Consider the following 72089-nt stretch of genomic DNA (forward strand, 5'->3'; position numbering starts at 1 on the left):
TTACAACTACCAACACTGGTAGTGGTACCCAAACGCTTCCTGGCGGCGACAGCGTTACCATCAGCAGCGGCCAAGACAATATCCAACTCGCAACTCTGAACGTCTCCCCTGCCTGATGAGCACTGCAATATACTATATTGCCATGTAGGCTTCATCGTTACAGCTTGTTTTGAAGAAAATCACCTTCATGCGTTAAGTTGGTTAGTTAATTAGTTTGAATTACGTGAAATAAACTCTGTACGAGGTTTGCAGTTTGCTGCTTGTTCTGTATTATTTTCATGTTTTGTTCATTTCCTTTTCTTTCTTTTCCTTTTTTGGGATTACTTCTGCTATGCTTTGTAATATGCTCCGTTTGATTGAGTAATGAAAAGGTGATTTTACTCCAAAGCTTCCTGGTTGTGTATATTTCTCATTGTTTTTGTACAAGTCATGCACTGGGTTTACTCCAAAACTTGCTTCTTTTGGTTTTTTGGTGCAGAGAAACGTGCTGCCTTTATGATACTGAATTCCTTCTTAATTCATTTTTTATTAATTAGATTTTTTTTTTCTTTAAAAAAGAGTGTGGATTTGGGCCTTTTCTTTCTGTTGACCGTTTGGGAAGTTTTTATGCCGGAAAACAAAATGAATCACATAAGCTCATGAAGAGACACATATGGATAAAAACTATGGTGGAGCCAGGAATTTATATTTGGGAGGCCATATATAAATTTTTTTATGTGTATGAAATGTAAAATAGTAATGTACAATACTTCATAATTGAATATGTGTAAACAAAATTATATTTAATTAAAATTAAACAATCATTTAAATGTCAATACATAAAAAAATATAATAAACAACAACTAAATACATGTGTATATATTGTTTATAATATATTGATTATTATAATAATAAATAATATATTATAAAGAATTTAAAAAAGAAAGCAATGAAAAGAAAGAAAAAAAAAGGGTAAATTACATATTTGGTCCCTATCCTATACATCATATTTCAATTTGATCCTTAACATTTCAATTGTGTCAATTTGGTCCCTAACTTTTCAGTATCATGTTAATTTAGTCTCTATCGTTATATCTTAAATGAAAATTGATGACATAACAAATGGCTAATGATGAGTGTAAGCTCGTCAGTAATGTTCGTCGGATGGAGGTGATCCTTCAACTTTCACCGATAGTCACCAGTGTGGTGCCTGCCACAATGTCTCCGATGCCAAAGTCAGTATATGAAACTCTCTTCAAAGTAAAACAATATAAGATGAACAGAAATCAAAGAAAAAATCTCCCTTCTTACTTGTATATCTCTCTCCCTTCTTCGTGGGAGTGTGTGGGCTTTATATATGCTCTCATAGTCTCTAGTTGTTGGAGCAGTTATGGAGGTCTTAATGCTCTTTTTAGTAACGTTTTGGGGCTGTGTAATGAGGCATCAATGTCTTCAAACGGTTCATACAGTTCGAGGTATAACCGTTTAGTTGATTGTATTAAATGGCCTGGATACCCTCGTCAGTAGTGTTGTCTTCCACGTCGTCTGTCCTGATGGTATACTCGTCCATATTGAAGGACTCGTCCACATAGGATACACTTGCCAGTTTCGTCAGTACTTATCAGTCTCGTCAGCTAAAATAAATTTTTTGTGTATTGTTACATCAACGAAGTCTAATTTTTTTTATTTTGGCCATTAGACAAGTCATTAATTTTCATCCTAAAAATAATGGTAAGGACTAAATTGACACAACATTGAAAAGATATAGACCAAATTGACACAATTAAAAAGTTAGGGACCAAATTAAAATATGGTGTATAGAAAATAGACCAAATACGTAATTTACCTTAAAAAAATTAAAACAAGGAAAATACAAATACTTGGAAAGTGTTAAAAACTTACGAGTCAACTGGTCTTAGGGGCATAGATAGAGCACTGCGCACTGCATTATCACGGAAACTTCACAATTTTTTTTTTTTTGGCTGAATTGAAACTTCACAAATTATTTTTTTTTTTTTTTTTTGCTGAATTGAAACTTCACAAATTAAATAGAGATGGAATAGAATAGAGTAGAGTAGAATTGACACAAAATTAGCCTCTTTTCAACCAACTCTATTCTACTTTCCTCTACTCCCCCCTCCCCCCTCCCTTTAATCCAAACTAGCATTGCATCGATTCGACTATACTTTCCCTCCTCCCACAATTTTTTTTCCTTTTATGCGGCCCCACCTGCTCGCTTCTTCACCCACAATCAAGCATAACCGCATAAGAGCAAGAAATATTTTCTTTACCAAGGGACAACTTGGATATAATAATAATAACAAAGGGACAACTTGGATCACTGACAAGTCACCCACATGGAAAAAGAAAGAGAGATTTTGACAAAGTCTCTTCTTTTTTTTTTTTTTTGAGAAGAAAATAACCTTATTACTGATATTATTTCAAAACATTAATATCTTTTACAAAGCAATAAAAAATGTCAAAAAGAACAGACTCCATTTAAACCAATAAAGAAAAAGAAATTCTCACTCTTTGTACTAAAACATGAGCTAGAGTATTACCTTGACGAAGAGTATGGGAAAAAGAAAAGTTAGGTAAAGAGATAGCATAAGACAATGTGTCTTTGATAATATACACAAAGGATGAGTGCAACATCTTATTACTCTTGTACAAATGGAGTCATTTCAAAATGCTAGATTTTGGAATTCATGGAGTTGTGGACATAAAATACAATAAAATACAAACTCATAAAAGTTGGGAGTGATGGATTTAGTGTGCGTTTGGATATCGCTTATTTTGTTGAAAACTGAAAATAATAAAAAATCATTTTCCGATTACTGTTCACTTTTAAAAATATTGTTCATATACCTGATTGCACCGTTCATGGGGAAAAAAAAAAAAAAACTAAAATTGAAACACGTAAAACATGGATGTGAGACGCGCAAAACAAACGGACCTTTAATGCATGGCCTAAAAACATAGCATCCAGTTCCAAAAATTTTGGGCTGAACCGAACAAAAGCAAATTAGTAAGCTCAAAAGATTATCATCTCTTATAAATGTTTTTTTTAACCCAACTAGTATCTACTCAAAAAAAAAAAAAAAAAAATCCAACTAGGATATTTGTTTTTGGTTGGGTTTAGAGGTTACAGAGAGTAGGATTTGGGTTGAGAGTTTTGTGCCCATTATTGTTGAGCCTAACATAAGTTTAGGTTGCATTGGGTCTTAGAGCAACCACATCAGTAGTTGCAAAATCTTGCAAACCACAAAAAGTAGTCAATTTTACACATTTTAACTAAAAAAACACCCACATCAGCGGGGGTAAAATTGTGCATAAATGCAAAAGTGCTATAATAAATGTTTGCATACTAATATTTTAATAATTTATAATTTCACTCCTTTTTTTTCTCTCTCTTCTCCATTTGCAAAACCAATGTATGTTCTCTCCCTTATCATCTTCTTCTTCCTCTGATACACACACTCCCAAAGACACAATATCAAAAATCATCTACAAAATCAACCACAGATGTTACAAAATCAAACACACCCACACACAGACACACCAACAGAGACAGAGAGAGTGGCTCGGCGCTTGTAGATCGGTGCTTGTAAATCAGCGCTTGTGGTGGATCTATGCTTGTGGATTGGCATTTGTGGCGAATCGGTGCTTGTAGATTGGCGAGTATCGGTGCTTGGATAGGCGAGTGACCGTGATGGAGAGAAGAGTTTCAAATGAGAATGGAGGGAGTCTCGTGAGTGGAGAGAGAGAGAGAGAGAGAGTTTGAGATAAAATAATTAAAAAAATGAGAAAAATGATTATTTAAATAAAATAGATGGTAGAATAGACAAACTAATGTGGGTGTTTTGTAAAATAAAAAAAGTAAGTTTTTTTTTTTACAAAATAGATAAAAATTTTACACTAACTGATACGGTTGCTCTTAATTAAAGATGGTACAAATTGGCCTTGGGCTGCATTTTTTAACATTGTTTCGATTTTCAAATGAGGTGAAATTATGAAAGACAACTTGAACTAGTTGAAGGCCTATGCATTGCACAATTTTGACCGTGAAATGATAAATTATAAAATTTTATTGAGAAATAATGAATATAAATTGAATAGAAGCCATACACGTGGTAATAATACAAGTAATGTAGAAGCATGACTCTCTTTGCACAGTTTGTGGGGCCTACCAATGATGGAAGAGGTATTTTCCTTCGAGGAATCATCCTCCAAGGCCTCTTGCACCTTTGGTTAAGGGTCCGTTTGGATAGCACTTATTGTTGCTGAAAGTTGCTAAAAACTGATTGTTGCTGAAAACACTGTAGCAAAATAATTTTTAAATGTGTAAATAGTGTTGTGGGACCCACTTTTAATATTAAATATTGCGTAAACAGTACATGAACAGTGCGTGAACAGTGCAGAACAGTACATAAACAGTAAACTTTGTCTCCAAAGTCAGCATGTGCGGCCAAAAAAAAAAAAAAAAAAAAAACAGAAAACGCAAAACTGGAAACGCGCCGCGCGACTTTGTCTCCAAAGTCAGCATGTGCGGCCAAAAAAAAAAAAAAAAAAAAAACAGAAAACGCAAAACTGGAAACGCGCCGCGCGGAAACGCGCTATCCAAACTGGGTCTAAATAAATTTATTTGGAGTAGAAGGGTTTGTTCACATGGCCAAGGATATTTGACCAAGCGTACTTGTTAGCTCTTTTTACTGTGCCATCAAATCCTGTTTACAGGAATTTATGCAACCCAGATGGCATAAATTCTTTGCTTCCCAAATTGAGAACTAATGGTATTTTATACTCCCACGGTTGACAGTTCCAATTAGAGATGGAGTTAGAACTTAAAGTGAAGCAGTGGCGGAGCCACACACAAGAGTAGAGGCTAAGGCCCCCAAAATCTTAAAAAATTAATTTATAGTATGTATATTATTTACATTTTAAAAAATGTAGCATGTAAAAATTGAAGTTGACACCTTAAAATTTTGAGTCATTTTAATGGTGCTCTTAAAAGAAAGAGAAATTATATTAAAATCATATAATTTAAGAGGTTTAACAAATTAAACTATATAGAAAATGATACATTTTTGTACATGTCTAATAGAAGAAATACATGACTTTTATATACTCATTAAAATTTAGAAGATGATAAATTCTTTTAGTAAATTAATTTATATATATATATATATATGTGTGTGTGTGTGTGTGTAAAGGTTTGTTTTAACTAATATATTAGCATTACAATTTGGCCCCTCCAAACCAAAATTTCTGGCTCCACCCCTGGAGTGAAGGGGATGACTTTGCTTACTGCTTTATTACTAATGAATTTTGTTTAAAATTTTTTAAATAGTCAAGTTGTTTGTTTTGGGTAAAATATATTGATTAGGCTTAATTTTTTTAGTTTTATTATTGGTATTTTTTGTTGTTGGGCTAATTTTTTTGGGTTTGTATATTTTGTTTTAGATTTAATATTAATTTTTTATGTCCTTTAAAAGGTGAAAAATGCTAAAACTACAAAATTTTTTACAAAGTGCTAATATGATGAGTGATTATTGATAAGTAAAGAGTGATGTAAGTGTACGAACCAATAAGAATTTACTACCTCAATAGTTTGTATAAATATTGTAAAAACGTTTGTGGTTATAAAATTACTCTCAAAAAAATTGATGACATTATTAAAGGGGCAAAGTGTAATCTTATTGAACAAAATTACTAAAATTAATACCTATTAATATAGTAATAATAAAAAAAAAAAAAAAAAATCATTGGAAGCCATTGCCCTCCTAGTCCAATAACAACTCTGTCCATGGGTCCTATAAAGTGTGGGAGAGGAAAATCATCCTCCTTTGAGGTGGGTCATTTTCCTTTTGAGGGTCACATCCGTAAGATAGAAAATCATCCACCTTGGGCCCATTGACCAAAGGAAAAGCAAATGGCGAAGTATAGACAAAAGCTAACATTTGTCATAATTATGGGTCAGCCGGTCTTAGGGGCATAGATAGACCACTGCACACTGCACAAGCACGGAAACTTCACAAATTGAGTCATAAATCGAGGGGCACGGCAATGAGTCACACAATGACAATGACAGCGGGAGAAAATCGCTCTCTTGTCTAAATTTAAACAAATAGTCCTGCAAAACTTTTACTTTTATACTGATAACAAAGCTTTGATTGAATGTCAATTTAAGAGTGTTCAACAATCTTAAGACACTTGAAATTTTTAATGACAAATCTGAAAAAAAATAAAAACATTAAACATCAGAAAAATATTACTGAGTTATAAGCTGAATAGATAATTATAGATTACAAAACTTTTTTGACTCATGATCCAAATAATATGAAATTGGTGTCATTGAAAATTAAATTTTAATAACTTCCTAACAGTATTAAGATCATCTACAATGGAGATTAAGAAAACCACCATTTGATAATAATAAGTGATTATACTAAGAGAAAAAAGATAACGTTTAGAATATGCGTCAACAAATGAAGAAAAATGTTGGAGCATTTTAATATTAAATGATTAAAATAAATAAATGTTATAACATAAATGTAAAGATGTGGGAGATGAGGAGTTAGTGAAAAATGTTTAATCCCACACTGAAAATGAGAGAGACTATTTTATTCTTTTTAATTGTAGTGATTAATGGGCTAAAATGTATTGACTCAGATATTGGGCTAGATACGTGCGCAAGGGGGAGCCCACTTCAAGAGGTGGAAAGGAAAGGTCCTCTTCTACTTGAGTTGTCTCAAAGTCTCCTACATCCTCACTGACAAGAATCCATCAAAAGTTCCTATCGATGAGATGAGTGATGAAGAATATATTCTCCACCAAGAAAAAATAGATAAGTATACAAACGATGAGTATAATTGTCGCTCTTATCTATTGAATTGTCTTGCCACTCTTATCTATTGAATTGTCTTGCCGATCATTTCTATGATTATTATGATACAACTTACAATTCTACTAAGAAAATTTGGAAAACTTTACAAAGCAAGTATGATACCGAGGAGTCAGGTGCAAAGAAGTATGCTGCTAGCAGATTTTTCCGTTACCAAATGGTGGATGGAAAATCGGTGGTGGATCAAGCACAAGACTTCCAAATGCCACAATCTTGGAGGGAGTTCCAAAAGACTTTGCAGCACAAACAAAAGGAAACATCTTTGGAGACTTTGATCACACGCATCCGTATGGAGGAGGAGGAGGCTAGAGGACAAGATGCACTCATGACACAAGAGAGCAATGGTAATTCCACCACAAAGGTAAACCTTATTTCAGCCAATAATAATATGCTCAAAATCATTTTCCTAGAAATAGTCAATTGAAGCCTAAAAAGAGAGCCTTTAAAAATAATAATATACCTTAAGGAAGGGGAAACCTGAATAAAAATTACAATAAGAACCAAGGACCCCCTTTACAAGATCAATTTAATAGATCCTGTTTTTTCTGTGGCAAGAGTGGGCATATTGCTCGATTTTACAAATTTCGGAAACGTGAATCTGTCCCGCAGGCTAACGTAACCGAAGAGCCTTTAGTGGCTATGATTACAAACATCAATATGGTGCAATATGTTGAAGGGTGGTGGGCAGATTCTGGTGCTAATAGGCACGTCTGCTACGACAAAAATTGGTTCAAGTTGTACACTCCTTTTGAAGAAGAAAAAACTGTTATGCTTGGTGACTCTAGCAAAACCAAGGTTCTTGGGAGTGGTGAGGTTGAATTGAAATTCACTTCTGGACGCATGCTAACATTGAAAGATGTTCTTTACACTCCATCCATGAGGAAGAATTTGATGTCAAGTTTTTTGCTTAACAGGGCTGGCTTCAAGCAAACTATGGAATCTGATAATTATGTAATCACTAAAAAAGGATTATTTGTGGGCAAGGGTTATGCTTGTGATGGAATGTTTAAATTGAATGTTGAGAATAATAAAGCATCTACCAGTTCAGTTTATATGCTTTCTTCTATTAATTTTTGGCATGCTCGTTTGTGTCATATAAATAGTAGAAATGTGGGAATCATGAGTAGTTTAGGATTAATTCCAAGACTGTCAAAAGATTTTGAAAAATGTGAAACTTGTAGTCAAGCTAAAATTACAAAAAGGCCTCATAAAAATATTGTAAGAAATACCGAATTGCTTGAGTTAATTCACTCCGATTTATGTGAATTTGAGAGAATTTTAACTCGTGGAAGAAATAGATGTATTATCACTTTTATTGATGATTTCTCAAAATATACAACTATTTATTTGTTGAAAAATAAAAGTGATGTTTTTGAAAAATTTCAAGATTTTTTAAAAGAAGTTGAAAATCAATTCAGTAGAAAAATAAAAAGAATAAGAAGTGATAGAGGCCGTGAGTATGAATCAAGTGCATTCAACTCATTTGTTTAGTCTTTGGGAATTATCCATGAAATTACTGCAACATATTCATCTGCTTCTAATAGTGTGGCTGAAAGAAAAAATAGAACTTTAATTGAGTTAACAAATGCTATGTTAATTGAATCTGGTGCACCTTTACATTTTTGGGGTGAAGCTATTTTAACTGCATGTCATGTTTTGAATAGGGTGCCACATAAAAAGTCACACACCACACCTTTTGAGTTGTGAAAAGGACATAAGCCAAATTTGGGATATTTGAGAGTATGGGATTGTCTTGCTTATATAAGGCTTACTGACCCTAAAATGCCTAAATTAGGTATAAAAGCTACTACATGTGTTTTTCTTGATTATGCGATTAATAGTACAGCCTATAAATTTTTTGATCTTGAAAATAAAATAATTTTTGAATCTGGTGATGCAATTTTTCATGAAGAAAAATTTCCTTTTAAATTGAAAAATAGTGGGGGTAAAGAAAATATTTTGTCAGAACCTAGTTCTTCTCCTTCACATTTACAAAATCAAGAAAATTTTGAAATGGAACCTAGAAGGAGTAAAAGAGCCAAAGTTGAAAAGGATTTTGATCCTGATTATTATGTTTTTAACATTGAGGAAAATCCCCAAAATTTAAAAGAGGCTTTAACGTCACCTGATGCTATATTTTGGAAAGAGGCTGTAAATGATGAGATGAAATCTCTAATTTCTAATAGAACTTGGAAATTAGTAGATCTTCCCCCGGGTTGTAAGACCATAGGTTGTAAATGGGTCCTTAGAAAAAAGTTGAAACTGGATGGATCAATAGATAAGCTTAAAGCTAGACTTGTTGCAAAAGGTTTTAAACAAAAAGCTGATCTTGATTTCTTTGATACTTTTTCTCCAGTAACGAGAATTACATCTATTAGATTGTTAATAGATATTGCTGCAATTTTTGATTTGAAAATTCATCAAATAAATGTAAAAATTGCTTTTCTAAATGGAGACTTAGAGGAAGAGATTTATATGGATCAACCTCAAGGCTTTGTAGAGCCTAGACAAGAAAGCAATGTATGTAAGCTAACTAAATCCCTATATGGTTTAAAACAAGCACCTAAACAGTGGCATGAAAAGTTTGATTCTTCCATGATTGAGAATGGTTATAAATCAAATGAATGTGATAAATGTATTTATTCTAAATCATGGAATAATTTACATGTTATTATTAGCCTCTATGTGGATGATATGTTGATTTTTGGCTCAAATATGCATATTATAAATGAAACAAAAAATATTCTTAAAAGCCATTTTGATATGAAAGATCTTGGTGAGGCTAATTTTATTTTGGGCATGAAAATTACAAAAGCATGTGATGGAATATATCTTGATCAATCACATTATGTTGAGAAAATATTGAGAAAATATAATTTTCATGATCACAAAAGTGTAGCTACTCCTTTTGATTCTAATGTTCATTTATTTCCTGTGAATAATGATGATGAGATTTTTAATCAAAAGGATTATGCTAATATCATTGGTAGTTTGCATTTTGCTATTGATTGTACTAAACCTGACATTGCATATGCAGTAGGAGTGCTTAGCAGATTTACTAGCAAGCCTAGTAAAGATCATTGGCTAGCTATTGAGCGAGTCATGAGATATTTAATTGGTACCAGAAACTATGGCTTATTTTATAAAAAGTACCCGTTGTGATTGAAGGTTTTAGTAATGCCGATTGGAATACTTTGTTAGGTGATTCTCTCTCTACCACTGGTTATATTTTTACTTTAAGTAGTGGTGCTATTTGTTGGAAATCCAAAAAGCAAACAATAATTGCTAATTCAACAATGGAAGCTGAATTAATAGCATTAGCTTCAGCTAGTGAAGAGGCAAATTGGCTTAGAGATTTGTTAGATGAAATTCCACTTTGGGAAAAGCCAATTCCACCTATATTAATTCATTGTGATAGCACTGCTGCAATCGGTAGAGTTAAAAACCGTTACTACAATGGTAAATCCAGACCTATAAGAAGAAAGCACAGTACCGTGCGATCTTATTTGAGTGATGGCATCATAACTGTGGATTATATTAAATCTAATGATAATCTTGCAGATCCATTTACCAAGGCCTTGGCAAAAGATAGAGTCTGGAATACATCAAGGGGGATGAGACTAAAGTCCATAGAATCATAAGCCATGTATGAGGATACCCAACCCGAGGACCAGAGATCTTGAGAATTGGGTTCAATGGGAAAAACGAATCATACGATGGTCGTAAGAAATGCACAATTTATTTTTCTTAATTATTTATTTTGTATATAATTTTTTAATTGTTCATCCCTATGATATAAGTGCATTTATCCAGTAATGTGGAGAGGATTTGTTAAAAACTCTTAATTAAATTTGTAGCTCGTATGAGTGAGGTGTCAGAATTACAGGAGCACCCTTGACAAAATTTCACCTATGTGAGTGTGGGGGTGGGACCGCTCCCTATGAGATTTGGACTTAGTCTCAAATACACTCATGAAACCAGGATCAGCACACGGCCGTAAAGTGCTAGCTATAAAAGCTCATGTCAACATCTGGGTTATTATGTGTAAGCAGTGACACTTAATTTCCCTAAAGCAGTCCTAGTTCAAGTCAAAGACCACTACAACTCTAGAGTTGAGATCGCTGTTTTACTAAGTGAAGGTTCAATACAGAACACACCTTCATGATGCATAGTGACCCGTCTTTGTTTGGTAATCTCTCTTTAACTAAAAAATTTAATATTAAAATGAGTGGAGGATTGTTGGAGCATTTTAATATTAAATGATTAAAATAAATAAATGTTATAATATAAATGTAAAGATGTGGGAGATGAGGAGTTAGTGAAAAATGTTTAATCCCACATTGAAAAGGAGAGAGACTATTTTATTCTTTTTAATTGTGGTGATTAATGGGCTAAAATGTATTGACTCAGATATTGGGCTAGATACGTGCGCAAGGGGGAGGTGAAGAGTGGAGGTATAAATAGACTCATTCAGATTCAATCCAAGTTACTGAAATTACAGTACACACAAAGAAAAAAATTAGAGAGATTCTTGGCAAGGAAGGGTGTTCTTTTTGGTGGAGCTTTGGGCTTGAACACTTTGTGCAGAGGTTGTTCTAGCCATACGACACTTCGGTTACAAAGTTTAGCCAACCAAGGGCTTGAATCTCCTTAAAGAAAGCGAGTGCCGCGTCTTAGTCTAAATAGTGTTGTGTAATTTCTCTTTACATTAATAATATTCAAAAGTATTTTCAGTTTCTCTTTGTGTTATTTCCATTACAATTGTATTTGCACCAACAAAAAATAAATCTTAATAATCATTAAAACATGCCAAATGTCATACTTAATTTAATTTTATTTATCAGTTAAGCTAAGTCGGGTGGGTCAAGTGAAATTTCATTAATCTGCCACCCACTCTAACCCATTTGATCAACCAACCCATGGCCTTTCCAGTCAGGTCAAACAAGTAGGCCATTTTTTAAAGTTACATTGAAGTTTTGAATTTAGTTGACGGTGACTCTTTAATAACCAAATCCAAATTAGTAAATCTAAAGTTACCGTAATTTTTACAAAATATTTCACAATAATTAAGACAAAAAATTGTGAATATTAAATAAAAAAGTGGTGTCAATAATAAGATCAAATAAAAATGAATAAAAATCTATCAATTCAAATAAGAACTATTATAACATTCTAGCATTATTTAATCAAAACAATTCATGTGATACAAAAAGGAGGCTCAAAATAACTAAATAATAATATGGGTAATATATGAGAAATTATTAGGTTCATTGAAGGACGGTTGAAGTGGTCATTTTTAGTCCTTCCAACTAATAATATAATATTATTTATGTAAATGTGACATCACCTAATAATTTTTTTTTTCTTGATTAAAAAACTGACTCACACATTTGTATGTATTATATTATTTCATTGGTTGAAAGAACCACTTTAGCTGTCCTCTCGATGGACTTAACAATTTTTATAAAATAATGTTAAAACTTCTAATTTGGAACAATAAGAACTAAGTTCAAGACATTTCAAAACTGACAAACTTAATCATAAAATATTACTCATAACAGTTACTCATTTTTCTCCGCTCGATAATTTAGGGGTAATTAGTTTTCTTGCGAAGGATAACAATATTTATCAAAAAAGGAAAAAAAAAAAAAGGAAAAAAAACAGATAAAATGAGGGATAAAATGACAGGTGGCTAACTATAGAAGCTCTATCCCCGCCTTATATACAACCTATTACCTCTCTAGTTTATGGCATATACTACAAGTACAAAACGATAAAGACACAGTTGAACCGAAATCAAAATGGATAACAACGAGAAGAAGGAAGAAGAAGAAGGAGAAGGATCAGGATGCACCGAACCCGGATCCGATTGGGCAGATTTGACCCGTGAGTGCCTCACAAACATACTCTCCCGGCTAACCCTGGAGCATCTATGGCTTGGACCCATGCTCGTCTGCAAGTCGTGGCTCCAAGCCTGTACGGACTCTTCTCTCCACTCCAGCTTCGACGTCGAGCCCCATTTCGGCACCAACACCGACTCGCCTCGATTTTGGACCCCAGATTTCGAGAGGAAGATCGATTCCATGCTTCGATCCGTCGTCGTTTGGAGCGATCACTCTCTCACTGCCATTCGCACCCGTCACTGCTCCGATCTCGCTCTCTCTTTTGCCGCTGAAAGGTCCCTTTTTTTAATAAAACTTTCAATATTAAGACTTTTTTTTTAATTGGGTTTTTTTTTTTAAAGTTTTAATTATAAAGTTTGGTTTTTTATTATTATTATTTTTTTCATGTTACACTTGCACCATATTTTTGTATGTATTGTTGGATCAGTTGTTTGAAGGATAGAACTCAGAGTAATCCTAATTTGTTCTTTTCCAAGTTCCAGTATTTTATCTTTAAAATTAAAAAAAAAAATTAAAAAAAACAAACAAACAAAGCTTTTCCATGAACAGTTTAATGATTGAATGATCAACATTTGTTTCAAAAACATCCTTACTTTTAAAAAATGCTTCAGAAAAGACCCTACCGTCATATGATGGATGGAAAATGTTGACGTAGAAAACGGAATTCAAGAAACTGAGGTTACTTTGATGATGTTGGAGCCTATGAGGTGGCATGAATTCCGTTTGTCACGTCAGTTTTTTCCATCAGATGATAAGGGGTTTTTTCATAAAATGTTGAGATTTATAGGGGACTGAAGCAGGACATTCTAAAGTATAAGGGTAATTTTGAAACAATGATTGAAGGTTGAGGACCAAATATCCAATTCAACTTATTTTTTGATTAGATCGTTTCTGGTTTAATACTGGGATTAGTCTGTTGATGATCCATAGCCAATCTCATTCTCTTGGGACTAAAGCTTTGTTGTTGTTCATTATGATCAAAGTAATTTGATGTTGCCATGTTGGTCATGTATTTGCATTTTCAGGTGCCCAAACCTTGAGGTCCTGTCAATCAAGAGCTGTCAGAATGTTACTGATGCATCTATGGTTAAGATAGCTTTTCGGTGCACCAAGCTTAGGGAAGTAGATATCAGCTACTGCTACGAGATATCTCATGAGTCGTTGGTGTTAATTGGAAGGAATTGCCCAAACCTTAAAGTTCTGAAGCGAAATCTAATGAATTGGTTGGATCCTTCCCAACATGTTGGAGTTGTCCCTAATGAGTATCTAAGTGCTTGTCCACAAGATGGGGACTCTGAAGCTGCTGCTATTGGAAAATATATGCCTTATTTGGAGCACCTTGAAATTCAGTTCTCCAAGTTGTCTGGTAAGGGCCTTACTTTGCTATGCGAAGGCTGTGTGAACCTCAAGTACTTGGATTTGTCTGGTTGTGCAAACTTGACTGGTCGGGATATTGCCAATGCATCATCGAATCTGAAGGTTCTGGAGATTAAGAAGCCAAATTTATATATTCCAAGGTCAGTCTATCACGCAGATAGGTATGGCCATTGGAGATTGTATGATGAGAGGTTTCAAACAGATGTTTTCCGGATTTGATCTGGCTAGCTGGATAATAAAATCGTTGGTATTTGATCATATTTGGGAAAACATCTTTTGTACTCTGGTCTAAGGAGCTCTTGACAAGGGTTCTATAGCTAAGTTGCCTTATATGTTTAATAAATCCATGTACGGTGCTGCATGTAGTTTGATTTCTATTATGTTTGTTTTCTTCTGTGTGATTAGTGATGCATTTTTAAAAAAAAAATCAAGAATCATCCTTTGATGTACAATTGTATGGTGATTTGGGTTTACCAAATGTATACCTATTAAATTTCAGTAGGCTATTTCTTCTACGTCTAATTTTTTTTTTTTTAGTAAATCAATCAAGAGACTAAGTCCAATTTATTCTGCCCGTTTTACTTTCGTTGCTGATCACCCCACAGTGTGGGGATGAATATTCCATATGTGTTAGCTTTTCACTGACATTGATGCAACGTCAAGGACTTTGATCTTTTGTCATCATTTATGGAGTTCTGATTTATCACACGCAATTAGGCATGGCAGAATCATATTGTGGAAGTTGTTTAGGTAGCTTGTGCTATGTCTGCAGCACACGTGGAAGCCAAGGAAACAAGTGGTGCAACTGAAGTTAACCTCTAGAAGCAGCCGAAGATAAGATCATCTACAGCAGTGGAGCTATTTTTTTAGCTATTTGGCACTACAAAAAGTTACCTTATTTATTTTATTTACTCAAAAACATTTAACAGTTGTGAATCTATTTCAGCTTTCAACACAATAAAATAATATAAACAGTATAATAAAATAATATATCTTATTACCAAAAAAAAATACCACAAACCGATCAATGCCACACTCCACAACCACTGCCAACCAAGAACAGATTTCACAAAAAGGTTACCCATTAATGTTTCAATCAATTGCTTCTTCTTGTGGTTGCCAATGGTTGCTGCATCTGCCAATCTTCTTTCTCCAAAAGGTGTTAACTATGAGGGTATGTACCAAGTGGGGTCTTCTTCAAAAGACACAAAACCCATGTCTTTTTGCTTTGTTGTGTTCTTCTATTTTTTCTTTTGACTGAATCTCTGTTTAATTATGTGTTTTTTTGGGTGAAGCAGCGACTGCTTTGATGGCGGTGATGATGAAGCTAAAGGACGAGTTGAATGTGATGAATGGGTGGGATATTAATTCCGTTGACCCTTGTACCTGGAACATGGTCGCTTGCTCTACTGAAGGTTTCGTTGTTTCCCTGTGAGATGGGCCGGCGGCGAGAGAGAAGAAGAAAGAAAAGATAAAATAGAGAGAGTTTAATTTGTTTACCAAAAAAAAAAAAAGAGAGAGTTTAATTAAAAAAAATTAGTTACTTGCTACAGTACACAGCCATTTTAAAAAAATTTATCTATAGCACCATTGCCATTGCATGTATTTTAAGTATTAATGGTACTAAAAATAACAATATAGCTATTTAACACTATTATTACTAGTGCTCTAAGACAGTAGAAGATATATGCTTCAAGTATTTTGTATTTGAATTAAGTGATAGTTTCGTATTTGAATTATTTGGATTAGGATGTTGTTAGGTGGTTGTTATCTTTAGAACTCCCTGGACATGGATTCATTCTATTATCTTGGGTAGGATTAGTGATAAGGTTATTTGTAATCTCTTTATTTGAATTAGTCCTGTTGATGTATTTAAACTATGAACCATGGAATAAGAGGCAAGAAAATATTATTTCCAAAATTCATTTCCTTTCTATTTGTTCTTGGAGGGTTGTCGCCTCGAATATAACTAGTTAAAACCTTATCAATTAACTGGATCATAGCAGCTTGTACAGTTGTACCTTTGGAGTTGAGTCTAAGATTGTTATTTAAAGTTCTTAATATTTGAGCACAACTTTTTGTTTTGAAAATTTCTTCAATATCTAAGAATTAATTTAGAAACAGGGAATTTCACGTTTAAGAGCCTTTTTTTTTTTTTTTTTTTTAATTTTAACTTTTGGATAGGCAAATGGTGGGGGGAAGAGGAAAAAAAAAAAAAAAAAAAAAAAAAAAAAAAAAAACACCACAAACCGATCAATGCCACACTCTACAACCACTGCCAACCAAGAACAGATTTCACAAAAAGGTTACCATTAATGTTTCAATCAATTGCTTCTTCTTGTGGTTGCCAATGGTTGCTGCATCTGAGTTCTGACAATCTTCTTTCTCCAAAAGGTGTTAGCTATGAGGGTATGTACCAGGTGGGGTCTTCTTCAAAAGACACAAAACCCAGGTCTTTTTGCTTTGTTGTGTTCTTCTATTTTTTCTTTTGACTGAATCTCTGTTTAATTATGTGTTTTTTTGGGTGAAGCAGTGACTGCTTTGATGGCGGTGAAGATTAAGCTAAAGGACGAGTTGAATGTGATGAATGGGTGGGATATCAATTCCGTTGACCCTTGTACCTGGAACATGGTCGCTTGCTCTACTGAAGGTTTCGTTGTTTCCCTGTGAGATGGGTCGGCGGCGAGAGAGAAGAAGGAAGAAAAGATAAAATAGAGAGAGTTTAATAAAAAAATTTAGTTACTTGCTACAGTACACAGCCATTTAAAAAAAATTTTGCTAGCACCATTGCCATAGCATATATTTTAAGTATTAGTGATGCTAAAAATAACAATATAGTTATTTAGCACAACTATTATTAGTGCTCTAAGACAGCAGAAGATATATGCCTCAAGTGTTTTGTATTTGAATTAAGTGATAGTTTCGTATTTGAATTATTTGGATTAGGATGTTGTTAGGTGGTTGTTATCTTTACTCTTTAGAACTCCCTGGACATGGATTCATTCTATTATCTTGGGTAGGATTAGTGATAAGGTTATTTGTAATCTCTTTATTTGAATTAGTCCTGTTGATGTATTTAAACTATGAACCATGGAATAAGAGGCAAGAAAATATTATTTCCAAAATTCATTTCCTTTCTATTTGTTCTTGGAGGGTTGTCGTCTCGAATATAACTAGTTAAAACCTTATCAATTAACAGAGTCATAGCAGCTTGTATAGTTGTACCTTCGGAGTTGAGTTTAAGATTGTTATTTAAAGTTCTTAATATTTAGCGAGCACAACTTTTTGTTTTGAAAATTTCTTCAATATCTAAGAATTAATTTAGAAACAGAGAATTTCATGTTTAAGAGCCTTTTTTTTTTTTACTTTTGGATTTGCAAATGGTGGGGGGAAGAGGAAGTTGGTTCGAACCACGAATCTTCGCACCACATTAATATTCCTGTGAGTTTAAACTCTTGAGTCTTGACTATTGAATTCTTGAGAAATTACATCTTAGTATACAGTAGGCCCTAAGAAATGAGTTTTAGAAATCTTGGGAGTTTGATGTAAGTTTAATGGGGAAAAAACAACACGTGACCATTTTGGTGAGTGTTACTGTGTTAGCCTTTTGAGATGCAATAGACATGGCTTTATGTGGTGGGCCTGGTGGCCTTGTACCAATGCCAACCACACAAAGAGAAAAAATATCAAGGGCTGGGCTGAGCAATGACTTTGAGATGTTGTGGGCAACAGCAGGTTATGCTTCCCCTTTGTGGGGCATTTCTATTCAGCTTGGCTGAATTTGTGGCTTGGCGGTGGTTTTGGGCTTGTGTTGTACACATGGTCATGACCGAACAGATTGCAGGCTAATGTGTGTGCTTTGGTAGCACGTGCAGCGATGTGCCATGGTAGCTCACATGGCCCTAGCTATGGGTAGGCTGACGTGTAGTGGGTGCCAAGAACTAGGAATTTTGGCTTGAGGGGCCAAATTATGGTATTTATGGTTTAGATAAATTCAAAACATATTCATAGGCAATTAGATTAGCAAGAACTTGTTATTTTCCTAGTTTTTTTTTTTTTTTTTTTTCTAATAAACATAATCTTTCTAAACTTTAATGAGTACATACAAATTGTCTATTTTACTCTAAACATTTATGGAAAATAATCCAAAGAGAAAATAATTAAATTTTTAAATATAATAGTGCCAGAAGCCTTGTAACTCAATTGATTGGATGTATAAATGAAAAGATAAAAAAAAATAAAAGGAAAAAATAATAATGGATGATCCTTGTGTAACTTTTTTTTTTTTTTTTTTAATTTGTTTTGGAAAGATTAAGCTTTCTTTTTTTTTTTTTTTGGGGTTAAAATGAAATGATGCTAGTTTGTTAATACGTTTTTAGGTTGTGGCTTGCTTTGAATGATAGTTTTTTAAGCATCGAAGCTATCTTATGAAGTAGCATAAGATGTAGAATTTTCCTTTTAGAATAGGGTGGGTTTTTTTTTTTTTTTTTTTTTTTTTGGACAAGAATAGGATGGGTTTAGAGATTATTGACAACAAGCTCTTCATCTCTCATCTACATGGGTGCAGATGTGTGATTAGGAGCCTGTAATAATTAAAGAGAAACAAGGATGAAAGAAATATCGTTTGTAACTGTTTGTTATTTTCTTGACTTGTAAGTTAAAGAGATAACAGAGAAGGGTTGGGGATCTAGCAAGATTCAAACACTCTAGTCCTTAAATTGATCTAAATATGCTTTCCCCAAGCTTAAACCTTAAATTGATGCCTTACATATTCACCAAGACAGTCAAAAGAAGAAAACAGAAATGACCAATCCCAACACAACATGCCTAAGTGCCACCGAAAACAGGGAAGAGGATTTTAGTAAAAGGGAGTTTGCCGCACTCCGGTTGTTACGTGAATTACGAGGGCGAAGGTTAGCGGTACCCCATAAACTGTTTTTGCCTTCTGTGAAATCCTTAAATGATGACCTCCACGCTTTGCCTCATATGTTCTTTGATCATCTTCTCTGCTTTGTATGTCGTATAAATCTGCATACAAATGAAATATAGTAAGACATGGATTGAGATCCTTTAAAACTCTTAGAATAACTCCGCCATGGATATTTTTTATAATCCTAACCATTCATGATTAAATGAATGATTTAGACATATAAAGACAACCGGAAATGCTAATTGCTTACGCTTAAGCTGTTTTTCGGGCTTGCAAGACGAGTTATCTGCAGTGCATGCTGAAGAAGAAGAAAGAACTTTGAGGGACACAATGAGGAGGAGCCATATTAGTAACTCTCTCTTCATGCTATTGAATTTTTTTTTTTTTTTCGCTCGAGCTACTCTTGGATGGTGAGGGAGTAGAGGGATGAGGAAAGGGATTTTATATTGGAGTTTTTTTTCAAGGTTTGTGTGGTGATTAAAGCTGGTAATAGTAAGATAAAATTGTGCCAAAACACATGGGAATCCATTTGCCAAATTAAAGCCTTTGTTCAGTGATCAACAAGTGGGATTCTTTTGATTCTATCTTTTCACCGTTGTTCTCCCTGTCGGCCGGTGAACGCCGCTTCTTTTTGAAAATGCTAGTAGGAAAAAATGGGGGAAAGAATAAAGAGGCTGGTATTCCACGAATTGTTATATGTGTTTTTTTTTCCTGAAAGAAGATCAAGTAGATGCTATGCCCATATCTTTCCTTTCCGCCTTGAGAGTGTGTAAGCCTTACGTATTATGACAAAATGATGCATTTATCAAATGTTAGAGGTAGGGTTTTTCTTTGAACTAAGATTGTTTGGTTGCTCTGATTTTTCTTTTTTTCTTTTTTTAATCAACTAAGGNGAAGCCAATTTTTTTTCTAAAATTATTTGAGAGCAACTCAAATTTAGGGGGCAAATATCATTTTTCTTTGGCCCACCTTAACCGATTTATAACATATTTATATAGGATATTAAAATATTTCTTTTTCTTTTTTTTTTGTGGGGAAGAGAGGGGGGCGCCAGTGCAAAGCAGGGTTGGGGTGTCGATGCAATTGGAATGTTTGGTTAATGTGAGAAAAACACGGTTAAGTTGTGGCTTGCTTGACAAAGCATGATTGGACTGTATCAAGAAATAATTAATGTTTTTTCATTTGTTGCTATTTTGTTAAAATGAAATCGATGCTAGTTTGTTAATACGTTTTTAGGTTGTGGCTTGCTTTGAATGATAGTTTTTTAAGCATCGAAGCTATCTTATGAAGATAGCATAAGATGTAGAATTTTCCTTTTAGAATAGGGTGGGTTTTTTTTTTTTTTTTTTTTTTTTTGGAGCAAGAATAGGATGGGTTTAGAGATTATTGACAACAAGCTCTTCATCTACTCATCACATGGGTGCAGATGTGTGATTAGGAGCCTGTAATAATTAAAGAGAAACAAGGATGAAAGAAATATCGTTTGTAACTGTTTGTTATTTTCTTGACTTGTAAGTTAAAGAGATAACAGAGAAGGGTTGGGGATCTAGCAAGATTCAAACACTCTAGTCCTTAAATTGATCTAAATATGCTTTGCCCAAGCTTAAACCTTAAATTGATGCCTTACATATTCACCAAGACAGTCAAAAGAAGAAAACAGAAATGACCAATCCCAACACAACATGCCTAAGTGCCACCGAAAACAGGGAAGAGGATTTTAGTAAAAGGGAGTTTGCCGCACTCCGGTTGTTACGTGAATTACGAGGGCGAAGGTTAGCGGTACCCCATAAACTGTTTTTGCCTTCTGTGAAATCCTTAAATGATGACCTCCACGCTTTGCCTCATATGTTCTTTGATCATCTTCTCTGCTTTGTATGTCGTATAAATCTGCATACAAATGAAATATAGTAAGACATGGATTGAGATCCTTTAAAACTCTTAGAATAACTCCGCCATGGATATTTTTTATAATCCTAACCATTCATGATTAAATGAATGATTTAGACATATAAAGACAACCGGAAATGCTAATTGCTTACGCTTAAGCTGTTTTTCGGGCTTGCAAGACGAGTTATCTGCAGTGCATGCTGAAGAAGAAGAAAGAACTTTGAGGGACACAATGAGGAGGAGCCATATTAGTAACTCTCTCTTCATGCTATTGAATTTTTTTTTTTTTTTTCGCTCGAGCTACTCTTGGATGGTGAGGGAGTAGAGGGATGAGGAAAGGGATTTTATATTGGAGTTTTTTTTCAAGGTTTGTGTGGTGATTAAAGCTGGTAATAGTAAGATAAAATTGTGCCAAACACATGGGAATCCATTTGCCAAATTAAAGCCTTTGTTCAGTGATCAACAAGTGGAATTTTTTTTTCTTTTTTTAATCAACTAAGGATACATTTGTTTTAACTTTAAATGTTCTCCTACAGAAACTAAATAGCTTGCTATTTTGGAAACTAAATACCATGGATTTGTCATTTATCTTTAATTTAATAGTAGTTGAGATTCTTCTTATTTTTTCCTTGTGAATTGAAAATTAAATGACAACTCTATTATGAATCTCTTAATTTAGCTATTGGTATTCATGGTTAAACCGCTGCAAAGATAGTGGATTCCAGTTAGCTCAACTGGTAAAATCTCTTATGGTTGTATAAGAGATTTGGGGTTCAATTCTCGCATATACCAAAAACTTATTAATGTCTTGGTTTAATGATAAAGAGCTATTATTAAAAGTGAACACCATAAGTTGAAACTCTCTAAAAAAAAGTATTTAAAAAAAAGAGTGGGTTCCAGTTAGCTCAGGTAAAGTCTTTGATAGTTGAATAAGAGATCTGGGAGTTCAATCCCCGCCTATACGAAAAACCGATTGATATTTTGGTCTAATGATAAAAAAATGTTATTAGGAGCAGACGTCATAAGTTAAAACTCTCTCTCAAAAAAAAAAAAAAGATGCAAATAATCATGGTTCTCAATTCTCATAACTGATGGCACCATCAATTATTGGCAAATCTATACTGTTGGTGAATCTACACCAAAAATAAATTGGTGTTTTAGTTTGATGATAAAAAAACTATCATCAGGAGCAGACGCTATAAGTTAAAACTCTCTCTCAAAAAAAAAAAAGATGCAAATAATCATTGGTACTCAATTCTCATAACTTATGGCGCCATCAATTATTGGCGAATCTACACTATTGTTCCCTTAAGTTTACCTTATGAGTGCAATTGGTCTCTTAAATTTTAAAAATGAGTGGTATTAGTCTTTCTGTTTAATATCATTCATGGTGTTGCTTATGTAGCTAAAGAAATAATAACCTGATATATTTTTTAATGATATAGCATTTTTTTAATGAAAAATTACAAGAAGTATTTTGCATGTTAAAAGCAAACTGACCCGGTTTCAAATCAAATCTAAAATTACCCTGAAACTCACTATCTGAATCTGAAATGCACTAGAGAGAGACGGGGAGAGAGTGATTGAAAGGACCCTAGCTGTAGATGCTGCGATGCCGCCTTCCTCTGCAAGCAACGGTGGCCTCCTCCCTCCAAGAAACGTGTCCTTTTCAGCCATTAGTGTGTCATTGAGCTTGCACAGCCGCTGATACCTTGCTGCTTCTCCTCCTCTCTTCAGAAAGCCATAGACAAGTCACAATACTTTAGAAAGTTTATAATCACCACTTATATCCACGTCGATTAAATTCCTCAAATTTTCCCAATTTGAACAAATAAATGTTATTGGGTGATCTATACATAGGAGTGTTTCTATTTTTCAATAATTTTGAATGGATATTTGTAACTGAATTCATAAGATTATATTTGGTTTTTTTTTTTTGTAAATGCGTTTACTTTCTGGAAATATGTGCGCTAACTAAATTCATATATTTTTAATTTTTCTTTAGTTTAAATATGCTTGGCCCAGCATGAAACATTACAAGAATTATTCAGGAGAGGAAAGAATCTTAGAGATAAAGGCATTAATTCTCCTCATTTGTGATATACTTCTATACACATTTAAAACATGTGGACAGAATTTTGCCGCAATTTCACTGTTAAATATTACCTCTGATACCATGTTAAAAAGAGAATATTATTATTAGCAACATGATGTGTTATACCATTTGTATATGCTAGAGTGGATATGGAAGAGGAGAAGCATAGAATAGGAACATCAAGAACACGAGGATTACGTGGTTCAGCCTTGACAGCCTACATCCAAGAAGAATCCTTAAGGCTCATCTTTATTGTATAAGAGTGTAGTACAAAACCTGTGTTACAATGAACCCTAACATGAGTATATAGGCGACTAAACCCTAGACTACTAGTACAAGCAGGAATGGGCTTGGGCTTATTACATTGGGCTAATATGTCTAATATATATCTCAAACACCCTCCCTCAAACTCAAGGCGGAAGCTCGATGAAGGTTTGAGGTTGGATAAGCATAAGAAGATCACTTGAAAAATGCCTTTGAAGAAACCACAATGAAGAATGTGCCAATTCACCAATTTTGGAATTTCAAATGAAGAAACGGAGTCCAAAATTGGAATCTATGCGAAAAACTGAGCAAGACAAACCCTTTTGGAAATTTTAACTTTTGGTCAAAGGTCAACGCAAAAGTCAAAGTCAACTGGTCCAAGGTCAAAGTCAACGGATACTGGTTCGGGTCGGTTCCGGGTTTCCGGGTCAGGTCACGGATCGGGTAGCAGATCCGCTGACGTCATCCTATGACGTGTCGATGACGTGGACTATGGCTGATGTGGACATGCTGCGTGACTGCTGACGTGGAGTGATGACGTAAGANTTTTTTCAATAATTTTGAATGGATATTTGTAACTGAATTCATAAGATTATATTTGGTTTTTTTTTTTTGTAAATGCGTTTACTTTCTGGAAATATGTGCGCTAACTAAATTCATATATTTTTAATTTTTCTTTAGTTTAAATATGCTTGGCCCAGCATGAAACATTACAAGAATTATTCAGGAGAGGAAAGAATCTTAGAGATAAAGGCATTAATTCTCCTCATTTGTGATATACTTCTATACACATTTAAAACATGTGGACAGAATTTTGCCGCAATTTCACTGTTAAATATTACCTCTGATACCATGTTAAAAAGAGAATATTATTATTAGCAACATGATGTGTTATACCATATTGTATATGCTAGAGTGGATATGGAAGAGGAGAAGCATAGAATAGGAACATCAAGACACGAGGATTACGTGGTTCAGCCTTGACAGCCTACATCCATAGAAGAATCTCTTAAGGACTGCATCTTTATTGTATAAGAGTGTAGTACAAAACCTGTGTTACAATGAACCCTAACATGAGTATATAGGCGACTAAACCCTAGACTACTAGTACAAGCAGGAATGGGCTTGGGCTTATTACATTGGGCTAATATGTCTAATATATATCTCAAACACCCTCCCTCAAACTCAAGGCGGAAGCTCGATGAAGTTTGAGGTTGGATAAGCATAAGAAGATCACTTGAAAAATGCCTTTGAAGAAACCACAATGAAGAATGTGCCAATTCACCAATTTTGGAATTTCAAATGAAGAAACGGAGTCCAAAATTGGAATCTATGCGAAAAACTGAGCAAGACAAACCTTTTGGAAATTTTAACTTTTGGTCAAAGGTCAACGCAAAAGTCAAAGTCAACTGGTCCAAGGTCAAAGTCAACGGATACTGGTTCGGGTCGGTTCCGGTTTCCGGGTCGGTCACGGATCGGGTAGCAGATCCGCTGACGTCATCCTATGACGTGTCGATGACGTGGACTATGGCTGATGTGGACTGCTGCGTGGCTGCTGACGTGGAGTGATGACTAAGATGACATCAGCATCAGTTTTCCGTGCCTGGCAAGAGTGTGCATGTTCACCGGCCGTGGAGGAGAAGCTCGAAATCCTAGAGGCGCGAGGGTCAGATGGCGGCTAAATTTCAGGTTCTGTAGATCTGTCACGAGAGGCAATGGGGCGGCGCGTGTACCAAGAAGACGATCTGGAAATCAGGAATCTGAGGCGCGCGTGGGAGATTTACCGAAAACAACTGCGGCCGTGGAGGCCTGGCAAGGCTTGGGTGACCGGATTTCTGGGTTTTGGTCCCGAGGTTTGGAGCACGTCTGTGGTGTTGGTTTCAATAGGCAAAGCATGGATTTGCGCAAATCTAATAAGTTAAGCCACGCTTACTTGGTTGTTGGATTTTGACACAGCACAGAGCCATGATGGCTGCAGATGCTGTGGAGTCTGGATCCAGCAGACAAACATGTGTGACTTCAGATGGTGGTATCACGTGAGAATCTTCTTTCTGTGTAGAGATGTTTGTTTAATGCCAAGAACGGAGTTTGGCTCTGATACCATGTTAAATATTAGCTCTGATACCATGTTAAACAGAAATATTATTATTAGCAATGTGATGTGTTATACCATGTTGTATATGCTAAGTGGATGTAAAAAGGAGAAGATAGAATAGGAAATCAAGAACACAAGAATTACGTGGTTCAGCCTTGATGCCTACATCCACGGAGGAATCCCTTAAGGGCTACATCTTTATTGTATAAGAGTGTAGTACAAAACCTGTGTTACAATGAACCCTAACATGAGTATATAGGCGACTAAACCCTAGACTACTAGTACAAGCAGGAATGGGGTTGGGCTTATTACATTGGGCTAATATGTCTAATATATATCTCTAACATTCACAATGTTTGGAATTATGTGTAAATCAAGTCCTAGCCTTTGGGGTATCTCCTTTTCATAACTAAGATTAGGGTTGTCCATCTCACCCGCCACCCCCCAACTCGCCCATACCCGACCCACTACAACCTGATCCGACTGCTCTGGTGGTCGAATGTAGGTCCCGAGCTCCAAAACCTGACGCCGGCGGTTCGGTTTCCAGTCCCCTCCTTCAAAACCCGTTCAACCCGAAAAGAGAACGACCCACTGCGATTTCAAACTTTCTCACGAGTTTTCTAGCACGATTTGGCAGATTTCAGCAACCAAAACACTAGATCTGGCAATTCTTGGCACAATTTGGGGGAAAAAGCATCAAATTTGGTGAAATCTCTACCAAATCCGACTAGATCGCACCAGATCTTGGACAGATTAGGAGAGATCTCACCGATTTTCTCCCTTTTTCGGTGGTTTTCGACGGGTTTCAGCTTCACTCGAAGCCGATGCTCACCTGACGGGAAACCGACCCGTAAAACCCGACCCTAATACAGGCAGTTGCGGGTTAGGCACCTGCCTACCTGATTTTCGGTGGGTCGATTGTGGGTTGGGCACAAACATGACTCGCCCGACTTGTGAACAGCCCTAACTAAGATGCTCATTAGTAATAGTATCTTGGCATTCACGTAAAAAATAATAATAATAATAATAAAAAGTATCTTGGCATGATGTAAAAGAAAGTAATCACCAAGAACCAAGAAAGAACTCCATATATTTATTTCAAAATCAATCATATTTATCTAAAAAGAATAAGCAACTAGCAACTAGTATCACTCTATCACTCAATTACTACTCCGGATAATATGTTATACAACCACCGCCATTTATGAATTCATGGAGACAAAAAGAATCACTTTTTTAAGTGCGTTTGGTTGGGTAGGAATGAAGAAAAATAAATTGTGGAGCTCGGGTGTTTTTTTTGGGGACCCATCAAGAAGTTTTCTTTCCAAAATGAAGAGAAAACTGAAAAGAAAAATTAGACATCATTTTTAGACAAAAATTGCCATGTGCAATTGCACTTGGGCGTCGTCCACGTTCATTTTCTTCACAACTTTTTTTTCTTTTTTCTTTTTTATCTCTTGGACATTGCCTTGCCTTCCCTCTTCTTCTTCTTCTTCTTTTTGATTTATTGCTTTTTTTTGGGGGGGCAAGGCTGTCCAATCCTTTTTTTTTTTTTTTTTATTTTTTTTTTAGATGTGATTTTTTTTATGGACGTGATTTTTATTTTTTAATAAATTTAAGTGATTGATTTTTTTGGTTGTTTATCACTTTTTTGGTTCTAATTGGGCGTTATTTTTTTTAATAAAGGTATATGCGTAAATTTATACAAGCTCACTTTCTTCATCTCTCCATTTTTTCACTCCCAACCAAACAAAAAGGAGAGAAATTAAAATCTCTTCTATCCTCCTACTTTTCCATGATTCCATCCTCTCACAATTTTCTATCCTCCCACTTTTCCACCATTCCAACCAAACGAACCCTTAGTGAACACAAAATTTTGATCCACTTTAATCCTATTCGGGTCATTCAATCCACTTTGGTCTAATTCAGTCCCTTTTGTCCACTTTGGTTCGATTCAGTCCATTCTGTCCACTTTCATTCTATTCAATCCACATTACTCCTATTCGGTCCACTTCGGTCTAGTATGTCCACCTCAGTCCAAATTGGTCCCATTCGGTCCATTTGGTCTTATTCAGTCCATTCATTCTTATTTGGTCCTATTTAGTCCATTCTATCCTCTAAAGTTCTATTTGACCCATTCCGTCTTATTTAGTCCACATCGGTCTAATACAATCAATTCCTCCATATTTGCCCTATTCGGTCCACATTGGTCCTATATTTTCCACTGCCTAATTCGGTCAACTCAGTCCACATTGACTCTATTCGGTCCACATTGGTCCTATTCGGTCTACACTGTCTACTTTGATCCACTTTAGTCCTATTCGGGCCATTTGGTCCACTTTGGTCCTATTCGGTCCATTTTGTGCACTTTGGTTCTATTCGGTCCATTCTGTCCACTTCGGTCCTATTTAGTCCATATTACTCCTATTCAGTCCACTTCTTTCCAATATGTCTACCTTGGTCTTATTTGGTCTAATTTGGTTCCATTCAGTCCATTCTGTCTACTTTGGTCTTATTCGGTCCATTTGATCCTATTTAGTCTATTCTGTCCACTAAAGTTCTATTTGGTCCAATTCGGCCCATTTGGTCTTATTCAGTCTACTTCGGTCTAATTCGGTCTATTCAGTCCACATTGGTCCTATTTTGTCCACATCGGTCTACTTTGATCCACTTAGTCCACATTGGCTCTATTCAGTCCACATTGATCCTATTCAATCCATTCTGTCCACTTTGATCCACTTCAATCCAATTCGGGCCATTCAATTCACTTTGGTTTGATCAGTCCATTTTGTCTACTTTGGTTCACTTCAGTCCTATTCAGTCCAGTATGTCCACATTGGTCCTATTCGGTCCAATTTGGTCCCATTCGGTCCATTCTATCCATTTTGGTTCTATTCATTCTAATTCGGTCTTATCTGCTCCACCTTGTTCCTATTGTTGATGTAACACAAATTATATTTACTATCACATTAAATTACTTTTATTTTTTTAATAAAATTAGTAGTTCTATAACTTTTTTTTTTTTGCAATGACTTTTGGGCCCTCAAATTTCGCCACTTGGCCCATTACATTGCAATGATACCTTGCATGGGCCTGAAGGTTGGAATAGCCCTCCAATAAATGATAGACAAACAAAATTATAAATTTATAATAATTCATGAATTCGACACTTTTTGCAACCTATAAATATCGTGGTACTCACCCTAGTCCCCATGGTTTATCAAATCTTAAACTACAGAATTCATGGTAGCTAGAATTGTTAATTTGTTGTAAACTTTCTTTTAGTGCCTTTGTAGAACTGCATATTATCCAACAATTTGTTGTAACAATAAACACTAATTTGGTGTTTGATTGGGTTGGATCACTGGATGTTAGTGCCTCATCTTATCATTTTCTTTGACATATTGAACCAAAGATGCATATCTAACGTCAGTTTGAATAGGGTTATTTGTTAAATTGGGTTTGAATTTAGGTCCAATGTTTCAATGTATAGGATTCAATTCAAATAAGAACAATTTTTATTTATTGAATTTAAATAAAATATTATATGTCTAATTTTAAAAAAAAATGAGACAAAATATAAATAATTTAATGATATGGAGGATGTTGCTAAATTTAAATGTTGAATGAAATAGGATGAGAAGAAAAAATAGTAAAAATGAAATGTATAGCGATAAACACAAAAGTATTTTAGTTATGCTATGTAATAAAATAACATTATTTTATATACTATTTTTATAATACAATAGGATAACATTTAACAATCAATGAGAATAAAAAAGATAACAACATAAAACACAAAACTAAATCGTATCAACTCAAAGGAGAATTCTAAAAAATACAAAAATTCATCAACCTAAAGTAGAGATGCAAGAAAAAAAAAAGAATATATATATATAAAAGTAGAGATGCAAGAAAAAAAAAGAATATATATATATATATATATAAAGAGAGAGAGAGAGAGAGAGAACCTTTTGTGCATGAAAAAATAGAAAAGTATACATGGAATGAGAGAGGGATGACAAATTTATAGTATGAGGATAAGAATAAGAAGAGTAAAAAATAAAGGGAGATAAAGGGATAGAAAAATAATGATATTAAGTTAAAGAGTAGTGGGAATATGAACAGTTAAAATGGAATAAGAAAGGTTAAAGAAAGTTAAAGTAGAGAGTAGTGAGGATGTGAAAAGTTCAAATAGAATTGAAAATTTAATAATAAATAAGAATAGTTAAAAATAAGATAAATATGATATTTTGATTGTAAAATAATAGAGTTTTTAATTCACTTTAAATGATAAAAAAATCATATAAAAAATTTAAAAAAAAATGATAATGACATGGCTACTGATATGGCTTAATTGGAGCATAGCAACCAAGGTTTTGAAACCCAGACCGGACCATACGGTCCGACCGGAAAAACCTCGAACTGCTCATCTTTGCAATTCTTTTAGCCTCAAGAACCCCTCTATAGGAAAAAAGCAGATACCCGTGCGAACCACAGTCGGACCTTACAGTTCTGAGAACCGTGATCAGACTGCTTCTCACAGTTCCCTACTTCCCTTTGAATATGAACCCTAATAAAAAAAATATATAAAATAAAAAATAAAAAATAAAACGCGCACACACAGAGAAAAACAAGCTTTAAATTCTGCTCCCTTCAGAGTAGGAGTTGATGGTGAAGAGGGCCGATTGTTGGAGCGAACGGTCTTTGTAGAGGAGATCGAAGTAACGAGGGATTCCGATGAAGGAGGAAGGACGGCTGCTGCTGAAGCTTGCGTCTGAGTCTCGTGATTGGTTGAATTAACCGAAAATCAGCGATCACAATCAGACTTGTAACCATCATTTTTGGCTTGTTACCACTTTTTTTGGCTTGTTACCATCATCGGCGATCGCGATTGGAAATCGCTTGTTGCTCTCAGTCTCTGTTGAATACCAACCTCATCGGCGATTGCTACTACTACTGCTGAAACTGCCATTTTTTCCCCCTTAAAAATGGTGGTCCAAAAGAACTAGATCTGAAGTCACAGCTTACTATGGACTTCGTTCTTCACAGCTCAGCTCCACAGTGGACTAGATGACATCTTCACTTTGTGATTTTGGTCTAAGAGGAAAGAGGAATAAGAGATTTCATGGAGAGAGAGAGAGAGAGAGAGAGAGAGAGACTGGGTTCTGCAAAATAGTTTTTGGGCAAGAGAGAAGCTTTTTTTTTGTTTTTCAAAGGCAATGTTGAAACTGTTGATACTTCATTTTTCAAAGCCACAGTCAGATCAGATGCTCAAATGCCTAATAGCTAGCCACCTTGAAATTTTAAACCTTAAGATTTGGAATTATCATTTATAACCCCTTTAAAATTGTACCGTTCCTAATCTGTTCAATGGTTGATAAATAGTTAAAATATTTTAATGGTATAAATCATGGCTTTTAAAGATATTGTTATGTTGACTAATGCACAAATTTATTAAAATATTATAAATGATAAGAAAATATTTATTTAAAATCCATATTAAACTATGAAAAATATATTTTATTTTTAGTAGTCTCTAAATACTTGAATTTCTTTAAATGTTTAGTCAAGATTATTAATTTTTATGCATTAATTTTTATTTATTTCATATTAATTAATTATTACGTCATCACGGTTTGACTCCGATTCGATCTCGATTCTTTCTCAAAAACCTTGAACCCCTCCCTTTTACGGTTCAATGAATGGTCCGGATCTGAAAACCTTGATAGCAACAATAAATGCTACGCTTCAACTTTTAGATATATATATATATATATATATTGGCATTCACATAATTAAAATAAAATAATTAAAAAATAAAAAAAAATAGAAGTATCTTGGCATGATGTAAAAGAATGTAATCACCAAGAACCAAGAAAGGACTCCATAAATTTATTTCAAAATCAATCATATTTATCTAAAAAGAATAATCAACTTGCAACTAGCATCACTCTATCACTCTATAAAGTTATGTGAATAAAGGCTCACACCTTGAGCAAAAATAAAAAAATGAAACAAGGAACGCTTTGATGCAATCAAATTTAAAAAAATAAAAAAAATAAATAAAAACAATATCATGAATTTAAGAGCTTTGAAATTTTTGAAGACGAAATAAAATACACCATTGCGTTGTACTACATCATAAAGAAACTAAGGAAAAGAGAGATGCAAAGAAAAGAAGCCACAGGGAAGGAAGATATTCGATTTGGAGTTACTGAAGATGCTCTGCCACGAGCACGTCTTCCAAGTCCCCCCTTCTTTTTAATGTAAACATAAATTCCAAGCCTCCGATTGTATATCGAATTATCTTACACTGCCAATTGTTTCTCCTGCTGTTGCAGATGTTCATGTTGGCCAACAAGAACTCTACTCAGCGGATTCAAAACGCTCTCACGAGCTGAACCAGGAAGAGAATGAGACATTAATAAGAGGAGAGCTATGACTGAAATAAGACAATATCCATCTCATCTCAGCCATGTCTGCAAAGCAATTAAGCTTTCTAGATTTGGTGGACAGGGGAGGGGATACATAATCGTTCCAACTCCAATGAGGACATGGCCTTAATGCGATGAAAACAAGATACTAGAAGGTGGGGTTGGCAGCGGTTGTGGTTGACATGACCCCCCACCACACTTAGAGATAAGTGTGAAAGATCCATATTTTTTCTAAACCGATATGTTCAAAAGTGAAATCTCTCTTTCTCCACTCTTAAAAATAAATAAATAAATTTTATACTCCGTTATTATAACTATTGAGTTATAAAGGAAAAAAGCGTGTAAAGAGATTTGAATTCACTTTTTTCTTGAGAAAAACCAAACACTGCCCTTTTAGGTACAATTTTTTTTTTAATTAATTTGATACAGCAAATGAGAAATGGAAGATTTGAATAGTGATTCTCCTAAAAGAGGTTAATACTATTAAGTTACAAGATTCTTAATTATTTTGAGAAAAACTTGAACTCACTCTTAAATGTCCATTTGATAACAACTTTTTAAAATTTTTATTGATAGAAGTGGGTCAAAATATACTTATACTTTTCAAAATTAAAGTTTTAAAATATTGTACATAAACAAAATACGCCAAAAACCAAACATAAAAACTCAACTATTAGAAACTAAGTGACATTTGGCAAGATATATATAACCCCTTTGGCAAGAAAATACTTTGTAGATACAAAACGGATTTTTTTAATTTTTATTTTGGTAGTAAAGGATAAGTTTGGTTAAGATAAGAGAGAAACCCAAAGTGTGAAGGGTATTAAACCCTTGAATGTCCCACAAAAGTTTTTAACATTGTATTCGAATATTACCAAAATATATATAAGTGTTTCCATAAGTTGAAGGCGGATTATTCTCACCATTATGCAATGCAAATTTCCCACATTGAACATTTACGCCAAATATGCGAATATTTCACCCTTCAACTATTATGTGCAATTAAACAATACCGGTACTTAAAAATAATAAAAATAAAAATCCATTGATGAGATTACCCAAAGTGCGCCGTGAGAGGGAAAAAAAGTTGTTTGGCTATGGACACAATTTCTTCAACTCGTCAACCGTCTTATATTTCAAAAATTAGCATTTTTTTTTTTTTTTTTTTTGTGTTCCCAACAAAAACATCCAAGTTTCAAATCTCCTACTCCAAGTTTTGAATTACCAAAATATTTTTTTTTTTTTTTGATAGGTTATAAAACCTATCAAAAAAAAAAAGACCAACATGCCCATTTTGGCAAGAAAAGACAATAGATTGAGAAAATTACAACTCTACTGCAGAGAAAATGACAAAAGTCAAGCCGCCGGGTAAGAATTCAACAAGAAATGATTTTAAATTAGCTCGTGCTTGCAAATAAATAATACACCTTTGCCGGGCAACATCTCCATTTCTGAGATGGGACCTGTACCCCTCATGTGCACAATTTTAAAAATGTCCTCTATGCATATCTAGCTTAAAAAGACATGCGAATGCGAATCTTGTTAGTAAACAAGTAGATAATCAGTTTCCTTATTCATAGTAAGGACGACACATATGCGTTCATGCATGCATTCATGCATTCATGAGAGAGAGAGAGAGAGAGAGAGATCTCCTTTAGTTTTATCTCGTCATATTAGCCAATTCAACACTTATATTTAAAAAAAAAATGTAGGATAGGAATGGGCTTACATTTTTTTTAAGTAATATGCTGTAGTCATTGGAACAGATTATCAAGAATTTCTGGTTTGAGCTTCTGGAGTGATGAAGACTGGCTCACTTGTTTAGACAATTCACCAGTGACTCGATCAATGTAAAGCACATAAAGCCCATTTCTGCTTTCCAAAAGTTCTAATGCTTTCCGTGCGTGGAGAACCGATGCCACCCACTCCTCAAACAGCACTGCAATATCAATGTGTTACATTATTTAGCAGTTGTGTAGGCTTCCAAGATTGCTTTATTTAAAGTACGGAGAAAATCAAGGACTCAGTTTCTTAAGTTGCAAGATGTCAATGAAGTATTAGTATTACTGTAATAACTTTTTATTTTATTATTGAAATAAGGTACCATGTTATTTAGACTTATATGTCAAGCCTGGAAAATCTAATAAGTCTTGAAATGGAATCTAGAAGTTGTAGAATAGATGCACCAAGTTCATAAACTTAAGCAATACATACTCTGATCAAAACCCTCATCCCTTGACCACATTAATAAGTAGTCCGATATCAGAAACTCAATAATCTGGATCCTGTCATCCGCAAATTAGACAAAGCCAAAAATTATCAAATTGTGTGAGCATATTTAAAACCCTTACCACCAAAGAAAAAAAAAGTGTAATATAAACTAAATTTGTGTTGTGCTGACAAATCATTTCCCCCTGGATTGGGTATGTATTGTGCTTTTTAGCAAAGGAGAGCAAGTCTTTTAGTTAAAAGGCCATTTGGCAATAAGAGGGCTTTCCAAGCTTTGGAAAGAAGTAGTTGACCAGAAGGAAAACCTACTCTATTTCTTATGCATTTCAAAGTTATGAGAGCAAGGAGTAACCCTTTAGGAAGTCTAAACAAAGGGATAGAAGACCAATTTGATATTAGGAACTGAGCCATCTCCATCTGAAGCATTTAGGCTATGTAAAAGTGGCGACATTTCCAATCAAAAAGTGGTATAACAGATGCTCAAAACATGACTATTCAATTGAGAAATAACTATCTAATGAAAAATACTATCACTAAGATAAAATCAATGAGCTTGAGTCTCCAATAGATAATATTTCAAAAACGATCAGGAAGATTCATCATAACAGACTAACAGTAAACGAGTTTTTGCAGAATACTTACAGTGTAAACATACATTCATGCATGTTGGTAAAAGCATCATCAAATGGATCTAAGAAAAGCAAACTTTCAGCTTGTACAGAAATTCTTTGAGAAACTGAAAGTATTGTACGTTGTCCAATGTAGGCTTCACTTCCAAGTTTACGGATCAGGTGTTGAACATAGAATTGGGCATCAGAGTCGGTGTGTAGAGACTCTGTAACAGAATATCGAAACCAATTTTTTTTTCTTAACTATAATTATAATAATTAAGAGAAAGCAACAGATAACATATTAGCAATATCATCGAGGAAAAGAATAGAGAACATGTAACAATGTCATATTTCTAAACGTTCTAAGAATTATAGAATTAACAAACCATTAAGCCAAAGACCAAACACAAATGACTATTTACCATCTAATTTCAAGCGGGAACACATCCTTCTAACCAAACGCATTATTAAGCTGCTCACAATTCCTTCAATGAGTTCCATGTTCTTTCCAGTAGATAATAGATTCTTCAATGAAGCTATAAGAAGCAGATAGAAAATATGATTTAGAGAGTAAGAATGAAGAACATATTGCAACATTATATAAGTGAAGAGAAACTCATATTAAACAGATAATAAGAAACTTATCAGTAAGTCATTACAATTTGAGCTTTAACGGGAAGCAGTGAACCTGACCATAGTTGACCTTACTTCCCCACAGCCCAGTAGACAATGAAAAGAGGAAAATAACTGTATGCTGTTGCAGTTTTTGCAATTCCTACAATGATTGTTGTGGTTTCTCATTTAAGTTAGCCAGATATTACCTTCTTAAGTCCCTTGAAAAAGTATGACTAATTTATTACGTCATTTCCATTCAACTACAGGTCAAATTTTCTATTAAAATATAGGACATCACATCACATCACTTCTCACAGTTTCGACAGATGCTCTCTGTGTCCCTAGTCCCTAGTCCTTACCCTTTCGGGCCACTTGTGATCCATTTCTTTTTCCAGCCACTTCTTTCAATGTATCAATGAATCCAAGCATGACATTAGGAGACTCAGAACATTCTAATTAAGGATGTTAAAGAGAGTCAAAAGCAATTTAGTATTGTGCATTTATTTCTTTGGAAATGTAAGACCTATTACACCAGATAACAAAAAATTATTTCATCGCTCCGTTAATCCAGGCAATGTTCTCTATTTAATCAGCAGTCTTTCAACAACTCTTCAAGCATTGTTCAACCAATCAACATTCAACATACTAAGATGGCAAGACAAATAATTAAAAGATGTTAACTTTAATGTTTTGACAGATGCTCTCAAGCAACGGATGTTCTGGTAGGATTAATGTAACGTAGTTAAAGTCACTCGTTACTAACAAGCCAAAAAAGATAAAAGTACCATCAGCCTGCAATTGCAAATCCCTCCCTTAGTAATCTATCCATAATAGTCCTTACACCGTAATATGCCAACAATAAAGTACGTAAAACATTCTGGACAACTGATAAAGGTTGTACCCAATGCACAACCGATACTAGTTTATATTGTTCTACTGAAAATTTCTTTATTTTAATAACAAAATTAATTCCCATAACTTACTTCTTTACTCTATCGAGCTCGACCCATATTCACCTACATTAATAATGTAGCTCACATCTGTGGCACCAAGCAACCGTATGATCAATTTTAATAACCTTTTTTTTCATATGTGCAAAGATGTTGAACGTAGCCTATAGTAATTTCTAAAGCTATCCTTGGCATCATCTATGCTATCTACAGCCATCACTCAATTAATTCTTTCTTCTTTCAAAGACTAATCTTTCATCATGCCAAACACAGCATATACATCTCCATTGACCAAGGACAGTAAGGCAAGAACAACCATAATTAAATGATGATCACAAGAGGCTCCAATCTGGGTGCCACTTAAACCGTATGGACACAATAAAATTATCACAAATTACAGCAGAGTTACTTTTAAAAGCTGAAGTTCATATTTTCATGGATAATGAATTACAATAAACTAAAGAAGCACAGATTTCTTGAAACAACGATTAATAGAATGACAACCAATACCTAAAATAAAGTCCACAGCTTGATGTGCCCAGTTAGTAAAACTAGACTTCTCCACCTGCAAAATACAATTAAAAACAAAAAAAAAATGAATTAATTAATTAATTACATTCACTTATTAAAAGAATGCACTTAGAAAGATTGAGTGAAATAATCTAACATTAGAAACGGTATCGCAAAGCTCCACAAGAAAATCAACCGAGGCCCTGAGCTGCTCAATTTCATCGTCAGCGTTCAAATCTGCAGTTGTAACCAGAAAAATACATTCAAAAACTGAATTAAAAGATGGAATACAATGTGCTTGTGAATTTTTACTCCTAAAAGTTCAAATAAAATAACAATTGACCAAAGGTTACAAAATTCATATACACTCGCATTTCTAACAGTGAATATATATCAAATCACTATCAATTCGAAAATGCGTATAAACAATTTGAATTCGCCGAAAACACAAAGCGAACCTGAAAATTGGCGTCGCTGAATTGATCCATTTGTTCGTCTTCTCCTTTCCTTGAAGCGAACTACACAAACAAATTTTCAAACATTAATCGAACACGGATTGAGAATAATACAATCACTATGATGATAATGATGATGATGATGAGAAAAACCTTGTCTGAAAAATCTCCGGCGAAGAACGTCGTTGAATCTGCGATCAGAGCCATCTTCGACTTCGAGTTGCTTAGGGCTCAATTTCCCCAAATTATCAAAGAAATAGCACTTGCACGATGCACTTTGCGGGAACAGATCGCACTGCGATGCATCTGAAACTAACAAAACATTAACATCAAAAAAAAAAAAAAAAAAAAACTAAAAACTAAATTTCAGAGAGAGAGATATGAATGTTTGAACCTTCAGCTTCCTTGAGATCTTCTCTGAGTCTGAGAATCTCTTGCTTTCGCTCCTTGGCCTAAAACTTCATCGAAAAAAAAAAAACTCGATCACACAAAAAGGATTAGAAATTTTTGTAGAAAGAGAGAGGTGAGAAAGTAAGAGCGGGACCTTTCGCTTCCATCGGAAGCGTCGGAGTCGAGAGATTTGACGGCGGAGGAGGCTGGTTTGATGGAGCTTGGATCGGAGAAGAGAGAGAGCTAAGGCAAACTTAGCGACTCGTCTTTTGGATCTGTGTTCGTCTTCGATGCTTGTGCTTCTTCGCTCCCTGACATTTCTCTATGAAAAAAGCGCGGGAGACTTTGAAAAGTAATAAATAATATTAGAAAATAGAGTAGGGGTTAAATACAAATTATTATTTTTTTTTTATATAGTTAATTGGAACCATAAATAAAAAATGCAATTTTTTAATAAGTAAATACAAATGAAAAAAAAAAAAAAAAAACCAAGCCTCAAAGTCGTGACCCCATGCAAACATGACTCCAAAATCTTTTTTTATTGCGCGCATCTTAACAAGGTTGAAATATGGTATTGAGGAAGTATTTGTGTGGATGATCTCTCATTAATTTGTAAAATGTTGATTTGACATTCTAGTATGGAGATAAAGAAATGAATATACACAAAATCTTATGAATTTAATCTCTTTCTTATAAATAGATAAGTTTAAATAAATGATTAATAGATAATAAGTAAATATTAGTATTAATAAAACATTCTTTATTTTTCATTAGGAAAATAGTTTTTTCATTTAGTAAAATTAGAGATGTAGACAAAATATACATATAAATTTTTATAAGAAAAAATAATTTTATATTTCGTGGTTAGGAATTAAAGATTCTAAAATCATTTATCATCTATGAAAAAAATATGTTCTTCTTTAATTTTTTATTATTTTCATATTTTATTATATTGACTTATACTATATATTTAGGCATGTAAAATATTGTTTGTTAATTATTTTAATTATTTAAAATTTGATAAAAAATTTTAAATGTTTCATAATATTAGTATACTATAATCGTGCAACCTCTTAATCATTCACAATAATTATTTAAAAAAAATGGATCTAAAATATTTAAGGAATAACAATTGTGATTAATATAAGTTGAAAGATAATTTACAGTTTTCAAACTGAATGAAAAGAAATACTTACGTAATTATTTTTGTTTGTTATGAGAACATAATATATATAAAATAGGTTATTCTTTTGTTTTTTTTTTTTATATTTAACCGAACAAATGGTTTCCTGGTTTATGGTTTACCACTATAATCATCTCGACTATTTTACGTTAGAACTGATGATTTCGTGGTTCATTTTTCATCCACCATATTGTTCCTCTCATTTTCTTTCCAGGTTGTACAGGAACAAAATTTTTAGAGTTAGTCCATCAAAAAAAAAAAAATTTAAGTTACAGTTTTTCATTATCACACTTGAACTCAAGTAGATAACAAATACCTATCAAAAAAATAAAAAAGTAGACAACAAATAGATTGATTTTTTTTTTTTTTTGGGGGTTGAGAAGACAAATAAATTGATTTAAAACAAAATTGTTTAGAATGATATTTGCCGCTAAAAGGCATAGCTCCTACCTCTTGTGTTCAGTATTTGGCTTTTATTTCAATCAATATTACTCTTTTTTTTTTTTAAAGTAGAAATTTCAACCAATATTACTTAATATTGTTAGTATTTGATTTTTATTTCAATCAATATTACATAACAAAACAATGCTGTGCTCAGCTAAGAGTTTTTTAACTCAATTAGCACATCTTGGTTTTTTTTTTTTTTTTTTAATGAAAATGTATGGAGTTCTAATCCATCCCCCAATTATCAAATTATCAACCAAAAAAAAATGTTGTGCTCAATATCAAGCTCCTAAGGTGGACTGCAAATTTCATGCTTGGAACAAATTGACTTGATTTCCTAGGAAGGATGTGCAATTACAAGGCTGTTTGATAGTATTCCATCAAGACGACAAATATGAAGTGTAATAGCTTACCTAGGGGTGTGCAAAAAACCGACGAACCGAACGAACCGGCAAAAACCGACCGAATTGTTGCCAAATTTTCGGTCAGTTTCGGTTTGATTCGGTTTCGATTTTGAATTTTTAAAACCAAAAACATTCAATTAGGTTTTCTATTGCAGGTTTAAATGAACCGAACCGACCGAACCGAACCAAATCATATTATAATATATTTTATATATAATATAAATTTTATAAATATTTGGGCCTCCTATACATATTTGGGCTTTTCATTTTGTTTAAAAACATTAGGGTCTTTCTTTGCTAAATATGATCCGGACTTTACATTTCATGTTTTCATTTTTCATTTTATCATTAGATTAAGTAACTATAATTAAAATAATTACTAATTAAATATCTAATTAAACTTAAACTAATTAAACTATAAAAAAAATTATTAAAAAAAAAAAAAAAACCCTTCAGCCCACACGTTCTCAGTTCTCATCCTCGCTCTCAGCCTCCACTCCAATCCCTCTCAGCTCTCAAAGTCTTCTCTCATAGCCTCCACTCCACGCCGGCTTCCACGCAAATTTGCCTCTGCGCTGCCTCCACACGCCGGCCTCCACACAAACCTGTCTCTGTTGCTGCCTCAATCTGCCTCTACCGCCACCTCCAGACAATCGGCCTCTATCACCACCTCCACACGCCAACCTCCCCACGCCAGCTTAATCTTTTCATTCTCAGTTTCTCACTGTGACATTTCACAATAACTTTTTTGTATTTTGAGTTTTGTTTAATACTAAATCAATGCTATTTTCTACAAATTTGTGATTCTAATTTTTTTTTTTTTTTTTTTGATAAGATTGTGATTGTGATTTTGAGTTGTTATTTTCTTATTGAAAAATTCGATAACCCCATGTGAAGTTGAGGTGTTTTTTTCTTTTTGAGACTGTAAATCTGTAATGTTGACTGAAACCGAAAACTGACCGAAACCAAAATACAACCGAAACCGATCGATTTCCAATTATTTCGGTCGATTTCGATTGGGAATTTCATAAACCAAAATTTGGTTTCGGTTAGCCAAAATTAAAAAAAAAAAAAAAAAAAAAAAAAAAAAAAAAAAAAAAAAAAAAAAAAAAAAAAAAACCGACCAAACCGAACCGATTACACCCCTAAGCTTACCAGTAACAAACTACCAATGCTTCAACCCTTTAGAGAGAGAAGCTAAAAGCAGCAGCATCCAAAATGGCATTTTCCTATAAGAATTTAAGCTAACGTTATTTTAAATTTCAGCATTTATGCCAAATTCTCAGCACTTTTTTTTTTTTGGGATCTCTCTCCGGGACAAGTTGACAAAGCCTAAAAAACGCATCAGTCCAGTAGCAGGTCAATATTCTAACAACACGACATTGTCAGTTATTGATGCATAATAAAGTGGTGTTAGTGATAAACCTAAGTGAAAGCAGTATTATTCCAATTACAAGAGGCCATATTGTGAAAATTGTTCTCCCTGGCATTACTCAGTTGATGGTAGGACTAGACAGTGGTCCTGAAAACCTGGCCACACTAGGAACCCACAAAACAAAAAGACTTAATATGCACGTAAGAAAAAACAAAACAAAAAAAGGATTGGTTTCATCCAAATTAGTGGAAGATAAAAAAACATAACATTTATGAACTAGCAAGTTTAACAATAAACTAAATTTCCCAGTCAAGACAATAAAAAATGATTGAAAAACTAATCAAATACAAAACAACTGGATCCATTAATGGATCACTCTTCTCGAGCTTTGTGCCACAAGATAAGCCATACTCGAGAACAAAATCCATGGCATTTATGGTTTGATCATTTCCTCAATAACACACCGCTATGACCTCGGAAAAATATACAACTCAGATAAAAATTACCTGTTTTTTCGCAGTTCCACTTTATCACATACTGTAGTACAAATTGCTCTTTTCTCAAAAGGGGGTAATTATGGGAAGGGGCATTCTGAAGCAAAAGAAAGCAGCTACATCTTGTTAAGGAATGTGATGTACTCATGCAGAGAACTGGCAAGCCTCAATATCAGTTGCTTGTGAATCCAACACACCTTGTCCAGAAGTACTGGATTTAATAACCAGGAGTGCTGCATCAAATACGGCTCTCTGGAAACGGTCATCTTCCACCTTCTTGAGGGCCTCTTTCACCACCTTAAAATCCAATCCCCCAGCCAAAACTAGATTCCCAATTATTTCTCCAAAATTATTTGGCGCTTTGGGTACATCTATGCCAACATCATCCAACATTGAGGCATAAAGCAAACATCCAGTCCCTATATCTCTAGCCGTAATAACCTTCTTAGCAAATAAATACTCCAAAAGCTTCGCAACTGGTTCAGCACAAGGTGGACTTTTCTCTAATCCAAGGGAAATCGCTTCCTTGACAAACTCAGGGTAGTAAGCTGGAGACTTTAGCTCCTCCACACACTGCAGCGCTTCATCCAAAAGGCGGATGGCAAAATACTCTTCCAGAAGAGAGACTGTTTTTCTCCGAAGAACATCTAGATTCAATGTTGCAGCCGAAGCCTGTGGCTTCTCAACACGTGGAAGTGCAGATACAGCAGGAATAGGTTTAGCAGATACAGGGACTTGGGGTGAAGGCTCTGCACCCAAAACATAGTTGGAAGGGCGAGCAGGTGGGGCTGCACTGCCCTGCAATAGGGCACTAGTCTGCTCTGCACCCAAACCATAATTGGAAGGGCGAGCAGGTGGGGCTGCACTGCCCTGCAATAAGGCACTAGTCTTCCCACTTATAAAGCCACCACTACCCTGAGGTAAGAGCCTTGAGTTCAGCGGTGCAGACTTTCCAACTAATGGTGATTGGCCACGTCCAGCAGGCTGCATACCTGATCCATCACCCCTTGACATTGAACGATTGCGATATACCTCCCAATTGTCATTATCAAATCCAGGCATCCCAGGCATCTTCCTTGTTCCTGGCATTCCGGGCATCAAACCACCAGAGCCAGGACGGGCCATTGGGAAACCCCCTGGGCTGGTATTACCTTGAGCACCAGAAATAATACCACGACTATTTCTCATGCTTGCAGTAGCACCTGGACGCAATCCAAGATTTTTCTCTGCTTCTGAGTGTATTTCAGTGATGGTTTTGGCTTTTACCTGCAAAAACAAGATAGTGAAGAGATGATTAGAAATTCCAAGCCAACACCACAGTTATCTCACTTAAAAATATCTTTGAAAAACAAAGATGACATTCGCACCCCTACCTCTTCACGCCTAGGAACCCAGTTGTTTGATCTCAAATCAAGAATATCCCGAACCATGAACCTCAGTCGAGGGGCCAATTGAGGGTTAGTGCTCAATTCCTTCAATCGACTAAAGTACATATCATTTATACGCCGTGATTTTTGGTTCTCTTCAAGCTGCTTACCAATAGTGTTAAAGAACTGACATATAGCTTCTACATTTTCCTCGGCAGGACAAAGCTTGCTATCAGGTGGCCCTAGAAGCTCCTGTTTCATGTATACAAGTAACATAAGAAATTTTTTAGCCCAAAAAAAACAGTAACATAAGCAATTTAAATAATAATCAAGATATTCTAAAGCATAAATGAAAAGGTAATACTACAGTATATATGAACAGTGTATGGCCCCCAGCCACAGAGAGAGGGAGTTCAAACGGAACCTGAACAATGTGATGAACAATCTTTTCAGGTACCATCTTCTGCTTCAGGAGCTCTCCAATTAAACGGATGTTTCCAAGAGTTCGAAGCTTAATCATTCTTTCTTTGTCCCGCCGCTCCATCTCTTGCTCAGGTGAAGTCATCTGCCTCATTTCTTGTCTCAGTTGGTCAGCACCTTCAAAAGCCTCCTGGCAGATATTCAAGAGGACTCGCTTGAAAGTAATTTCTTTACCATCAGGTTCGTCAGATGGGAAAGGTGGGAGCTTTTCATTAAGATCAGAACACAGAAGAGCATACATGGGACAAAATGTGGGTTCCAGCACAGCCTTATCAAATATCAGTATAATAACCCCCTGTATTGCAAGTAAAAAGTCAGTTAAATTGAATACACATTAAACTAAACACACAATAGTTAACTGAGGCATAAAGATATGTAAATTATCACATCTAAAAAGGAGTAACCTTTAAGATATCAGCTGATGTAATGCCAGAGTCAATTAGTTGACCCTTAAGCAGATCAAACTTCTCAGGGGTAAGCTTGTTCAATATCCTGCATAAGAACAGAAAACAGAATTCTGTCAACTTTTAAAAGTGACCATGTTTCTAGGGGAAAGCTAGATAGAGCATAAATGGACAAAGAGATTATCACACCAAACAAGTTACTAGTAAAGAGGAACCATGCAGATTTTAAAATATCAAACTAAAGATCTTCACAATACAATACCCCTTCACAGTCTTCAAAACACGATCTTTTTCAGAGAGAGTTCCCCTTCTAACTGACCATGGCACCTCAGCCTTGACTAGAGCAGGAACAGGACCTCCCTGATGATAAAAGCACAACAAAATAACTAAACCACCTGATAGAGGCATAGCCAAGAGAGAGCCATGCATACATAAAGGAAAAATTTTACATAAAAAGGAAAAACTAAAAGCCGGAAAGACTTAATAATAATCCGAAGTTTTAAACTCACCGAACATATTATTCAATTAATATACACAATACACACATACTCTCAACACCTCATTGAGATTTTAAGAAAGACCAACAGAGAGTAAACACTTCTTGACACTACCTGGAAAGGCCGCTAAAATCACAGAGTTCACACCATTACATGAATGCACTGCACCAACGAAAACTAAAGGCCCAAGTAAATGGCCACAAGTGGACAATTCACCTAAAAATTTACATTACATATATGGAAAAGCCAAAATCTAGTAATCAGTATATTAAGTTTCCAGTATGTCAGTAATCATTATACAAGCCAATAAGCTCAACTTGCACCTCCTCCCCTTGTGAGGGCAATGTGGAAGGTGAGGTCTCGTGTTCTGAATGAAAGAATGCACAAGTAGATATCAAGTTCAATCACTAATATTATATTTTGATGCTCACATCAATAGCATTTCAAAATAACCAAACATAAACAACCACTCTTACATAAATATTGAGAAACATATAGAATCATAATGATATTATTCATTAATAAACTAATTACCCCTTGGTTAGAAGAGATCTGGGCCCTTGCAAATTGCGAGTTGAGTTGGTCTTGGCGGTTAAATTGATTGTCCTCCTGCTGTCTGGAGTCAAATCGACCACCAACTTCCTTACTCTCTCCAGAGTTAGGAAACTGTGCAGATCGGCCACGCCAGTCGCGATTATCTGGCTCAGAATAACGACCCTGAGGCTGAAGTGGTGGCTGGAGAAAGGAATTTAAAAATAAAAGAGTTATTCATATTATGGCCATTAACAGGTGATCATATGAAAACTTCAAAGCTAAATAGGAGATGAATAAAATGATCTCTACTATTATAAACGAGATCACTAAAAAACGCCTGACACAATCAGAGCTATCTGGAAAAATTAAATTTTTAGCCTTCCATCAAATCTATCAGTCAGTCATCCCAGTAAAAAAAAAAAAAAGAGGGATGGGGTAAGCATTCAAAGTTGGCAAGATAATTACGTTGCTTTCTGCACGACTCCAATTTTGATCTTCCCCATTAATCTCTGCATCAATTTCTCGTTTGATTTTTAGAATGTCATCTGGGACTTCAACAGCCTGAAAAATAAATATTTAAAAAAAAAGTACAACAATCAGACATTCAGTAAGCATATATATATATATATATATTAAATGTGAAGACCAAATCCTGCTTCCATTAAGGACATGAAGATCCAACTCTTTACTAATATGATTTATATATACAGCAGAATATGTGATCAAAAAAAACTCATATAGGTATGTGTACACACAATCATACTAATTAACTGAAATCATAAATACAGAACATGGGAGGCAGGAGGAAAATAATGCACAGAAAAAAGAGGAAGAGAATGAGGAAAAGAAACATATTTTGTGCAACACCATCAGGACATAGTCCAAGAAATTTTTAATATAAGTAAAGGCATTTGCAGTATTGTTCCCAAAACAGCTTAACGTGATACTTTTTCCTCTGATACTGTAACCAGACACAATAACACAGCCAAGCATCAAAGCCTAGAATTAAATGAGTACCTCTCTAAGCTGTAACAGCTGGTCACGGGTGTACCGCACACGCTCACGACCCTCAAACCGCGAGTCTCCAGACTATGACAACAAAACAACCAAAGAGTCAAGAAGCTTCAACAACATTTTAGCTCAGTACTCACATACAAACATAAATAAACTATAAAACTGCAAGGAAAGAGAAACGGGATATATGTGTAAATAGCTGAGTCAAACTATAATCCAATTTAATAAAACTAACTCTAATGCAATATGTCACTGCTACAAGCTTTTGAAATGTCTTGCTAATATACCAAATATATGCTAAAACATTCATGAAACTACTAAGTCCAACCTTATATCTAATGACATATATAACAATAAAAAATAAAAGCTTAGAAGAATCTTGTTTAGCATTTTGATGATTCCACACATGAATATATATATATATATATGTATGTATGTATGTATGTATGTATGTATGTATATCAATTAAAGATGTCAATATTCCTACTAAAATTTCACTATAAAACTAAACTGCTCCACTGATAATGGTCCCAATCACATCTTCAATGAATCTAACCTGTAGAACAAACAAAGAAAAATCTGGTTTCACAGGCTACACCACTTACGAAAGAGACAACTACAAATCTGCATGGATCAATGACTCACTCAACGAGTCTAATATAAAGTAGTGTGCACCACTGAAGTTGCACCTGATTCTCTTATGCTACAATGAACTTTCCCTTTCATCAAAGTCCCACATATATAAGTCTCCATGTGTGTAGGTCCTTTATGGGCAATATGAAACTCGCTACATGCCCACCTAAAGCCTACATATTACTGTCTGTCCATATTTACAGCAGGTACACATACTAAGTGGCCCACCAAGAATTAGGACATTTACCTCAACAACTTCAATACAATAAACCCTCTAATGAACTCATTAACATCAAAATTCATTTAAAGAAAATCCTCCCCTTAACTAATAACCCTTATTTTTGATAAGTCCCTTAACTGATAACACTAGTAAACACGGCCCTCAGGTCTGCCCGTCCAGAGCTTTCAAAGTGCCTTTTTCTCACTTTTGAAAGCAAAACTATATCCATGGTGGGATCCTAAAAGCAAAAAAAAAAAAAAAAAAAATGCCCACCTAAAGCCTACATATTACTGTCTGTCCATATTTACAGCAGGTACACATACTAAGTGGCCCACCAAGAATTAGGACATTTACCTCAACAACTTCAATACAATAAACCCTCTAATGAACTCATTAACATCAAAATTCATTTAAAGAAAATCCTCCCCTTAACTAATAACCCTTATTTTTGATAAGTCCCTTAACTGATAACACTAGTAAACACGGCCCTCAGGTCTGCCCGTCCAGAGCTTTCAAAGTGCCTTTTTCTCACTTTTGAAAGCAAAAACTATATCCATGTTGGGATCCTAAAAGCAAAAAAAAAAAAAAAAGAGACTTCCAAAACGCTAACCAAACAGTGCCTAAAAGCAGCCACATTATATTCCCCACAATCACACACACAAAGGCAGGCATAAATAAATCTAAGGAAGCTACCACCACCAACCAAACCAATAAAGTTTCAGAATTGAACATACCCAACTGACCCCTTTCAACCACAAAACAAATATAACAAAATCAATACATGACAAGATCAAAACATTAAAAAAAAAAAGATCCAAAAGACAAAACCCACATCACATATAAAGTCACAAACACCAAAAATCAAATCTTTACACAGAACCCAATTCAGAACAACCAAAACCAATAACTTTTCACAACAAGAATCAAAACCCATGTTTTATATAATGAATAGAATTGAATCAAGAAAAAACCCAGATCCAAAAAACAAGATTTGGGATTAAAGGTACAACCTTGATAGAGAAAGCAGAAGGAGCACCACCATGAGGACGAAGGAGTGGGAGATCGGAGGTAAAAGAACCAAAAGTAGGGGCAGAATTGGTAGAAGAAGTATCAAAGCGAGGACCAAGGAGTCTGCTACCGCGACCACCACCAGGTCTCAAGCTCAGCACCGTCTGATCACCTTGCTGCATACCTCGGATCTTTCGCTAATGAAAAGTATAGCAAAATACAAACAATCTAAGCCGTTCGATTCAGAACTAAAAACTTGCAGAGGTAATAAAAAAAAAAAAGATTCAGCTGTATTATACGCTGAATATGAAAGAGAGGCTTTTATTTTTGTTTTGTTTGAGAGAGAGAATATATATATAGAGAGATAGAGAGAGAGGCTTTGGGTGTTCTCTCTCTTCCGCAGGAGAGCAAAGAAGAGAAGAGAATGAGAAAAAGAGAGGCCGGTGTGGTGAGGAAAACAAACCCTTTTAGGGGTGTGTGTGTGTGTGAGGAGTTTTTTGAGTGTGTTGCTGTGTTTTTGTTTATTATTATTATTTTTTTATTACTATTTTTTCTTTTTCTTTTTCGTTTTCGATTTCGATTTGGTTTTTGGTTTTGGTCTTCTTCTTTTTTTTTTTCTTTTTTCTTTTTTTTGACTTTTTAGGCAATGGTTGTGGGAGTCGGTGGAATTACATCAGTGTCCTTGTTTGTTTAGGATACAGCTTTTGGGGTTGACAAATACACCCTATTGTTTTTCCTAAATTAGATATTCCCTTATTAAAAAAAATATATTCATCATCTTTTAAACTTTGTAATTTTAATTACCAAGTATGCAAAATAAAATTCTGTTCTTATTCACTCAAGTATAATTTTTTTATTGTTCATAAGAGACATGTAATCGGATCCTCTTGCACCAAAAATAATAAACTCATTAATGTTTTGGCGCAATGATACCATAGAATTTATTTTGAAAAATGATATCATAGAATCTGAAAAAAGAAAATTACAATGCTAAAGTGCTTTAAAACTATTAAAATTGTTTAGTAACCAATTGCTAAAGAGCTTTTAGATGAAAAGGATAGCAAAAATTGTATTTTCATGCTTAAAACCAATTAATTCAGGTAATAGCAAATTTTTATTTAATTATTATCGGTTAGAATAATAATAATCATCATTGTTATATTTCTCTCTCCAAAATGGGCAGTTATTAGGTGTCATTTTGAAAAATAAATATAGGCATCGATGTTATTTCATCGTTTTTATTAAAAACAGGAATAATGCGAGATTTAAGGTTAAATCTCAAATTTTTATTTTTATTCTTAATTTTGTAGATAAAAAGATTGTAACTTTATTATGAATCAAAGCTAACTTAATCATGGTAAGATTTTTCTCTATCCAAGCTACTTAACCATCAACACTCCTAATATGTTGAGCTAAGAAATGAGTAGGACGATTGTCTTATCGTTTACATGCGATACTTGTATTTTCCTAAAATCCCCCAATTTGAGGCAAATTCCTTCAATGATGTTAGCAATTGACACAAGTGGATCACTTGAACCATTCACAACCTCTGAAACAATCTTGAAACCACATTCCAAAATAACTTTGCGGATTCCGACATCCCATGCAAAATGAAATCCCTCCTCCAATGCCTTGGCTTTAATCTCTATAGGACCTAGTGGGATTAGAAGCTTCTTACTCAACGCCGCCTCTACTTTGCCAGCACTATTATGAATCAACACTCTTAACATTAGTGGCTTGAAGATTAGCAAAAGTTGCTCCAACAATGTTAAGCTTGTAATAAGGTGCATCATGAGGAACACAGTGAATTTCATCCTTGGGCTCGATTTGAGTCAACTTGAAATTAGCCGTGTGAAATTCATCCAGCAGGAGCCTAGCTTTCTGCACAATTGTTGAAGCTTGTTTTCATGCTTTGCCTACTCTTACCTCATTTCGATTAAACTCCATACGCCATGCCACCATAGCCACTATTTTCAGCAACTCATCACCCAAGCAAAGGCCAAACTTTAACTACCATCAGAAATCGGCAAAACCTGGAAAGACCAACCAATGTGAAGCAAAACGAATACCAATAAGGCGCCAAACCTCATGTGCCTTCACACAATCCTAGACTATATGCTCACTACTCTCTGCTTCCTCCTAACACACTTCACAAATTGGATCCTCAAGAACTTTCCTACAACAGATATTGACCTTTGTTGGTAAATACAATAGTTGATATTTACTGATTATATTCTGGCCAAAGTGGGTAACTAACCATAATTTCCCAACTATATAGTTAGTAGTTCCCATTCCCAAACTATATTATTTACTAGCATCTCGAGTCTAAGAGACTCGATTTTGGCCTATAAATCGAGTCTCAAAGACTCAATTTTCATGGTCTGATGTGACATTTTTTTCCTAGCTGGAAATCGAGTCTATAAGGCTCGATTTATAAACCAAAAAGATTTAAAAATTTGAAGTCTCAAGTCTCTCGTACAAGTCGAAATACACAAAAGAAAAAAAAAAATTAAGAAATCCAAAAACACAACAATTAAATCAAAGGGAGAAAGACCCAGATCTGCTTGGGTCTGGGCACTGCGACCTGGGTCTAGGCACAGCGCGGTCTAGGTCTGGGCACCAGATCTCCATTTCTTCTTCTTCTTCTTCTTCTTCTTCTTCTTCTCTCTCTCTCTCTCTCTCTCTCTCTCTCTCTCTCTCTCTCTCTCTCCGCGTTTTTTTGCTGTTTTTGTATTTGGGTTTCTGAGTATATTTATTTTTGGGTTATAAATCGAGTCTTAGAAACTCGATTTCCATGTAGACGCCACGTAGAAAAAGATGCCACATCAGAGGTGATTAGACCATAAAAATTGAGTCTTTGAGACTCGATTTATATGCCTAAATCGAGTCTCTTAGACTCGAGATGCTAGTAAAAAATATAGTTTATAAACATTGGCTACTAATTATATAGTTAGAATTTTATGTCTGGTTACCCATTTTGGCCTTATATTCTTCTAAAAAAAAACTATTTTGTATATAAGTAACTCTAGATTGGATAATAGGGAGCATCCTCCAACTAATACAATGTGTCCCAAACTCCCAATACCTCTACAACAAAATTATTAGACCTACTTGGACAATATTGAAAAGGCAAACTCACTAAATACTATAGCTAGAACAACGATGTCATGTAGCAAAGCTCAAAATTTAAAGTTTAGTCTTGAAATTGTTTTTAACTTAAAAAATATCTCAATACTCTTTAACAAAATTGTCAAATGTGTGGCAATTTTTGCTAAAAAAGCATTAAGAGCCTTAATGTACTGCCAAACTAGTCCTAGATTTCTATTAAATAAATAAATAAATAAATAAAGCACTAGCCCTAGGTTGATAAGTGTCCTATGAAATTACAACTTTTTTTTTCATGACCTTGATATAGGCTAAGGGTTTAGAAGTGCCATATTCTTAGCAACATTTGCCCAACAAACTTTTCTATTTCAATTTTAAAGATAATGTTTTAGAAAACAAATCCAATAAAATGTATTTTTTGATGTTGTTTTTGTTTTTAGTAGGGAACGCTTTATGGCTTAGTAATGATGAGGATAAATCATGACGTATCACCTCAACAAGGTATAAGCCCAACTACGCTGAATGCCAGCGTGGCTTAATGACATGGCAAGTGGGCAAGAGGTATTAAAGGCTCCAAGCATTGAGCTCCTGTGACTCGGGAGCCACTAGGTCAACCTATACTCGATATGAAAATAAATTCATGCTCACATGCTCTCCCCAAGCTCCTTTAACCCAGGAACCACTAAGAGCCTTGATATGGGATAACCTCATTGATATCAAGAATGGGATAACCTCATCGGTATCACAAAGAGATCAACTCCTAGCATTAAAAAGGGCAACAATTTCAAAGAAAGATACGAGAATGCATACCTATAAGAATTATATGTCTTTCATTATTTTGCGAAGTTGCCTATTGACTTTGGCATTAGAAAGTCCATGTCCACACAACCTAAACAACTCTCTATATTTTTGCTTCTTCTTTTTCATGCGTATGCAAACTAGATTGCATCATTATAATTTATATCTTTATTCGCTTTTATCTTCAAAAAAAAAGATATAATATTATGATTTTATATTTCTCTTTTAAAAAAGGAAAAAAAAATATTTTATTTATGATGTTTAAAGTTTGGTTTTGCGATCCACATAGGTCAATTAGTTAACAATTCTCGGTGTTTCTAATGAAAATATCAAATGCTTAACTCCTCTTTCCCCAATTATCAAATTTCCAAAAAAACAAAAAAGAAAAAAAAAGGTGCAATTCTAAAAAAGAGAAGGAAATATTATTAGACAAGGATCAACAAGGGCAAAAGAATTCCCACCAACTCTGCTCTTCTGGATCTGGCACTGTGCCCAAGAATCATACAAGGACAAGAATGGTATTTCAAAGACAATAAAAAATCTATCCTAAATTCCTTTATATCACTTTCAATAAACTCTGTTCCTTCTTAAAAAACACCAACGTTTCCTAACAAAACAAACACGAGCCCATCCTTACTGTTACTGCTTTTTGCCCTGTGAAGATAACTATACACACTTACCGGTTACCGGCTCTGGGTCCCACCCCGTCTCTGTGACGGTGTGCGCTCAACTGCTCAAGTGCTTATCAGCTGGCCGAATCTAAACTCGACAGCAACTCCCTTAACCCACACGTGCCAGTTGATGACCGTCATCAGCTTCAGCTCCAATTCACTTTCAATTCTGAGAGTCCACTTCTTCTCGGTATGGTGTGCGGCACAGGTTCGATTACAATGGTCGTGCCACTGCCACGTATACACTCACGTCACCCTTTTTAGATTTTGCTATATTTGGGCTCTCTGTCTAGCTTGCATTAGGTGTGCTTTCTTGTGGATTTTTGGGTTCACCTATTCAAGTGGCCTTTTTTCTCTTACTTGTAAGTCAGAACTCAGAAAAATAAAATTATGACAAATCATTCTCTGCCTTTTTTTAGTTTTTACCCTCATCAGGAAAGTTTGATTCTTTCTATTCTACTCTAGGGTATGAGTTGAATATTATTTTTTCCTTTTTCCTTTTTTTCATTTCATTGGATTGGAGGTGTTATTTACAACAAGCAGATACCAGTTTTATTATTGTTTTTTTTTTCAGCAAAAAAGAAGATACTACTTTTTTGTTTTATTTAGTTACATGCATTAACATGATGTCAAGCATGGTAAACAAAATATGCATATTTTTATAATATATTAAAAACCCATTTTTATCATATGAAAGAAAATTATTCTAACAATTAAGCATTTTCTGTTGATAGAATTAAACTTTCTTCTTACTATACTTGTAACAAAATAGTTTAATTCGTATATAAAAAAAAAACAAAATAGTTTAATTTGAGTGGGTTTCAGTTAGTTTAACTAGTAAAGTTTTTGATGGTTGAATAAGAGATCTGAAATTTAATTCCAGGCTATACCAAAAAACCGATTGGTGTTTTAGTTTGATAATAAATAGCTATTATCAGAAGCGGATGCCATAAGTTGAAACTCTTTTAAAAAAATAAAAATAAAAAGTTCAATTTCACTATTGCAATAATTTATCAAATTTGATATTCGTAGTTCCATATTTTATTATTTATACTAAACATCAACATTTTCATATTTTTCATTTTTAACCTCTCTTAATAAGGGTTGAAATGACAAAAAATAAACCTTAAGGAATAATTAAAGAATAGAAATTAAAAAGCTAAATTGAATTTTAGTTTAAAATTCTATTACGATTTAGAATCTAGGGTGTATACCAATGTATTAATTTATAATTACGTACTCACCTAAATAATGGGCAATACATCAATGACTATCCACAATATAGAATATGAGATACAAGAATGTTATTATAGAATTCGATTCTAAGCTGGTATACAAGATGATATGCCTACATTTTGTATCTAAGTATTTTGAAGAAGATAAAACGTGCCTTTTTTTTTTAATATATTTTATGAATAGAAATATTTTCATTAAAAACATAGAACCCACAGATAGATGGGAAATTCAAAAAGTTCTTAGGCAACCTCTTCCCTTACCACAACACAAAAAAGAGAGGGACTTAGAATAAAAAACTGGCCAACGACAAAGTTTTTAAGGAGATAGTATATCCTGCGCTGTTCTTATGAGACCATTGTCTCATTGACATGTAAGTCTTACACATGTGGGGCCTACATGTCAGTGAGACGATGGACTCATAAAACCAGCGCATGCAACATTTTCTCATTTTCAAGGGGTTTACAAGATCATGTGTGCCCCTCTAGTATTGTATTAATTGTACTACGTATATATAATAGTATGCCGTTTAATCAAATAAATAATAATAAAATAAACTGTAACGACATACTTGAAAACATACCTTTATTTATTATCAAAAAATGAAAATGAAAAGGGAAAACCTACTTCTATTTTTTTTTTTTGGTATAGTATGTCTAAGCTTATGTGCATTCTTCCTTTGGGTTATTATCATGATTTTTAACCGTACAAGTCAATACCTGAATTTTTCAATATTTATTGATGTATATGTTTGGCATGATATCTACTGGTCATAATCTTGAATTGCAACGATACCCCAAAAAAAGAAAAGAAAACTTAAATTGCAACGATGCAAGCTCTAATTACTTACTTACAAAAAAAAAAAAAAACTTAAATCATAAAGTTTTCCTCAAAAAAAAAAAAAAAAAAAATGGTACTGTAGGGACCCAATTTGGATTGACCCTGAGTGATGGGTTTTCAGCCCAATAAGCCCAAACAATAAATTTTTAGAGTATGGGTCCAAGAACTAGTACTGTTTTTCAGGAAAGGTTCTACTTATCAAGTAATAAGGGATACTTTCGGTTCGCTCTTTGAGGAAAACTATCATCGGCTTTCTTTCAGTTGGTCTCTCTCTTTCTTTTTTTCTTCCTTTTGTTTTTTTTGTTCAAAAGTCCCTCCCTGTTTTCTTCGTTCCTATGTTATATACTCCGTTTTCCCCCTGTTTCCATCGTACACGTGTAGTTTTTATCCTGGGAGCTCCTTTCTGTCCCATCCAGTACCTACTGGAACTTTCAGCTTAGTGGTCATAAAGCTGCTTAGTTACTGTTCAGGTATCACCTCCACATTAATGCGGCCAGAGTGTTAGTTGGAAAGCATTTAATGTGGAGGTGATAGCCTTTAGAAGATATTTGCTACCTTCCCCGACGTCTCCTTAAGTTATATCCAATTTCTAGTTCAGATACAACTTGGCGGAGTCTTTCCGCTAACATGAAGGTTACCCTGACCTCGGACTTTGATGTCCTCGGACGTGTATTATGCCGCTGTATATAATATCTACTCGTTTTTTTCATACTACTCATTTGATTAGAATAAAACTTTTTTAGGCTGTCCTCGGATAACTACGTGTTCTCGAATTGGGCCTTTGGGCCCTGAGCCCACTTCTGAGGACTACTATACCTTTTTAACTAACAGGCCCCACAATAGCCCCTCAAAATCTCACTTTTTGCCACTTCGGGAAAAAGGAGATTTTGATTATCCAAACCCCATTTATTTCGTAGGTTTCCCCCGCTTTCAGAATGTCTTTTCGTTTGCCCAAGGCACACTCCTGACGCTTCGGCGTCATGGGCACGTCATTATTAAATGGTAACTGCTCTGTTGTCCCACACGTTCAACGACCTGATGCAAATCTAACGGTGGGGGATCCTTTGCATTTATGGGCGGGGTTTTTCCCGCTCCTACTTTCTGTGCTCTTGTAAAGTGCCTTTCAAATCAAATCTTTCTTCAGTTACAAATTACTCACTCTCAGCACGTATTCATTAAATCTGTCTTTCTCTCATTACTCCACGCTCTCATAAATACCAAGAGTCCGTCCGAGGAGCTTATTTTCCACACCTGTAAGTTTCCTTAACCCTCCCTAGTTTTCCATCTTCTGTATCAATTTTTTTCTCTGCTATTGTTAGAAAATGGGTAGATTTAAGTATCTAGTTGATTCCGAGGAGCAAATGGAATCATTTAGGACTAAGTATAGGATTCCCTCAACAGTGGGTATGAGATACGCTTCCTCCCAAACCTGGTCGCACGATAGAAAAACGGGGGAGGTAGTCATTCCCATGCTACCCGAGGAACACAAAGGAACGCTACAAGTCAATCAGGTCAATTCGGCGCGTAACTGGATGGATCCTATAATACTATTCTCGAGAAGGATACATTGCCCGAGGACAAGTCAGAAGCAGAAAAGATACGAAGAAAGGCTCCCCGATTTTGGCTGTCCGAGGATAAGAAGTTGTACAAACGCTCTTACTCTGGGCCTTATTTGCTCTGTGTACGCCCTGAAGCGGCAGAGGATCTGCTAGAAGAGCTACATGAAGGAGTGTGGCAGTCATACTGGAGGGAGGTCTTTGTCTCATAGGGCAATCACCCAAGGTTACTGGTGGCCAGGCATGCAGAAGGAAGCACAAGAATATGTGAGGAAATGCGATCAATGCAAAGGTTCGCACCGAATATTCATCAGCCTGGAGGAGTCCTTAATCCTCTTTCTAGTCCTTGGCCTTTCGCTAGTGGGGCTTGGATATTGTTGGCCCTTTCCCTAGAGCAATAGGAAATAAGAAGTACCTGCTGGTTGGCATGGATTATTTCACGAAGTGGGTTGAAGCTGAGCCTTTGGCTAACATCAGGGATGTTGACGTCAAAAGATTCCTGTTAAGGAATATCATTACCCGATTAGGGTCCCTCAAACTCTCATCTCGGACAACGGTCTGCAATTTGATAGCAAGGCTTTCAGAAGATACTGTTCCGATTTGAGATAAAAAATAGGTATTCTACCCCAGCCTATCCACAGGGAAACGGACAGGCCGAGGCTGTCAACAAAGTCATAGTGGGTGGACTTAAGAAAAGGTTGGATGAGGCAAAGGGGAGATGGGTAGAAGAACTTCCGCATGTTCTCTGGTCGTATAGGACGACGCCCCGACGATCAACAGGGGAGACCCCATTCTCGATGACGTATGGGGCTGAGGCGGTGATTCCTATTGAAACTGGTTTTCCGACATTGAAAACCAGCAATTTCACCCCGGACGGGAATGATGAGCTGTTAAGAAAAGTCTAGACTTAATAGATGACGACGAGAAAAAGCTATGGTTCAGCTAGCATACTACCAGCACAAGCTGAAGCAGGGTTATGATGCAAACGTCAGACTAAGGCCGTTATCTCCGGGTGACTTAGTGTTAAGGAAGGTCTTGGAAATACCAAAAACCCAGCCTGGGGAAAGTTGGGGCCCAATTGGGAGGGGCCATATCATATTACATCTGTTGCGGGGATAGGGGCTTACTATTTAGAAGATTTAGACGAAAAAACCATACTCCATCCCTGGAATGTAAGCAACTTGAGAAGGTATTATTATTAACAAGTTATGTTTTACTTTCCCTTATAATTTATCCTGCTCCCGCAATATGTGTTTATAGAATGAATGGAAGTATTAAACAGAAACTAAGTCATGTTAGGTCCTCGGACCACAGCTTAGTGGAAATTAAGTACACTATGAATGGAAGTATTAAACAGAAACTAAGTCATGTCAGGTCCTCGGACCACAGCTTAGTGGAAATTAAGTACACTATGAATGGAAGTATTAAACAGAAACTAAGTCATGTCAGGTCCTCGGACCACAGCTTAGTGGAAATTAAGTACACTATGAATGGAAGTATTAAACAGAAACTAAGTCATGTCAGGTCCTCGGACCACAGCTTAGTGGAAATTAAGTACACTATGAATGGAAGTATTAAACAGAAACTAAGTTATGTCAGGTCCTCGAACCACAGCTTAGTGGAAATTAAGTACACTGTGAATGGAAGTATTAAACAGAAACTAAGTCATGTTAGGTCCTCGGACCACAACTTAGTGGAAATCGTTATGCTACGAATGTAAGTATTAAACCGAAACTAAGCTATAACAAACTATTTAGATATTAAGCTTGCTTGTAATCAAGGCCTTCTAAAAGAGGTCCGTGTTACTAAAGATACATGTCGAAGTATATGCTATGAGCATCATTTAAAGCATTTCAAGGGGATTAGTACCCCTCTGGATGAATCGAAAAGTACTATCCTAGGTAAGTATAATTTTCTAATGAATGTTACAAGGAACCTTTATGAAGCCGTAAGGGTCACTGCTATGATTCTGAGTATAAAGTTATGATTCTTCCCCATCGTGTTAACTTTTATCCTTCTACGGCCCGAGACCATAAGACAAGTGGATAAACGAACGAAAGTAATAAAGAGTAACCATGCATGAAATTATATAGATAATAGACGAAAACTTCGGATGTCTCTTATAACTTGCCAAAAAGAAAAGAGATACAAAGGATACTACAGGAACAAGAAAGTTAACTACAAGCAACTATTTGGTTAACTTTATTTGAGCTTGGGAGGGGCTCTGCCAGCTACCTCTTGGGGAGCATCTTTTTCCTGCGCCGTGGGAGCATCTTCAACAGGCCGGGTAGTCAGGCTAAGGCCTGTTCAAAAGTATGGGAGGCTGCTCCGTCCTTGAGCCCTGCTATTTCTTTGGCCGAGGATAGATCCTTTTCTTTGCCAGGCGCTAATAATGGTTTCTGTTGACTGAGTGTGGGAAGAGCCTGAGTCTGAACTTTCTCAGGAGGCTCAGCAACAATAACAGATACCTCCCCTATTGGGTAGAGGGAGTGGAGGCCCGAATAGCTGGGGGAAGTAAATGTTTTCAGGTTTCCTTAACTCTAATAAGATTCAACTCCAGCTCGGTCGAGGGCTTCCTGCCAAGTCCGGGCGCAGTATTCTCGGCACACGACTGGAACCTCAGCTCGGAAATTATCCTCTGTCTCGGCCACTCCCATATTGTAACCCTGCTGCTCAGCGGCATCTTTTCCTCTTTCAGCCTCGGCTTTGGCTTTTTCAGCCTGATCTCTGAGCTTCTAGACTTCTTCCAGTTGTTTCTGCAGGGTCAGCACCTGTTCCTTAGAGGTTGCCAGCTGGGCGTTGGCATCATGTAGAAGCCGCCCCTGGTCCTCGGCCTGTCTTTGGAACCCCTTTAGGGCCGAATCAGCACTTTTCCGAGCCTCCTCTTCGGCTGCTAACTTCTTCTTTAGCTGCGCAATGTTTTGCTCGGAAGCATTCAGAGTGCGTACAGCTGATATCCTTTTCTTCTTCTCATCGTCTATTTGATCGTAGTAGGATTTGGCTATCTCCTCCAGCCTGAAGGTGGCTTGAACGGCCTAGAGAAAAAGGGAGTTAAAAATATGCAACAATAAGAAATATATCTATACATACAATAATAATCAAATAAAAAGAATAATGTAACGGTTGTATCGTCGTACCATGCCCAAGTATCTTTTGGTATTTTGAAAGACCTCGTCCCTCTTAATCGCTCTCAGCTCAGCCATGTCCTTAGGAAGAAGAAGTGTTTCTTCTAATGCTGAGGCGACTCGGCACCCAAGCCCGCCACTGAAGTCCCTAATTGAAGCATCCTCTTTTATAGGCCTTTTATCGAGCATAGGGGTTGGGAGCCAGACCTCGGGATCCGAGGACCGAGTGGTTGTTTTATCCACCTCTCGCTGTGTTCCATGACTTGTTTTCTGCTGCTTAGCAGCTCTTTGGTCCTCACCCTTGCTGGTAGTAAGAGTCCGCCCAGCGTCCATCACTTCTTTGCCCTTTGGCTCTCTTCTCCTCTTCGGATCACTGGGCTCATTCACAGTCGGTTGGGATGACTGAGGAGGTGGAGGGGGAAGAGATGGAGGTTGGACCTGAACTTGCTTTTCCACCACCCTGCCAAGCTGACCCTCAATTACTTCTTTCAAGCTCCTCTGGCTTCTCCTTTGGATGACCATCTTCTTAGAAGTCGCTTCAGGAGACTGGGGGTGATCAAAAACTTCAAATTCGTCGGCAGAATCGGGCAACTCCACGAGTCCTCCGGGGATTTCTTCTTCCTCTTCCTCTTCTTCTCCTTCTTCTTCTTCTTCTTCTCCTCCTTCTTCCTCTTCTTCGGTTTCTTTTTCTTTATCTTCTTTTCCCACTTTTTGGGGAGTGGAGGTGTTGATGAAGCTCCTGTAGAAAGAGTAGCCTCCGACAATGGTTCAGTAAAGGGCTCACCTTCAGGAATAAGTTCGCCCTCAGGAACGATGAATCCCTCAAAGGCTACACTGATACGGTGGAGCCGATGATCTTTTGCCTTTATCACGCACTTGGGAGCCTGAAAGGCTGTGGACGCAAGCTTATACTTGAGTATTCAGTGTGCGGCTCGTAATTGGCCGTCGGAGGGATTCACATATACCTCGGACCGCAGAATTCTATCTAGGCTCTCCCTGTTGACCAGCCTGAGACGACGCCTAGTGGCGCGTTTGTCTGCAAAGTAATTAAAACATAAAAAGAAATTTCCATTAGGAATAAAAACTGCTTCAAAAAAAAAAATTTAAATTAAAAATTTAATCTGACTTATCAGGGACGCATATCCTGGGAACCCCACCTGGTTGTCCCTCTTCAGTTGGGCAAGGCGAACCATCGTGCCACTCCCCGGAAAAAATAAGGAAATCGTCTTTAAAACCCTTGTTTGAGGTAGGGAGGCACTGAATTAGTCTTACTGCAGGGTACCTAGACTTAAGGTAATATCCCTGATCCCTCAAATGATTGAGGTTATATACCCAATTCACATCGTGATGTGTCAAACCTAAGTTGTATAAGGCGTTTAAAGCCTCTATACTCCCGAGCACCCTGAACATATTCGAGGCGCACTGCGTGGGAGATAACGTAAAAAACCTAAGGTAATTTCTCGTCAAATTACCCATTGGATAGTCATCCCTCCCTCGACAAATGCTACCATGGGAATGACTACCTCCCCCGTTTTNGCTGCTGTACTCCCTCTTCCATCGTGAGTATCACACCTGCCCTTCTTTCTCAACAGATCAAATTCTCCCTACAGACGGCGCCAATTGTAGGGACCCAATTTGGATTGACCCTGAGTGATGGGTTTTCAGCCCAATAAGCCCAAACAATAAATTTTTAGAGTATGGGTCCAAGAACTAGTACTGTTTTTCAGGAAAGGTTCTACTCATCAAGTAATAAGGGATACTTTCGGTTCGCTCTTTGAGGAAAACTATCCTCGGCTTTCTTTCAGTTGGTCTCTCTCTTTCTTTTTTTCTTCCTTTTGTTTTTTTTGTTCAAAAGTCCCTCCCTGTTTTCTTCGTTCCTATGTTATATACTCCGTTTTTCCCTTGTTTCCATCGTACACGTGTAGTTCTTATCCTGGGAGCTCCTTTCTGTCCCATCCAGTACCTGCCGGAACTTTCAGCTTAGTGGTCATAAAGCTGCTTAGTTACTGTTTAGGTATCACCTCCACATTAATGCGGCCAGAGTGTTAGTTGGAAAGCATTTAATGTGGAGGTGATAGCCTTTAGAAGATATTTGCTACCTTCCCCGACGTCTCCTTAAGCTATATCCAATTTCCAGTTCAGATACAACTTGGCGGAGTCTTTCCGCTAACATGAAGGTTACCCTGACCTCGGACTTTGGTGTCCTCGGACGTGTATTATGCCGCTGTATATAATATCTACTCGTTTCTTTCATACTACTCATTTGATAAGAATAAAACTTTTTTAGGCTGTCCTCGGATAACTACGTGTTCTCGGATTGGGCCTTTGGGCCCTGAGCCCACTTCTGAGGACTACTATACCTTTTTAACTAACAGGCCCCACAGGTACCATGGGTCAATTTGTGCTACTATGATTCAAATGTACTATCCTTCACAATATTGTTCATAAGACGAAGTTTTCCTCAAAATATTAGTATGGAGAATCTTCTTTCAACCCAGTAGGTGACAATTCATAAAACCACCAACGAATGTTATTTATATAAATCACATGATTATTTAAAAATGTCATGTGACTAAAAGTATATGTGAATGATCATTTCAATTTCTATTTAAACTCTATTGTTGTTATATGTTTTTTAGTATAAATTAACTAAAATATGTCTATGTAGTAACGGAATTTGTTGTTCCAGTGTTGAATATGGTTCTAAATGAATTAAGCTGTTTATAAACAATTTGAGTTCAACTCAAGAAAATGCTTTTTCATGTTCATTTGTTTAGCAAACAAGTCAATATCAAACCCAAGTTTATGCTTGGCTATTAAATTAGTCAAGTTCAAACATAATAATGTATTTGTAAATAATCATGAATATATGCTTATTATATATGGTTAAATTGATATGAAAAAAACATATTTAATTTATTTTTATATGTATACTTGTTTAAATTATACTTACATAGACTTAAAATTGGTAAAAGTTCGTAAATAGGTTTTGTAGGGATAAAGGCTCAAATTTATATATTGGGCCTTGGGTCGTATCTGAAGACGTGGCCATGTCCAAGAAGGGGTAAATAATCGAGAGAGATCCCAAGTTTAGAGTCACATAAGGAAAGAGCAGATGGAGGCCAGTTCGAAGGGGAACTACACCTCGGATGTGATGAATACCATTCAAATCTATATTCCAGTAATCTGGGTGACCTTCCAAGAGATTTCCACGATAAGGGTGAGCTTCATGCATGTATAGGAGTGATAGAACTCAAAAATATCTAAAGGAAAAGCTGTTACCACCGCATTAAATGCACTGTAGTTACTTTTCTGGCTGCATTTTTGTGGAGGAAACCCCTGAACAGCATAGTCTCAGCTATCACAACTCAAGTGAAGGTTTAGATGATTAACAAGTGTAGGACCAAGATTGTCTAAAAGGAATTATATAATGTGAGAGACCTCCCATGAGAAGGGGGTCAAAGAAAAAGAGAAAAGAAATATTGTAACAATCAAAGTTGTATTGGTAAATAGTTATATTGATTTATATTCAGAATCGTCTCCTCGGACAGTGAATTTACCTAATCTTATGTGTCATGTTCTTGTTTGATCATCTTCTGAACCCATATTAGCAATTATTAAATTCACTAAGGCCTAGTTCTTTAACCCACTATTTACAAATTTATTATATTGGGCTCATTGGGCCATCATCCCATTCATCTTGGGCTTGGGCCACAAATTGTGACCCTACAGGTTTCATATGATATCAAGTTATTATTTGTAGTTTATTGGTAATATAAACAATTTATTCATAATAGAAATTCATAGATTTGTGAAACAGTATAAAAAAAAAATGTAGTTAAAGTTTTACTATATATAAAAAAATAATAAGTTAATAAAGTAACTCGTGAACAAACTTGAACTTGTTCAACAAAAAAATTAACCAAATTAACTTGAATATTTAATTTGTTTGGTCGTTGAGTTCAAACTTAACTAGTATTTGAAATAAAATCAAACACTCAACTCAACTTAACTCATTCATAACCTTTAGGGTTCGTTTGGTACATTGAATAGAGATTACAACATGAATTGTAATCTTTATTACTAGTAATAAAGTATGTTGTAATGTAATAACTAAACATATTCATTAATTTAGTTGTAAGTTATAACATTAGAATGAAATTTAACATTTATTTTAGGGAATATATTACTTATACAATTATATCTCCTTAAAAATTGTTATTTTTAAATTTAAGAAAGATATGTGTTATTGTTTATGATTTTTTATTTTTTTTTATTTTTTTTTAATTGTTAGATGTATATGGAAAGTTTATTTATTTGGAAATATATTATGTTTAAAAATTATTGTACTTACTAAGGAATAACTAATACCACCTTTAAAAGAGGAATAGTTATTCTTCATTTTAAAGAATAACTATTCATAAGGAATGACTATTCCTTGTAATAAAAACTCAACCAAACGAAAGAATAACTAAATCATAGGAATAACTATTACATTATAACGCCTATTACATTCTATCAAACATGCCCTTAGTGTAAAAAACCATAGGTAATATGTTGGGCCTCTTAATTTTCTTCTCTCTCCTATATTCTTCTTTCTCATTACTCTCTTTTTTTAGTTGAGAGTGGAGGAATTTAAATCTTAGATATTTTTATTGGAAATACTAAGAAGTGCTAACTAATTGAGCTCTCTCTCTCTCTCTCTCTCTCTCTCTCTCTCTCTCTCTCTCTCTCTCTCTCTCTCTCTCTCTCTCTCTCTCTCTCTCTCTCTCTCCATTGGCCAAACCCCTAAATAAAACATTCAAACCCCAGTACCCCACAACCCAACCCAATTATCATCTACCAACCAAAATACATGTCAATAGCCACTGATTAACCAAAAAATTCATATAGGTGAACATCTCAATTCCACAGCAAATTCAAGAAGATTACCAAAAGATTTAATTAAGAAATCTAGGGATAACTAAGGCTACTAAGCAAATTCAAATAGCATTTAAACTTTACCAATGGGGGCTGAATGTGTTGGTGGCTCTCTCTAAGCATTCTTATTAAGGAATGCAAAAAATTTAGCATTTACTATCTCAAAAGCCAATTTTATAACATATAACACCTCACTTTACAACATCCCTTCCATCAAAACTTTTTTTTTTTTTTTTTTACATTCCATTTAAATATTCTTTCTTTATCATTTTTTATTTTTCCTTCTCCCTCCTCTGTCTCTTTCTTTCTCAACCCAATTATTCTCAGCACTATCGGCCATCGCATCCACCCATCATCGCTACCACCAGGCACTAGCCAGATCCACCGTAACCACAAATAACAGCAGAGAAAAAAAGAAGAAGAAAAACCTCCACATCTACCCACCACACCCACCACATCCACATCCACCGTTGGACCCAAAAAAAACCCACAAACCAATAGCAATCTGACCAAATTGCCACCAACCACAACAAGAAAAAAAAGGAAAAAAACCCATAAACCACGGCCAAATCAAACCACAACCCACAACCAAAAAAAACCTACAAACCAAATCAACCAAATCGGACCACGACTCCTTCGTCAGCTCCATGCTCCGACTGTGCTCCATGGTTGATCATCAAGCTCCGTTGCACGATCGGAGCCCAATCGGACCCAAGAAGAACCACGCAGAACCAAAAAAAAAAAAAAAAAAAAAAAAAAAAAAAAAAAAAGAGAAAAAGAACGACACCACATTGCCGCAAGGACCAGAACAATCNTCTCTCTCTCTCTCTCTCTCTCTCTCTCTCTCTCTCTCTCTCTCTCTCTCTCCATTGGCCAAACCCCTAAATAAAACATTCAAACCCCAGTACCCCACAACCAAACCCAATTATCATCTACCAACCAAAATACATGTCAATAGCCACTGATTAACCAAAAAATTCATATAGGTGAACATCTCAATTCCACAGCAAATTCAAGAAGATTACCAAAAGATTTAATTAAGAAATCTAGGATAACTAAGGCTACTAAGCAAATTCAAATAGCATTTAAACTTTACCAATGGGGGCTGAATGTGTTGGTGGCTCTCTCTAAGCATTCTTATTAAGGAATGCAAAAAATTTAGCATTTACTATCTCAAAAGCCAATTTTATAACATATAACACCTCACTTTACAACATCCCTTCCATCAAAACTTTTTTTTTTTTTTTTTTACATTCCATTTAAATATTCTTTCTTTATCATTTTTTATTTTTCCTTCTCCCTCCTCTGTTTTCTTTCTCAACCCAATTATTCTCAGCACTATCGGCCATCGCATCCACCCATCATCGCTACCACCAGGCACTAGCCAGATCCACCGTAACCACAAATAACAGCAGAGAAAAAAAGAAGAAGAAAAACCTCCACATCTACCCACCACACCCACCACATCCACATCCACCGTTGGACCCAAAAAAAACCCACAAACCAATAGCAATCTGACCAAATTGCCACCAACCACAACAAGAAAAAAAGGAAAAAAACCCATAAACCACGGCCAAATCAAACCACAACCCACAACCAAAAAAACCTACAAACCAAATCAACCAAATCGGACCACGACTCCTTCGATCCATGCTCCGACCTGTGCTCCATGGTTGATCATCAAGCTCCGTTGCACGATCGGGAGCCCAATCGGACCCAAGAAGAACCACGCAGAACCAAAAAAAAAAAAAAAAAAAAAAAAAAAAAAAAAAAAAAAAAAAGAGAAAAAGAAGAAACCTCCATTGCCGCCACCGGACCACAGCCATCAGACCCACGATCCATGACCACAATCACCGAACCACAGCCATCAGCATCCCATAATCGCCGGAGCACAATCATCGGCAGAGCTCACTCATCGGTGAAGCACAGAGAGAGAAGAGAGAAGAAAGAAGTGAAAGAGGAAAGAGAGGGAAGATACTTTGGCCTAGGTTTCGTCGGAGAGAGAGTGTTTGAATATCCAACCTGCGTTTCGTCGAAGAGGGAGGCATCGAGCAAAGGGAGAGAGAGAGAGCAGAGAAGGATATAAAGTGGGCCCCAATTGAATAAAAAAAAATATAAATTTTAGAATTTGTGAACAGTGCGATTTCAAATATGAAACCGCATTGTTCATCAATGCCAAAATTGTTGGCATTTGAAACTCTTGATGAAGCACGTTTTTAGGTCAAAAATGCTAAAAAAAAAAACATCTTTTAGCATTTAAAACCCTTAATGAGAATGCTCAATTAGGTTTTGTTTGCTGGTAGTACATGTAGCGTTTGCGGCACCGAGGACTAAATTGTGGATAGTTATATAGGCTAGTTTAAACTCATGTTAAATTAGGTTTGAGTGTTCTTGCTTCATTGTTGTTAATTCATAAGATTTTGACTTGGCTTCCTTAAGATTTCTCTTCATATTTGAGTTTTGTGGTGTTTTTGAGATGGGTATTCAAGAATTTTGAAGGATTTCTCTCATTGATTTTGGGGTTTAAATTGAATCGAGCTTGTAACTCCAGGTGTATACATGAGATATATTTACAAATAAAAATAACTAAATACATATTAAAATTTACCAAATTTATATATAATATAAATAATGTTTGTATATTTGAAAGTATAAAATAGCTACTAATAAAATAAATATAATTTTATTTGAAACAAATGAAAAAAAAAAAATTCATTTAAATTTTTATTCATTAAATTATCAATTTTTGTTTGTTCAACAACTCCTTGTATAATAATAATGAACTAATGATAGTATTTTTTTTATTAAGGTTTATTAATTTTGATTCTATAGTTTTCTCACTTAATAACTCATTTAGAACAAAAATTAAGAAATTGAATTTGTATTTAGATCTAATAGGATTTTCTCCTAACTTTGATTTCAATATATATATATATATATATATTATGATGAGTATTTTGGAATTTTAGAAATTTTCATTTGTGAATAACCTATATAGTTTTTTTTGACAAAGTTTAGTTACAAAATTGGTTGTAACTTAAGGTTACAATCTTACTCAATAAAATAGGCATTATTACATATTTTAAAAATCTAATCATTAAATTGCATGTTCTTTATACTCTTAATACACATATAAAATTTTGTGTCAATCGGATATTATTTACTATATGATCTATAAGCTTATATTTTATACATAATTTTAAAGTACAAAAACTTACAATTTAAATAATTTATTGATAACATAACTATTAATCTTCAATTTTTTATAAATTTTACAAGTATAGAGAATATAATAAGAAGATATAATCTAATAATAGACTTGTCAAAATTCACTTTCAATAAAAAAAAATACTAAAATTACAATTAATTTTGTAACTAAACATTACCTTAGTTTTTTTTTCTCAAAGTTCTCTAGCAACATGGGGCCCACAATTGGTACAAAGTACTTGACATTTTGAGAAAAAGTATAGCGTGGAGCCCACATTCAGTTACTTGTATTGATTTTTTCTACCAAAAAAACATAACAGTGAGACCAACAATAAAAGCTATCAAAGAAAAAAAAAAAGGTAATTTATTGCAGGACCCATGTGGGGACTACAAAAAATTAAAAAAAGAATCAAAAAGCCGTCGTAATTAAGAAAAATGTTAGGGCCACACAAAATTATATAATTTTTGCAACCACTTTTTCAAAATTCTGGGACTGCAAAAAATTATACAATTTTTGCCACCAACTTTTCTCTATCACTCATAAGTCACTGCCTACAACTTGCCTATTATAACAAAAATTGTTTAAATTTTTGTAGTCCTAGGCTCCTAGCATTGTTCATAATCTAGTCACAAAAGCACTTTGAGGTTTAATTTAAAATGGGCATTTTGAAATGTAGGTTTTGAGAGTTTAATTTGAAATGGTCATTTTGGAATTTTTAGGATTCGTATTGGTAATTGGGTTATGGCGGCTTTGTTTGGTTTGAAGTGGGTTCAATTTGAAATTGTGTGGGTTCTTGCTTTCTGGTTTTATTTTTTTTTGTTGTTGTGGTTAATGAGAAATGCTACGTGCATAATATTTTATAATACTTTCACTACAAATTTTAAGTGGTAAGTTGTTACGGTTGTTACTAGTGAGCAAGAAAATAATTTCAATGGTAAATTCAAATTAAAAACTTGTAACAACTTGTCAACTAGGATTTATTATGAAGGTAATGTAAAAATGTTGTGGACGTAATACTTTTACGTGGCTAATAGTTGGTTGATAGATATGGATCTTAGGTGGTCGGTGGTGGTTGAGTTATGTAGAGAGAGAGAGAGAGAGAGAGAGAGAGAGAGAGAGAGAGAGAGCTATCTGAATGACTAAACAAATACCAACTCTCACCCAGCCTCTTCTGGCTAAATGCAGGAACACTCTGCAAGCTTTTTTTAGGAGGTCCATCTCAAGGAATCTAACAAGGCTCACAGTCCCAACCCTTTGTTTCATATGTAACACCTCCTTTTGTTCTTATGGAGGTTTTCATTTCAGACAATTGATGATTAATATGATCCATAATCCATGTTTAACCAAAAGAAAAAAGAAAAAAAAAAAAAAGAAATACCAACTAGCGGGACCCTACCCTCACCAATAAATATTTTAAAAAGGAATATTTATTAAATTTGATTTAAAAATATTTCTTAGTAAAATGCATCACGTGCAAGTGTATATGATAGCATTTTTCATCCAATACACCAACCGAATGATAACAGATTGACTAATGTTTACAATTTCAACTAAAAGGACATGGTCAGTTTGATTTAAACCCATAGTTATATTCAATTTTTTTTAAAATTCTCAATTAGGTAACTGAGCACTAGGTTAATTTTAATAAAAATATTTCATACTTGACAACAATTGTTGCATTTACAACAGCTACTATAATGTTAGAAATACAAACTTTTTTTTATAGAAAATATTTATAAACTATTGATATTGTAAGTGGTTATTGGTTATTGGTAAATGAAAAAAAAAATGATGTTTATAGTGGGCTTGGAATGAAAACTAATAAAAAGTTAGATATATCAACAGTTTATAAAAATGATGTAAAATAGTTTGTGATTATTGCATGAATAGGAATAGCTTATAGTAAATACAATGTTTCCGTTCAGTGTTCTCTAATGTTATGAACTATGTCACTGTCAAATACAATAATTCATCAATCAATCAAACATGTGCCTTATATTACCTAAAATAATAAGCAAGAAGTCAATAAGATGAAAGCATTTGAGAAACAGTGGTGGTCAATTAAACTATCACATAATTTTTTTTTTTTTTAGAAAGTTTCAACTCGTACATCTGCTTTTGATGATACTGCTTTTGATGATAGTTTTTTATCATCAAATCAAGACATCCATCAGTTTTTGGTTATCAAAGACTTTACTAATTAAGCTAACAAAAATCAACAAAATAAATTAATATTACATCATCAATATTTTTGGAATCAAGTGCATGGCTTGTCTTTAGATAGGCGGTCGAAAGATAACATGTGAAAGATAAAGAAGTATAATATGGAAAGTTATGGAGGTTTACTCTACTGCTTATGGTGAGATAACTTGGAAAAAGATTTTCGGAAAAAGCTTCACACGAGTCATGACATATAGCATTGTCTTAATAGAGACTTAGAGCATTCGGTATAAATGTTATAATGTTATTTTAGCAACTAAAACACCAAAAGGCAAACTACAACAAAGATGCTAAACTTAAAAAAAAAATAGCAACTAAGCTACAGTGAGATGTCAAAGATAACAGCTCACTGTAGATCCAATGCTATAAAAAAAAATTATTTTATTCCTTTCTCTCTCCACTTCTCTTTAAAAAATATTTTTTTCTCTCTCTTTCTTCTCTGACCATTTGTTTCTCTCCTTTTTCTCTCTAATTTTTTCTTCTTTCTTTCAAATTTTTCTCTCTTTTGTGGTGATGGGCTTTATGGCCATGGTTATGGGTGTGGTGGGGATGGGTTTTGTTAGCTTTGGTTGTGGGTGTGGTGGTGATGATTTTGTTGGTTTGGTTTTTGTTGTGGATGTGGTATCAACAACTCCTTGTATAATAATAATGAACTAATGATAGTATTTTTTTTTTTATTAAGGTTTATTAATTTTGATTCTATAGTTTTCTCACTTAATAACTCATTTAGAACAAAAATTAAGAAATTGAATTTGTATTTAGATCTAATAGGATTTTCTCCTAACTTTGACTTCAATATATATATATATATATTATGATGAGTATTTTGGAATTTTAGAAATTTTCATTTGTGAATAACTTATATAGTTTTTTTTGACAAAATTTAGCTACAAAATTGGTTGTAACTTAAGGTTACAATCTTACTCAATAAAATAGGCATTATTACATATTTTAAAAATCTAATCATTAAATTGCATGTTCTTTATACTCTTAATACATATATAAAATTTTGTGTCAATCGGATGTTATTTACTATATGATTTATAAGCTTATATTTTATACATAATTTTAAAGTACAAAAACTTATAATTTAAATAATTTATTGATAACATAACTATTAATCTTTAATTTTCTATAAATTTTACAAGTATAGAGAATATAACAAGAAGATATAATCTAATAATAGACTTGTCAAAATTCACTTTTAATAAAAAAAAATACTAAAATTACAATTAATTTTGTAACTAAACTTCATCTTAATTTTTTTTCTCAAAGTTCTCCAGCAGCATGGGGCCGACAATTGGTACAAAGTACTTGACATTTTGAGAAAAAGTATAGCGTGGAGCCCACATTCAGTTACTTGTATTGATTTTTTCTACCAAAAAAACATAACAGTGAGACCTACAATAAAAGCTATCAAAGAAAAAAAAAAAAGGTAATTTATTGCGGGACCCATGTGGGGACTACAAACAGTTAAAAAAAGAATTCAAAAGCTGTCGTAATTAAGAAAAATGTTAGGGCCACACAAAATTATATAATTTTTGCAACCACTTTTTCAAAATTCTGGGACTGCAAAAAATTATACAATTTTTGCCACCGACTTTTTTCTATCACTCATAATTCACTGCCTACAACTTGCCTATTATAACAAAAATTGTTTAAATTTTTGTAGTCCTAGGCTCCTAGCATTGTTCATAATCTAGTCACAAAAGCACTTTGAGGTTTAATTTAAAATGGGCATTTTGAAATGTAGGTTTTGAGAGTTTAATTTGAAATGGTCATTTTGGAATTTTCAGGATTCGTATTGGTAATTGGGTTATGGCGGCTTTGTTTGGTTTGAAGTGGGTTCAATTTGAAATTGTGTGGGTTCTTGCAAGTTTGAGGTTTCTGGTTTTTATTTTTTGTTGTTGTGGTTAATGAGAAATGCTATGTGCATAATATTTTATAATACTTTCACTACAAATTTTAAGTGGTAAGTTGTTACGGGTTGTTACTAGTGAGCAAGAAAATAATTTCAATGGTAAATTCAAATTAAAAACTTGTAACAACTTGTCAACTAGGATTTATTATGAAGGTAATGTAAAAATGTTGTGGACGTAATACTTTTACGTGGCTAATAGTTGGTTGATAGATATGGATCTTAGGTGGTCGGTGGTGGTTGAGTTATGTTTAAAGTAGAGAGAGAGAGAGAGAGAGAGAGAGAGAGAGCTATCTGAATGACTAAACAAATACCAACTCTCACCCAGCCTCTTCTGGCTAAATGCAGGAACACTCTGCAAGCTTTTTTAAGGAGGTCCATCTCAAGGAATCTAACAAGGCTCACAGTCCCAACCCTTTGTTTCATATGTAACACCTCCTTTTGTTCTTATGGAGGTTTTCATTTCAGACAATTGATGATTAATATGATCCATAATCCATGTTTAACCAAAAGAAAAAAGAAAAACAAATACCAACTAGCGGGACCCTACCCTCACCAATAAATATTTAAAAAAGGAATATTTATTAAATTTGATTTAAAAATATTTCTTAGTAAAATGCATCACGTGCAAGTGTATATTAGTAAAATGCATCACGTGCAAGTGTATATGATAGCATTTTTCATCCAATACACCAACCGAATGATAACAGATTGACTAATGTTTACAATTTCAACTAAAAGGACATGGTCAGTTTGATTTAAACCCATAGTTATATTCAATTTTTAAAAAAATTCTCAATTAGGTAA

At 34.8% G+C, this 72089-nt stretch overlaps 4 protein-coding genes, 3 long non-coding RNA genes and 2 other non-coding genes across 10 annotated transcripts; 2 read left to right on the forward strand and 7 right to left on the reverse strand.

The window, feature by feature from the left end:
- The first annotated feature begins 12614 nt into the window (after positions 1-12614).
- Positions 12615-14678, forward strand: LOC112025130 (F-box protein SKIP1). Its single transcript, XM_024057793.2, has 2 exons — positions 12615-13061; positions 13812-14678. The coding sequence occupies exons 1-2, from the start codon at positions 12685-12687 to the stop codon at positions 14380-14382; spliced, it is 948 nt and encodes a 315-aa protein (XP_023913561.1). The 5' UTR covers positions 12615-12684; the 3' UTR covers positions 14383-14678.
- A 1696-nt stretch (positions 14679-16374) lies between these two features.
- Positions 16375-17288, forward strand: LOC136068530 (uncharacterized). Of its 2 annotated transcripts, none has more exons than XR_010629888.1 (2): positions 16375-16583; positions 16697-17288. It is a non-coding gene; the product is annotated as an uncharacterized LOC136068530 (long non-coding RNA). The 2 variants fall into 2 exon arrangements; XR_010629889.1 differs by having other exon boundaries at positions 16375-16572.
- A 1484-nt stretch (positions 17289-18772) lies between these two features.
- Positions 18773-19657, reverse strand: LOC136068531 (uncharacterized). Its single transcript, XR_010629890.1, has 2 exons — positions 19344-19657; positions 18773-19191 (listed from the first exon to the last, which is right to left on the reverse strand). It is a non-coding gene; the product is annotated as an uncharacterized LOC136068531 (long non-coding RNA).
- Positions 19658-20561: 904 nt separating this feature from the next.
- Positions 20562-21371, reverse strand: LOC136068532 (uncharacterized). The gene is made up of 2 exons (XR_010629891.1): positions 21133-21371; positions 20562-20980 (listed from the first exon to the last, which is right to left on the reverse strand). It is a non-coding gene; the product is annotated as an uncharacterized LOC136068532 (long non-coding RNA).
- An 11984-nt stretch (positions 21372-33355) lies between these two features.
- On the reverse strand, positions 33356-37951 carry LOC112025107 (protein MULTIPOLAR SPINDLE 1). Its single transcript, XM_065775820.1, is given in 11 exon segments — positions 33356-33810; positions 34086-34156; positions 34743-34935; positions 35134-35247; positions 36787-36841; positions 36944-37023; positions 37245-37304; positions 37395-37547; positions 37636-37693; positions 37786-37889; positions 37892-37951. Coding segments are annotated over 11 exon segments (1131 nt in total). The 5' UTR covers positions 37950-37951; the 3' UTR covers positions 33356-33625.
- Positions 37952-41279: 3328 nt separating this feature from the next.
- On the reverse strand, positions 41280-48180 carry LOC112025127 (eukaryotic translation initiation factor). Its single transcript, XM_024057791.2, has 9 exons — positions 47691-48180; positions 45831-45902; positions 45279-45374; positions 44814-45014; positions 44045-44142; positions 43783-43870; positions 43323-43673; positions 42905-43150; positions 41280-42797 (listed from the first exon to the last, which is right to left on the reverse strand). Exons 1-9 carry the CDS (start codon positions 47868-47870, stop codon positions 41676-41678), a joined length of 2454 nt encoding a protein of 817 aa, XP_023913559.1. The 5' UTR covers positions 47871-48180; the 3' UTR covers positions 41280-41675.
- On the reverse strand, positions 46577-46681 carry LOC136068544 (small nucleolar RNA snoR103). Its single transcript, XR_010629909.1, has one exon. It is a non-coding gene; the product is annotated as a small nucleolar RNA snoR103 (small nucleolar RNA).
- On the reverse strand, positions 46903-47008 carry LOC112025138 (small nucleolar RNA snoR103). The gene has a single exon (XR_002884227.2). It is a non-coding gene; the product is annotated as a small nucleolar RNA snoR103 (small nucleolar RNA).
- Positions 48181-58547: 10367 nt separating the features above from the next.
- On the reverse strand, positions 58548-60209 carry LOC136068537 (uncharacterized). Its single transcript, XM_065775826.1, has 5 exons — positions 60143-60209; positions 59982-60052; positions 59801-59900; positions 59029-59723; positions 58548-58926 (listed from the first exon to the last, which is right to left on the reverse strand). Exons 1-5 carry the CDS (start codon positions 60207-60209, stop codon positions 58627-58629), a joined length of 1233 nt encoding a protein of 410 aa, XP_065631898.1. The 3' UTR covers positions 58548-58626.
- Positions 60210-72089: the final 11880 nt, after the last annotated feature.

The sequence above is a fragment of the Quercus suber genome, unplaced genomic scaffold, assembly GCF_002906115.3.
Source record: "Quercus suber isolate HL8 unplaced genomic scaffold, Cork oak 2.0 scaffold_120, whole genome shotgun sequence".
Taxonomy (NCBI): Eukaryota; Viridiplantae; Streptophyta; class Magnoliopsida; order Fagales; family Fagaceae; genus Quercus; species Quercus suber.

Coding starts and splice junctions, on each gene's coding strand:
- LOC112025130 (XM_024057793.2), top strand. CDS start 12,685: ATGGATAACAACGAGAAGAAGGAAGAAGAAGAAGGAGAAGGATCAGGA. Junction 13,062..13,811: donor CTCTCTTTTGCCGCTGAAAG/GTCCCTTTTTTT, acceptor TTGCATTTTCAG/GTGCCCAAACCTTGAGGTCC.
- LOC112025127 (XM_024057791.2), bottom strand. CDS start 47,870: ATGCAGCAAGGTGATCAGACGGTGCTGAGCTTGAGACCTGGTGGTGGT. Junction 43,151..43,322: donor TTGTTCATCACATTGTTCAG/GTTCCGTTTGAA, acceptor TACATGAAACAG/GAGCTTCTAGGGCCACCTGA. Junction 42,798..42,904: donor GGGTTCCTAGGCGTGAAGAG/GTAGGGGTGCGA, acceptor TTGTTTTTGCAG/GTAAAAGCCAAAACCATCAC.
- LOC136068537 (XM_065775826.1), bottom strand. CDS start 60,209: ATGGTTCGCCTTGCCCAACTGAAGAGGGACAACCAGGTGGGGTTCCCA. Junction 60,053..60,142: donor AGGATATGCGTCCCTGATAA/GTCAGATTAAAT, acceptor ATTACTTTGCAG/ACAAACGCGCCACTAGGCGT. Junction 59,901..59,981: donor ATAGAATTCTGCGGTCCGAG/GTATATGTGAAT, acceptor ACAGCCTTTCAG/GCTCCCAAGTGCGTGATAAA.